This window comes from Haliotis asinina, chromosome 11 (genome assembly GCF_037392515.1).
Source record: "Haliotis asinina isolate JCU_RB_2024 chromosome 11, JCU_Hal_asi_v2, whole genome shotgun sequence".
NCBI lineage: Eukaryota > Metazoa > Mollusca > Gastropoda > Lepetellida > Haliotidae > Haliotis > Haliotis asinina.
This window is the reverse complement of record NC_090290.1, coordinates 31,962,021-32,022,968: the sequence shown is the minus strand read 5'-3', so window position 1 is coordinate 32,022,968 and position 60,948 is coordinate 31,962,021. Positions and strand designations below refer to the sequence as shown.

At 39.9% G+C, this 60,948-nt stretch overlaps 3 protein-coding genes across 3 annotated transcripts in view; 2 read left to right on the top strand and 1 right to left on the bottom strand.

Annotated features, from left to right (window-relative positions):
* The first annotated feature begins 21,827 nt into the window (after positions 1-21,827).
* Positions 21,828-24,988, top strand: LOC137255910 (uncharacterized). Its single transcript, XM_067793499.1, has 3 exons — positions 21,828-22,073; positions 22,386-22,448; positions 23,767-24,988. Exons 1-3 carry the CDS (start codon positions 22,034-22,036, stop codon positions 24,576-24,578), a joined length of 915 nt encoding a protein of 304 aa, XP_067649600.1. The 5' UTR covers positions 21,828-22,033; the 3' UTR covers positions 24,579-24,988.
* An 18,568-nt stretch (positions 24,989-43,556) lies between these two features.
* Positions 43,557-44,366, bottom strand: LOC137256129 (glycine and methionine-rich protein-like). Its single transcript, XM_067793833.1, has one exon. It carries the CDS (start codon positions 44,359-44,361, stop codon positions 43,645-43,647), a length of 717 nt encoding a protein of 238 aa, XP_067649934.1. The 5' UTR covers positions 44,362-44,366; the 3' UTR covers positions 43,557-43,644.
* Positions 44,367-60,329: 15,963 nt separating this feature from the next.
* Positions 60,330-60,948, top strand: part of LOC137255367 (FMRFamide receptor-like) — a 1,101-nt gene continuing 482 nt past the window's right edge. Inside the window, exon 1 of the mRNA XM_067792809.1 lies at positions 60,330-60,948. This exon is cut by the window's right edge and continues 482 nt beyond it. Within this exon, the coding sequence (XP_067648910.1) occupies positions 60,330-60,948 (619 nt within the window).

Genomic DNA, 60,948 nt, shown 5'->3' with positions numbered 1-60,948 from the left:
ATGCTCCAACCATGGTCAAGTGGTGAAGGAATATGATTGGCTGCAGATACCGTTTCCAAACATGCACTTGGTAGTTTACTTGCTCACTATGATATTCTAGACTGTTAGTGGGAGCTTTTCATTTAATGTCTTGTCTCATCTACAGATATTACTGGGTTGTTTGGTACATACATTGAACTAAAAGTCTGTGAGATGTGATCTGGTAATGTTGATAGGCTTTTGTTTTGTTCTGGTGTCTAGATATTATACTACGCCCGTATACTGATGTTGGACTGTTTGTTGATGTGTTTCTGTGTTGGCAGTGTTTAGCAGTGTATGGCAGTGTATGACAGTGCATGGCAAAAGCAAGCACTCCTACACGGCGATTTTCATGGACAAAAACAGTTCTTCTGGAGTTCACAACTTTCAAAAACAAAACAACAAACAAAAATGTACAATTGGACCAGCTGTGCGGATTACGTTTTTTAATGTCATCATTCCCAACATGGAACAGTACCAAATCCTTGAACTAAAATTGTTGCCGTAGAATGTGTGTCTAAATTGACCTTGTTCAAATTTGAGATTTGGACAAGGTCAAAGGTAACTGAAGCCCGACATGTAAAACCAGAGATAAAAAACATTTTTGACAAAACAAATAACACTCTGGAACCGTGTTCCCTCTACGTATGCAACGGTACCTATTCTACTGGAGGGTGTACAGTAGTAGACACGCATAGTACATTGTCACAAAATGTACGAACAGTAAAACATCCACATTCACATCCACATCCTGCTCCAGAAGAATCATTGATCCACTTCTGTCCATGGAATGTCTTCTTGGCAGTCGTCCTACCTCTGGGGGACTTCAGGTCCATTTCCGCCCCTAGGACGATGGTATCCCTGCTCCTAATAGTAAAGTGTATATATTTTACATCATTGGTACTTACTGTGTCTATAAATGAAAGTTATATGTCTACACGACGGGCCTCAGAAGTGTAAGTATTTAAGTGGGGACTCGAACACTAGCACTGAACGTGGCGTGCCAACTCTTGAAAACTAGGCTACACCACCACTCCGTTTACACCAGTATCAACCTTTCCCATTTATACCTAAAAGGCTCTGACTATGCAAGTTGTAAGAGGCGATTAACGGGATCGGGTGGTCAGGCTCGCTGACTTGGTTGACACATGTCGTCGGTTCCGAATTGCAAAGATGCTCATGTTATTGATCTCTGGATTGTCGGGTCCAGACTCGATTATTTACAGACCGTCATCACATAGCTGGAATATTGATGAGTGCGGCATAAAACTAAACTACTCGTGAAAAAATCTCAAACATGAAACTCAAGTTGTAACTTTGCAGTAGACGTCATGGTAAACAAGATTGCACAGCATTTTATGTTTTCTTCAAAAGAGTGTTTGAAAGAAACAGTTGCTTGCGTAAACGACGGTTCTACTAAAATGGGCAAAGAACATTCTACATAATTCGTGCTTTCCACACAGATCATGACTGTTTGAGTGTACCTTTTACACCGCTTTTAGCAGTATACCAGCTATATCACGGTGAGAAACAACAAATATATACTTCACACATTATTCCCATATGGTAAATGGAATTAGGGTTGTTTGGAGCGTCATGAGCGAACGCTTTAACCATTCGGTTATTCGACAATCCCCATAGATTTAATTGCAAAACAAATATGTCGGGGCGTGAGAACAATATTTAATCTAAATATTAAATTGAAATACTTTACCAGCAGGTGGTCGCGCAGTCGGCCAGTACACTGACTCTCAAAGTGACCAGCCGGGACTTGCTTTGTCTCGAACTACCTACTGAAGGATGGTATTGTGGGTTAACACTAAGTTATGCCATCTATAGATAGCATCGAACAGGGCATGCACGAAGGGGGCCCTATCTACACTACCACCTAAATCTACAAGTCAAGGGAAGTCAGCATTGGGCGTACTGGGGATGCTGAAAAGACTGTGGCCACAGAGTGTGCCACCCCTAAACTAGCTGGGTTGCTGTAACAACCATCCTGACTGTACAATCAGGCCCTAACACCGAACCTACTCCATGTACAGTCGGCGAGGGGCTACGTGGAGAGCGGATGTACTGTTGAGCCACCATGAGACAAAAGCTCATCCCATCGGTCCCTCGGAAAGCCAGGGCACTAAAGTCCAGGTGGAAGGGTTTAGAGGGACACAACACCAAATCCAGAATGTGCCAGGGTTCCTGCGGCTGAAAGAAATGAGTTATGAATAAGCATCAGGAATCACATTTCTCGCGTGTGTAGATTGGTTTAACAACAGCGAGTAAGTGTGGTTTTAGACCACTTTGGCAATATTTCAACGACGGGCCTCAGAAGTGTACGTGAGCCATAGTATTTAAGTGGGGACTCGAACACTGGCACTGAATGTGGCTTGCCAATACATGAAAACTAGGCTACACTTCCACTCCGTTTACATGCACACACCAGCATCAACCTTTCCTATCTATACCTAGATGGCTGTATACTATGAGAGAATGAGTGCGCTCTGTATATTAAACAAACATTCATGAAGACGCATATTTTCTTCAAAATATATTTGGAACCACCTGCCTGTCTAGTCCTCTGTCGCCCTTTTGAAGAACACTTGAAGTCGTCCTACCTGTAAGGGATCTCAAAACTGTCTGTCCCCACGACGAATATTTCACATCATTGTGAGTCGGTGCTCAGACTCCAAGCGGGCTTTAGTCGTTCGCTTCGGTCTCTCACTTGAAGTGTGGAGCTGGAAACGACAAAGGGTAAACCAGCCACCTTACGCAACCTAATCCCAGTCGCCGAACCCGAAACAAAGGGTTAAAGCTATTGGAAACACCTCAATCACAAGTGTTTGCACAGAGACATGTTTTCTGTTTTAGCGTGAGCCAAGAAAGACCTGGTGATACTCTTTTTTGAAACAAAACGAAACAAAAACTTCTTTCATTAATTACAGACTTATATATGTAAGACAATATGATTAAAACAGAATCAACGACTAATACAATACAGGTATGACGCAGTGTAAATTTAAAATTAGAAGCTAAACCCAAAGTGACATAGGTGTATGGATCATTCAATACAAATGAATTAAAACAAACTGTCGTCCGTGGGTGGGAATGTTGTAAACTGTTATGTGCTTATCACTGCTCATCGCATTCGTGACTCACTCATGTTACTATGCAGTTACAGTCTGTTTGCCGTGAAAACGTACCGATGAATGTCTCTTTAAGCAAAGAGTAAAGCGAATAAAGTGAAATTGAGATTGCTAATCCTTATAATTTTACCTTGCCAAGTGAACATAAAATTCTCAGAATTTTATTCATCTTAGTATGAAAGTTGTTTAACAAACGATCGTAATTTCAAATCACTCTCTTTGTTTGTATCACAAGGGGGTATGCACATTAAATATAACTCCGAGAAGAAGTTGTGTTGGTCTAAGTTAACGCTCATCACGTACCGCACGTGCACTTGTTTCACTGATCTAACTGTTGCGCTTACCCCCTTGCAATACAAACCAGTAATAGCGATTTGAATCTATGATCGTTTGTTAAATAACTTTTATCCTAACTTGAATAAAATTCTAAGACTTAAAATAAAATTACGTGGATTCGAAATATTAATTTCGTTTACTTTTTGTGTAAAGTGAGAAGTCACCTCTACATGGGACACCACCATACATGTACATGAGACATACATGATTCACCACCATCACATCCACCAATGCATGGCACACCGCCACTGACATACATGAGTACACCACAACATCCACCAATGTATGGGGCACCACCACAGGCATACATAAGCCAGCACCATCCCATTCACCAATACATGGCACACCACCACCGGCATTACATGGTAACACCACAACATCCACCAATGGATGGGCACAACTACATGCACCACTACATATAGACACCACAGCCACCGACACAACATGGGACGCAACACAGCCACCACTAATTACGACACAACTACTTCCACCACTACACCACTGGAACACCCAAACCACATCTATTACTGTATGCATGTCATCATCAAGATATGGTGTTATGGTGGACACTGAATTGATTTAGCCCATCATGTTTCGTGGTGGGTTTATTCATCCTTTCCTTGTGCAAATAGTTCTAAAGATGTGTTGTGAAGCGACATGCACCCCAGAAAGACAAAGTAGGATAATACATTTTGAATGAATTAAATCTCTCGATATGGATGAATTTGACCTTAAAGGAACACGCATTTGAAACAACAATATTGACACCTAGGTGATTTACAAAGTAGATATGATATACTCCCAGGTTTGAGATATTCTAAAAACAACAACAATATAACTTTAAACACACGACACGTTTTATTAATAACAGTATTTCTTTTTTATTCTTCATACTTCGTTTCAGAGCAAATTGTTGCTCTTAGTCAGCTACTTTTTCCAGACGATAAGAATTGTTTAGAATACCTCTTGGCTACATTTTCAGGTACATGTACTTTTGCTGAATCAGCTGTCACGTAGATACAAGTCTTGGTGTGGATGCATCTTCCAGTCATCGTGCACTGTATGTTAAACATTTGTGGATTTAGATCCAGTTTTTCATAATTGTAGATTGTGCGTGTGTTTATTCAGATTTGCATCTAAATGATCGTAGACTGTACATTTATGGATTAAAGCTGGTTTTGAATAATCGTACATTTGGTTATGCGTGTATTAAGATCTGGTTGCAGATCATAGAAGATATAAATTGATAATGTTTTATATAATTGTACCAAATTCCGATATATTCCCTTAAGATTTTCTTAAGATATTCTTGTGAAATTCCGATGTTTTAATGACCTTTCTTGTGTCTTGTTTCGGGGAAGGGCATATTCGGCAGACTGGATCAACTGCACAGAATGAGGACCCGGGTTCGATTCCCCACATGAGTACAATGTGTGAAGCCCATTTTCTGGTGTCCCCCGCCGTGATATTGCTGGAATATTGCTAAAAAGCGGCGTAAAGCTAAACTCACTCTCTCATTCATTAAATAAGATGTCTTTCTTGGTCCACCCTCATGTTTCTGTGAAGGCATGGTGGAGTCGATGTTCCATCTTGAAACTGATAACGGAAATAGAATGGGCTGGTTACTTTCAGAAATCAAACCAGGACATGTTTGCTATTACCACTGCACACACTAGAATCAGAGTGAGAATGTAGTGCGAACGGAAAGAGGTGTCTGAATACGAGCTGGTTGATTTAAGAAAGAGTTAGAGCTGGGTAGTGCATGTTAAGAAAGTGGTAGGTCCAATCCAGAACGGATAGAAACTGACTAAAGACGGATTTGAACTGCTTGAACACGTTGTTCACATGTGGTGAAGGCGCATTTCTTCCCTGTTTATACGTAATACCAGCTGTCTGGGGACTGGGCACAGAAGACGTAGACATACTGATAACTGTTTATGATCAAACGAGCATTTTACTTTATATTATCATTACACGTTCTATCCCGTTCAGTCTCTTTTTACAGTTATTGTTAAGGCAGGTCAGGACGTCCTAAGAACTACAAACGTACCTTGGCGTGCCTCGGGCATAACAACAGGTAGCATGGCCGGACCAACAGGACTGCATCGTTTGTTCGTATGTGCGACAAGACAAGACTTGTTGAGAGGACCGCTGATTTGTCCCAAAGTCTTGATAGTGGTGCGTTTTTACCAACAATCTTGACTTGTTGTGCTGTTGACAATCACCTTTGATTTGCTCCCCTACTTCGACCGACTCTTGCCTGGCATACCTGTCCCAAACAGCATCAGCTAAAATGCAGTCGGTTCTATTCCGAATTGATCTCAATGCATCATCTTAGTCTCCAAATTTTTAAGCAAATCCCTTTCTGCACATTTGCAATTTTGCCATGCCATTGATTATATGAAGAGCCAGCATTCTTTCCTCTGCTAGTAGGCAACGAAGGACCAAATACTCCCGTTTGAAGTTCCTCTTATAAACCGCATTTGATATTTTTTCTTGATGTTCCATCTGAATGAGCCATTGTAAAAGGAACATTAGAAATGTCAATATGCTAATCAGGATTGATGGGAAAATCCATTCAGTCTTCCAAATGAATGGCTTGTCATGTCTGGATCTTTTGAACATTGCAAGTGGAGTTGTTGTCCCAAAGGATATAATTTACAGCTTCGTGCATGTTGAACAGAGCAAAAGGATTAATATCATATGTAGTCAGCTGAACTCTTCCAAGACAAATGTTTGGTCACCTTTACATCGATTGAACCTGAAACTGAAAATCTTCTCTTCTACATTGATTCCCAAAAAGTCTATAAAGCCCAGGGATGAGAAGCTCCACACAACAAATGGGTCACAATGTATATACCAAATACTCTAGTAATGCTTGTAGATGAAGTATTGACAAAAACTCCCACCAACATCCAGCAGTCTAAAACGTCTTATTGAGCGCGTTAACCACAGTGTGCATGTGGGGATACAACCAATCATGAAGATTCCTTCACCAGTTGGCCCTGGTTGGAGCATTTGTGATGGTCAGCTTATCCTTTTTCTGATGTCGAGAGATCCTGCTCCCCGTGAATTGGTTGAACTGACGCCGAGTAGATGCAAAAGGTCAGCATGCCAGCAGAGAGATCTATGTCAATGCAGATGAACTGATTTATTGTGCACAGAGACATGTCCTTTTGTATGGCAGGTGATTGTTGCCCGAACAGCTTTGGCTTGTAGATGACTCCAATTCTGACATGATGTAACATATAATATGAAAGAAAGTGAAGAGAAGAGTTAATTGTAAGCTTCTGAATGTTTCAAAAGTGATTAAGAGTTATCTGACAGACAACTTGGAATAGCTACAAGGCCGAAGATATCATTTCTCAATCAAGGGAGCCCTATCGACATTTAAAGAGTGTTATATCAATACGTTTATGCATAGAAAGTAACCTGTAAAAAAATTATAGGGGAAGCTGTACCCTGCTTCCCCGAACCCTGTACAGCCAGAGCTTAGACGCAGTTATCGGCCTTGAAGCATTGTTTTTTAACACTTTGGATGAGGTTATTTCACCAACTATTTTAGGCAAATGTCCCTTTCATAAACCATACCATTGAAATTTTGTTCTTTTTCGATACAGTATAAAGTATTTGGCATCAAATGACTTGTTTGTTTCACATGTCAGTACAAACTTAGTCAAATGAATTGTTTTTTTTACATATCAGTACAAACCTAGCCCTCTGCTATGCATAAGTAGTAAAACTACAATTTTGAATTCTGGATAATATGAAATAATTCCATATAACGTGTTGTCACTCTAGAAGTAAACAGGAAATAAAAACAACTGATTCTAACTGCAAGAATAATGTAAACTACCACCACACATTTACATGAAAAGTCGGAGAATCGCTAATTATATATATAAACTCCCCTGTCTCAAAGAGTAAGCTGTAAAACATTATATTACCACGACATGACCAACAAAACTACTTGTTTGGTGCCCAAGCCACCACTCTAGAAGAGATAAGAGTGCAAAACGTCAAAAGTATCAACATTGGATGTAAATGGACACATTCGGTGGTAATTTTTATGTAAGTTTAACTGCCGAGAAGGCAACACACGACAATTCGAAATGGCGGGCAAAATGGCGGCCATTTTGATTATTTTTAAAAGCAAAAATATGTAAAACAAATATACATGCTTTACCAATACACAAACGTCAAAATGAAAGTGATCAGATTGATAGTAGTAAAACTATTAATGATTAACTTTGAGATGGTCGGGCAGCAAACCAAATGTCATGAAAATGCTCACAGACCCCCATCACATAAAATTGCCTATGGAAAAAAACTGATACCACAATCTGAGAGTATATTGCAGGCCTTTTCATGAGCCCAAGACATCATACTAACTGAAAATAGTGTCAAACCAAATCAGTACTTGGGAGGCTAGGAAATCCAGGCCCCTTTTGAAATTCTCCTCCTGGACTACAATATGAGTTGTTCACTGGTCACGACACGAGGGGAACATAGGTTGATGTACCCTTGATGTTTATTTATGTTCCTTCAGCCCGCAAAGAGCAGTGAACAACGTATTTATCTTACCGAACACCTCAATGTTAATTTTGGTTTGTTTGAAGCACGGGTACAGAACATTTTGTAGCCATCGCTAGATTTTGCAGACGAAAAGAAAAACAGATTTAGAGGTATTTCCCTTCCATCGATTTGCATTCGCAAACCATCGGTAATTTCCGTGCCCCATACATAATTCAATGCTATTCGTGATAAAGAAGTACCAAATAAATCTTGCAATCCCAGCGTGGAATATAGAAAATGTTTCTTTCATGTAAGCGAGGTACATTGAAAATAGCAGAAGAGCAATCTGAAAACGACATTCATGTGTGAGGAAAGATAATTTGTGCACGTATCATTTATTAGAATTTCCTGACTATGAGTATATGTGTGCATGACAAAATACGTTCGTGGTTTGTGTTGTGTTGCCTGTCTCGGCAATGCTTCAGCTTTAATATTCGAATCTGGACCAGGCAAATCGAAACTGAAACAAAGCCAAGCACCGCGTCACAGAGGCCAACCACGTTCCTTTATAGTTTCTTCTTCTGTCAAATAGTGGCCTCCACTGTTACTTTAAATTCCTACAGGTCTTACAAAATGCTCCAGTATGAGTTTTGAGGCCATAGTGACTCCGACTAAATTTTCACGCTACCCTCTATGACAGTTGTTCAGGAAAAGCTCCGTCCGTGTGTGACTGTGGATATTAGGATGCAGGGTTTTGAATGAGCTACAACCAGGACACACACGGTAGCGTCCAGTACAAGGCAGCCAGTGTGGTCGCTCCTTCGATAGCTGTATTACGTGTCATCCAATAAGAATAGGTTAGGATCAGACTAGAAACTCTGTAGAGGAGACCATGATCACAGACAGTATATATCTCATAGGATATAATAGGCAGCTGTCGCTGCAAGAGAAAACACACAGATAAAGACGCATTCATACAAGTCATCACGGATAAAGTTTAGGTGGGTATCACTGTTATCTTCTTTCAGTGTAAACTTACGTACATGACGTCTCACTAGCCAGTCGAGCAAGTCAGGGCAACTGTATGCATCAGATGAAAGAAGAATGTACCTGGAGAATACAATTGTTACTATAATCTATAATCTCTCTCTCTCTCTTTTTTCTCTCTCTCTCACACACACACATATGTATGTATGTATGTATGTATGTATGTATGTATGTATGTATGTATGTATGTATGTATGTATGTATGTATGTATGTATGTATGTATGTATGTATGTATGTATGTATGTATGTATGTATGTATGTATGTATGTATCGTGTCCGAAAGAAATAGTGTATGCGCTGATTCCGAACTCTTTGAATGATTATGAGAAGATGCTGACCTCATCCGCCACCTTCACTGGCGATCCCGAGGCTTAGAGATGGACAACAACATAGTAGCCTTCTAGCGAGGATGAGTATATGAGACCTGGCTCAGTGTCATTGTAACTCAATAATTTCTTTGCCTGGTCAGTTGCTGTTATCAAAACGGTGGAACATGACTGATGTATCGGCTCCAAATGGACGCAATCGCGTTCTCAATAGTTTTAGAGAGTAATGCTGCTGAAACAATGATGAACGTCCTGGATTTGTTCTTACCATCGATTACAGTAAATCGAAGCGGCTATAAAATGTGACAACTGATTCGCGTAAAATATATCCTTGATGCATGGAATTGCTTCTGTCGTCACGGCCGGATACTGGCATACTGTGTGCTTATGAAGTCATAGTTTCTCACAAAGTAGCTACAAAGAATTAGAACAGCAGTATGGAGACATACAACTGCATTTCTGGCATTTCTAGATAGTAAACGAACTGAGTGTGCAGCTAACAAATAACGTGATACATGCACTGGAATATTTGAAAACGCGGCTGCCTCAAGGCTGAGAAGTCTGCGATATGTATCACTAGCATTCAAGGATATCCTTGAAACAGTTAAGAATCAATATGTCTTGGTGACTTGGCCCATGCCACTATAAACCGGTAGACTGATGCAGGTCAAACGTATTGCCTAAACCAGATTCGGTTATTTAGGGACTGCATTTATGTGGTATATGGCTGATTGAGGCGTTCTGTAAGAAGCCAACAAAGTGAAAGAAATGGTCGCAATGGAATTATGCTTCTGCATATGCACATAGTCTTTATAAACTAGTTTAATGAATGCCTCAGTGGCGTTATTATTAATTTAGATTTTAATGCAGCAAAACTGTGGGGATACTTGACAATCTGGACATGGCTCTTGACGTTTGTTCTGTCCTGTTGGACGATATAGACATTGATGTCAACCAAGCGACGTGCCACATCAAATCGATGTGCACTGAGTTTATATGCCGGGTTACTGACCCATGTAAACAAACTCACAGCATGATGATTACTATGATATAAACATCGAGTCATGCCACTATATCGTTAATGGTACGCTATTCGTGGCAATGAAGGACATCCACTGGTAGGGTATTGGGCAAAGTTTCAGTGGATTCAGTGAATAGTTCACATTTAATGTTAACATTTCCTCTACGACAGCGGAGCACGTACTGAGTGACTTCATATGCATTGTGGTAGCGCCATCGCCATCAACAACATAGAATTCAGTTCATACAATTTGATAGCACGTCCAACAACATTCATCGCGCGTCTTGACATGTATCACAAGAGGATCATCAGATAAATATACATGTGTCATCTTCACGTCAAACAAACCACGGCATTCAGAACTAATTTGTATATAAACGACTGAGGGAGAAAGGAAGGTGGTCAGCTCCGTTATGAGACATGATCCTTGTAGTCACACGGACAAGACTGGATGTCTTGCTTTGTCCAGTAAACTTCGATGGAAGAGGAAAGGACAGAATTTTTAAACCTGTTTACGGCATTCACCTCCCAGCTCCGGATTTAATGTAAGCGAGTTTTATACACGACCTCACGTTCTTGTGTGTGGAAATTCCGGGGTTTGACTCAAACTTGCATTCCAAAATGAATGTAGGCCTGATCTTCCACACTATGATCAATAACTTCATCATGTATTACATTGCTACGATTTGTGTGGAGCTCAAAGGTAATACCTGTGATATATTGCGGCGCTACTAGAAGAATCTGTATTAGTACTCGTAATAGAAGCATGGGTAGTAGTAGTAGTAGTAGTAGTAGTAGTAGTAGCAGTAGTAGTAGTAGTAGTAGTAGTAGTGGTGGTGGTGGTGGATGTAGTAGCATACAAGGATGGTGTTTATGGAACCCCATTTAACCTAAATTGGACGCTGAGTTCACACATAATATTCCTTTCGGCAGAGGAAACCTTAAGCTCTTAAGACCAAATATATAGCCCATCTTGACCTGTTTTCCTGAAACACGGAGTACTTGTCATATCCTGTCAGTTTGATTGTCGTCTACATCTTTACTGGCCACATCCGGAAGGTAATATCACGACATACTTTCCTGCATATGTCAACAGTGTTATGTGTAATGAATAATTGTTTTTGAGATTAACACAACGAAGGGCCGCAAACATAAAAAAACAATGTAAAAAGGTAGGTGTGTTTTGCAACGTTGTAAACGTTATAAATTTGCCGCCAGGTCCCGTAAAGAACAAACGCCGGACAAAGCAAGAGGCAGGATAGTTTGTGCCCTATATGCAAACGATGTTAGAGAAAGCCTAAGGAGATTATAGAAAGCTTGTCACAGTCTGGGCTGATGAGGAATCTGAACAAGTTCAAATTATGCATAAGCCAACACCAGAGTTTAGAAATACAACCACAAACTGAGGAAGTGAAACCAACAGATCACTTACAGAAAATGTCACCTGACAATCCTTCCAAATGATGACATTGTTGAAACAGACGTGGAAGTTTCAAAACGTTTTCAAAAGTGCCAGTAATTGCTTCATTTAACAGGATTCCGTTTATCCAAGAAATATGTCGTGGTTGAGAACATTAACGTTCAAGCAAGTAGCTCCGATAAACAAGAAAACCTAATTATTATACTGATTCGGAGTTTCATAATATAGATAGGATTGTATCTCTACAACATTTCTTTAAGTCCTGTCTTGTTGCCACTATTTTGTTGTTGTTTTTGGATTTTTCATTATTTTCATGAAACCAAAGTCTTACATGATCACGGTCGTTGTGATGACATATAACATATACAAATGCGTGACACAACAGCGATCCAGCATGCCAGGATGTAACATAGTTAGACCCCCGAAATATCAAGGTGTATACAGTGTTGTGTGTAGTGCCTCATCCAACATATCTTGTTTATAGAGCAGAAACATATTGTGTATTGCAGCATACAGTGTGAGATATAGCTTCATATTAGCATATTGTAATCTGACGATCAAAAGAAAGTTGTCAGTAGCTTTGGTGATCTCTAGATTAAAAACAAACACACGCACCATGTTGATGTCGACAACTATGTATATGTCATCAACGTGTAATCACTCTTGCACAATTTGGAGGTGATGCATTTGAAAAATCATTTTTACCGTTACTATTAAACACTGGGAGTACAAAACTGTTGGCAATGTCTGTGACTGGGGCTCGACAGGCGTCATCAGTACCTCGTGTGACCTCCTTTGGCAAGAATGCACTGTTGGCAACCTCTTCGCATAAATGACGTCAAACGTCTGATGACGTTTGCTGCCACGTATCGTATAAGGCATCTCCAGCTCCCGAAGATTGGTTGGCTGGTTGGGACGTCTTCTTAGATCTCTACCAAGATGGTCGAACAGGTGCTCCATGGGAGACAAGACGGGTGAACGTGATGTTATTGCATTTTGGAAGGTTGTTTTTTCAAAGACGAGACATAAATATGTTTGAAACGATTATATGATTAAGTAATGGGTTTTTACTTAGGGAACCAAAGCGCACCAAAACGTTTGTCAAATTTTGCATGGTGTTAAGTGTTAATCCAAGCATCAGGACCATTCCTACACCTTTTACTTTCACAACATTCTCAGTAAACATTTCACAAGTCAACATCCTCATCTTTACAAAAACTGCATGAGGCACTTTGGATATGGTTCATTTTTCTTTCTGTATAGATAGTTCCTTTTTGTATAGATAATACCATATACAAATTTTACACCGGAAATCTAAGAGATTTACATCATTATTGTCTTGTCCGTAAGAGTAATTTGCCAATCAAAATCACTGTCATCAAACACATTCTCCCATTTATGACATGAGGGTTTTATTGTTAAATAACAATATATCATAAAATAATCTTGATCCATGTAATGATTTAATACAATTCTTTTGATAATACTTTAGATTCAATGTTTATAGTTATTGTCACCTGTGATTTGTTATTTTAGTTTCCCATGAGTCGGGTAAAATATTTAGAAGGTATCTACGATCTAATTCTTTCATTTGTATTGAATATTTACTTTTCGAAGATTCGAAAACACGTCAGACCCTCCTCATCACACATGTCTTGGATGGTAAATAGATCTTTATTTTCCCAATGTCTGATATAATGATTTCGGTTTTTAGAAATATGACTAAAACATAATGTCTGTGCTAAAATTTCATCACCGTTATAGTGTAATAGAAATTAGCACCAAATTTCATGATATCATGTTTCTTACATAAAGTCTTAAAGTATACAAATATCTTTTGGTATTCCAAAACATTTTGGGGTGGGTTTGGGAAAGTACTAAAATATGAACTAATTTTGAACCAGCTAGAATCTGGATAACACTGCTTTTTGCCGATTATGGATAAATGTCTTTTTTTCCACACAGCCAATAATCTGTTACTTTCCTATACATCTTTCTTTGTCTTGATGATACATAAATCCTCCAGTTCGGCATTAAATATAATTATGAGAACATCAAATTCATTGTTTTTGCCATTCAATATTCAAATGCTGGCTCAGTTTATCTCCACGAACTGATTTTTATCCAATCCAGATTGCTTTAGTCTTATCAATATTTATTTTAACCCTGACATCTTATAGAAGGTATAACTTTATCAGCAGCACAGTAAAGACATTTTTCTGTACAAACAACTCAGTACCATCTCCATGTTACCCCTCCTGCGAGGTCCCAAAACATTTCCAAGTCACATTTCATCTTCTACCTTTTTAGCTGTAGTATTTTCGTGATTTTAATTTGTGGCTAAACTTGCATACAATTGCTAGCAGCTGAAGGAGGATGCGGCAAATCCAGCTAGGGTCCATGTAGGTAGCAGAGGCACTGTAAGTCCCCATAGGCCCTAGTATGGTGACCTACCTTCAGTTGTTTGTGATCAATACCTTTTTTACATGGTATTGTCTAAAATAGTCTTGTTCTTTTAAAAATACATGCTATCTTGTTTAAACTCTTTTGTGATACTCTACTTATTTTGAACATTCATAAGAAGCTAATAATATGGGAACCAAAACCAAACTTTTTAATGCCAGATTGATAAAATCTTTAGAGACAGTTTCGAATGCCATTCCAAAAATTTCTTTCAAATTCATAAACCTGGGATGTCTACTCTCTTTGTCATATATTCAAATCGTTTTGGAACACCCCAAATCTACATAGTACCTACATGTCTGGAGTCTGTGGCACATGGATCTTTCTTTGCAGCTGTCTCTTTACCCAAACATGTCCTTCGACCCACATACAGAGGATAGAATAAGTGTACCAACAAGGATTTATGTTTACTAGCATACTAGTAATCTATACATTTGCTCTGTAGGTGTTGTTGCGTTAATGCTACTGTCCGTAGAGTCCTGTGTACAGGAACCAGTATGCAAACTGTCGTTTTTCTCCCTATCTGCAGTTAACAAAAACCTGTCATTAAAAGCATCCAACATACCTTTTGCTTATGTATATCCATTAGTCGTATTATATCAGATTTTCAAACCTGTGAATCTAACTTTATATCATAACACGTGTGCTTGTGCAAACTGTTCCTAGTGACTAATGTCATTTATCAAATACTTAGCAAACTTTTTCGTGATCACTCAGGATTTATTAGATGTGCAATGCAAGTTTTGGTTAGATCAATAAAAGTTCAAGTCAGTTTGGAATGTGTAAACTGCCTACTGTACATGTTTTCCGGATTTGCTCGAAAATCAGCGTCACTCAAAACTGAAAACCTGCCCGCGTACAAAAGACAAAAATACGAAACACAAACAAAATAACCCCAATAACCCATAGTGCAAACGGCACAGCACATCCATCGACTCATCTTTTAAAGGCGATTCCTATTGATTCATGACACATAAAGTACACAGTCTAAGTATTTTTTAAATGGTACATCATGTCTTCTTTTCTTGTAGCAAGACATGTGGTACATTTCTCAAACAAACGACCTCTGGATCGTGACTTGCGGCTTACGACGTATTGCGGGCCGCGTGACATCTTAAAGAGTACAATAAACAATGCTTGTTCATGAAAATAATGCTTCATAAGGACTGTCACTACTTCTGTGTTGAGTCTGGATGCGTACACGTCAAAAAAGTTCACACAAGTTTTAAAGTACTTGCAATCCGAATACTATCCTTGCCCCAAGGCTGTACAGAATGCTGAGACCATGTATCAATCCTTCGAAGAGGCAAGTCTAGATAAGCGGACAGTACAGAACCCAGTCTGTTATCTGTTATATTTAGAAATTATCTTTTAAATTATTTATTCTTACATTAGTGGCTTATACCCAAATGGTTTCCTTCCTTGCTACAACTGTCTTCCGAAGCAAAGGAAAGCATTACATGTATTCAAGTACATATCACAAAATTGACTAACCGGTTCATGATGTAATTAAGTCATTTTAAAAAGAAGTATGTTATGAAGGCGCACTGCATGACATACAGTATTAATGCAGATAGTGTACAAAACATACATTCAGAAAATATATTTTTCTTTTTGAAATCCAGATTTGAATTTCACTTTGTATCAGTTTACCGGAGGAGCAAGTCTGCTTGTGGGGTGAAAGTTCCATTCAGGGTTTTGTATTTCAGTCTCTTCGTAGGCAAGCAGAGAAAATAACCCCATTCCTGCTCCCCTGACCCAATGTTTTGCAGAGTTAAAGCAGAGCTTTGGCTCTGCAACATATGTCATATTTAGGATTTCACTTTCTTAGTGATTATTTTGAGGTCATTGTTCACAGTGGTAGACTGTGAGTTACTGTGGTTGGTTTGAGGTCATGGTTTACAGTGGCAGACTGTGTGTAACAGTTACTGTGGTTGGTTTGAAGTCACGGTTTACAGTGGCAAACTGTGTGTTATTGTGGTTGGTTTGAGGTCAATGTTCACAGTGGTAGACTGTATGTAGCTCTGGTTTGCTTGAGGTCAGTGTTCGCAGTGGTAGACTGTGTGCAACAGTGGTTGGCTTAAGGTCAGTGTTTACAGTGGCAGACTATATGTAACTGTGGCTGATTTGAGGTCAGTGTTCACAGTGGCAGACTTAGTGTAGCTGTGGCGGTTTCAGATCAGTATTCACAATGGCAGACTTAGTTTAACTGTGGTTGGTTCCAGGTCAGGGTTCACAATTGAAGGGTGCGTATTGTATATTTGCTGATTTACGGCAATTGTGTTTGTTTTCGGGTGTTTTTTAAGTTTATAAATGTAATATAACTGCGACACTAGCACGAAAAAAAGCAAACGGACTTCTGACCATGCTCGTTGTGTTTCATGACCTGACAGTGTACACATTACTATAGTTTTCCCCCCACTGCCCATCCTTTAGATAATGTGCCACTGTGCTCCCAACATCTGCGCCTATGTTCCACTACAGACACAGTATGTCTTATGCGTGACGTGAGATGTTGTCTCATTGTTCCCAAATATGTCGACTGAGGGGATGATGGATAACGGTCATATACCACGCTGTCAAGGAAACAACAAAATAGGGCCTGAAAATATTGCACTCACACCTTTGTTGTATAAGGATTTGGGGGAAATATGAATATTGTATCGCGTGGTGATAAGGACAGCAACTATCCCACTCACATAAACTGTATTTCAGATAGGGAATATACGTAAACAGTTGCTTTTATGATCCATGTTAATTTTCTTCTATGTTAATTATATTCCTTTCAGATTACGATTCAAAAGAGAAATCAGCTCATATTTATAATATCATATACGTGGGATTGCTCTCTCCTTAATGTGCCGAGTCTAGTATTTTTATCAGGTTAATCGCCAACACACTATGTCAGCACTCACTCAGCCACTGCTTCTTTCGTCTATATAAGAACTATAAATAAGGTCAGAACCTTCAAGAAAGAATGTGCAGTCCGTCACAAACAAGAGAAAACAGCTTTGTTCACTTCATACAAAACTGCAATATTGTCTGTTGAAACCTCGCCTGTCTAGAACACGATGAAAGGCCTGGAAATACTTGGTGTTCGTTAGATGTTTGAACCAGCCAACGATGGGACTGTTGGCCATGATATCATGAGTAGTTCTAAATAGTTTAGTGTTCTATGTAGAGGCAAGTACCAGTTGAAGATATTATGACACTTTTATTATGAAGCATAAGCTGGCAACAAGAAACTTTAAACCAAACATATACTTGAGAGACTCTTTGTACCTGGCTCTCCTTCCTCTTCTCAAAACCTCCATTTCTAACGCACAGCCACTGACCCGATTCACGACATTACTTAAAATCTAATTTTGAAACTAGGACACACGTTTCTAAGGAGTATTAATAGGTGTTTGTTGTCTTCCAGCGGTCTCTCATCTTAGACATAAAACCACCTATAAATCACTGGAGGACCATCCCTTTCACCATCATCTTTCGCTCGCCGTCCACAAGACCCAAGTTATGAGGATCATGATATAAAGTGCATGTTCTTTACCTTGTATTTTAATCATAACTCCAAAACTTCATTACACATATCACATCGTCTAGTTAAATGTAAAGTCATGTCCGAACTTTGCATCGGTAAACCTCATTTCGCTCACATGTAATAAGTAATATTTTATGAATACAACAACACTAACCGAAATGACAAAGCCAATGGTATTTATCATTCGACTAATGGAAAATGGTTACGATGCATTCCACTACATGTGTCCCTAGGTTGGCTTAAAAAAACACCAGCATACATCTGTGGAATGTATGGCGATGTCAGTTCATGTATAGTTACAAGTCACCTACTGAGGATAGTGATGGATTGGGCATGGTCAGTATGTGTGTTTTGGACCATGACACATGACATGAACATGACATGAGCTTGCAGCCTGTAAAATTGACATGACGTGTACTGAGAATCACATGGAATATCTGCAAACTTACATCACAGTTACTTCTGTGGAAAAAACATGCTTTAATCGTTACTGGCATCGTGACATCGCGTTGTCAAGTTATGACCCGAGCTAGATACAGATTAAAAAGGGCCGCGTTCCTCTGTCGCATTAGAAGTATATTATTAATATTATGTACAAATTATATATGTTGGTTGCAAGAATAAACTATATGTGTATACGCATTTATCCACGTTAACAAATTGTATCACGTTCATACGATATTTTTCGGCGTTATTATTTTGCAAAATGTTCCTCATTTTCTGAGTGTTCGTGGTTTATAGCAGTAGAAACACTCATTCTTCTTGTCCGTATTCAGGTATTTACAGTAATTGCTGTTGTGTTTTTGTTTTCTTGGACTCAGGTTGTGGAATTTAGCAGAAAGCGAAATTCATCCCCAATACCATTTGAATTACAGAGAGAGCATAAACTTTCATTCGGGTATGTTTACTCCATCGTACTGGTTTAACTGAAATTTATGAATTTAGGCGGCTAGGAAACTGACTAATGCCCTCAGATTATTATTATTATGTAATAACTATAGAAAGTTTTGTTTCGTATTTCAATTCAGATTGTGTTTAAATATTACAAATAGTCCTCTCCTGAAGAGGAAGTCCGTCATCTTGGAAGTGAATGTTCACATGCCCGTGGAAGAGTGTGCAAGTGTGAAAGGTAAACAGGCGATGAATATAAATTTATGCAGGATAATCGTCAGCTTCCAGTACACCAACAGGTTCATCAGTACTAACTCTTGTACCTAGTAAATGAACATGTATACACATCCTGATCATGCTTTAAGATGGCAGAAATAACAGCAATTGCGTATAAACAATGTATGTTTATCTGTTTTCACATGTAATTGGTAAAACTTTCACGTGTTAATAAGTTTTGAGTTGTGATAACAGAGTTATCATTTATTATCTTACCTCACACACAAGTGTCGTTTTCTGACTAAGCTCTTTTCTGTTATTTTCAATGTACCCCATTTACAAGCGAGGTACATTGGCAACTCAGTTGGTAACAAGACCAGTTATCACCATTTCTGAATCTTTCATGTTATTCACCAAATATGACGTAAATTTGGTAGTAATTTCATTATTGGAATCTATTTTTGAAAAAAGTAATTTAAGTGAACACTCGTTCTCATCGTGAATGCTGACGGATGCTGATATGAATTTGGAGAAACTTAACGGAAATATGGTGATGTCGCCCCACGGTTGAACGTATCAAACTTGACTTTTTGAGTAGTTGCTTGTACTTCTGGTAATGTTTGTTGTCTTTGGGTAAAACGAAAAGGTAAAGGTGAAAACTGAGAGTTACATCTTGTCAGTATTCTGTGTTGGGTATCTGTCGACTGTAGGGTATCTGTCGAGATGGAAGTGTAGGTCAATTCAAAGTCTAGTGATTGCGTGATAGTTTAGACACATTGTACAGACTGAAGTGTAATTTCATAGATTCCCAACATAGCCATGATGATTTTCATTCTATTCTCATCATTTATGAAATTTCATGTGAACACACTAATGTTCACGTTACATTCCCCCGACGTGTTTGGGTCAAGTCTTCCGGAGGATTAAAATTTGTAACGTCTACAAAGTAAAATACTTACAGTGATTTTTAACTCTTGTAGCCTATCGCTTTTGTGACGTGTGAATGTGCGAAATACTACGGGAGTACAAGTCAAGCTGTCTCCGCAAGCGCTACAGCCAGGTGTTGGCGATAACTGGTACGCGGCGACAATAGGTCGCTAGCCAATTCAGTCCCATCCTGCTTACAGTTCATTCTGCCTACAGTCTTATCAAAACAATCTGATGGTTGAGCTTCTGCTTAAACCTGCTTCAAATGTATTCCTTCATCGTAAAACATGAATACTGACGCATCATCACGCATCACGGTTTTACAGACTAGTTATTATAGATGTAAAACGGAAACGTCTCCTTGTTCCTAAGTCATGAGAGGCAGGTAATACAGCACAACTGCCATTGCCATGTACATCAAGTTTACGGTGAGGACATTAAAACATTAATGTCCACGTCAACTTGCCGTCATGGTAAAATTATACATGCATACTTCAGACATGCATAGTGAGCTATGAATCAAACGTGACTGGTGACATGTTATTTAATAAACACGAGGATAATGTAGTAATATTTGTCAAATGTACTGTACAAAGTACTCTATAGTATGGACTACTGTAAAGACATTCGAAATTGTCTTTGTCTATTTCCCCTGTAATACGTTGCTGTTGAAAGTCTTCCTGGTTTGTGACCATCCTACTTGTTGACCCCCCTGTCACATGTGGTAAACATAGGGGGGAAGTTCATCCTTTTCAGCTGAGAATACCATGACCATAATTGTACACTTCCATGTGCATATAAAACGATTGATAAAAAAATAATATGACTTGGAGAGTGAGCACATGGGTGGGTGAGTAGTTTTACCCTGTTGTTAGCAATATTCGGTATGGCTGGGTCAGATTGTTTAATTTTTTACATTTCTAATGTCTCAGCTTTCAAAGGCTAGTTGGCCACCATGTTCACTGCTGACGTCACACTAGCTACATCGATGACACAAACTTTGGTCTCTTCCACTACATCCTTCACATTTACAACATTGTTTTTTCTTCACTTGACACAGCCGTTAAGTCTTCATTTCACAAGCGTTTCGTCACTCTGTTCTTTTCACTATCTCTGCAAATGAAATAGGAGAGATTCAGTAATATTTCATGCAGGCCTGTTTTAACAATCTATGTAAAATGTTCTGAAAACAGAATATATGGCATTGCTCCGAGGCTGCTATGGTATCTGTGATGCCTTGTTTTGAATCAGTACTAGTCACAGAGCAAATAACTATCAGCACTTACACGCAACTTACACGGCGGTTATGTATGTTGATGGTTGATGGGTTCATGTGTAAAGTGGGGATTATGTAGAATGACTGTCATGTCAGGATACTGGGAAAATAATGTTGAGACATTACAAGAGATAATGTGTTATATGTCCTGTAGTCAGGCAAATAATGTGTCGATTAACCTTACAAACTACATAGCAAAGAACATGACTCCTTAGGTCAAATATGTACGGATATTAAAATGTTAAATAGCATTCATAGTTCAAATCTACCATACGATATGTTTTCTTTTTTTTTAACATAACAGTAACAAAGTACAACAATTATGGCATACCTAATGTATGGAAGGGTAACAGAGATGTGACAGACAGAAATAATGGCAGTTTTTGAAATGGTCTTGACAGTAAACCTGAACACAAAGTGTTACATAATGTAAACTGTACACGTAACAAGCATCAAAGTTAAAAACATCTATACACGTATCTACACATTGACTAATACTTCTTTCAGATACGACCATACAGAAAGCATTCTATTATGACTTCAGTTAACAATTTAAAATACACATTCTGTAATATGCACAGAAAGCGCCACACTGCAGCTGAATAGTATGCATCATGTCAACGTATAACTAAATATGTACAAAAAACAAGAGTCTAACTCAAAGAGGTTGATTTAGAAAACAATTTGTGTCACATGTCGGCCGTATGATGTCGAGAAATCGGGCAGCATAAGGACACCTTCTACGTATAACTGACGTTGTCCGTGGAATTAACGACGTCGTCCGAGACAACACGTGCCTGTCAAAAGCAATAGATAGTAGCAGAGGCAGTGAACGACCTGTCCCCTCAGCCTATAAAACAAGAGGACACCACTTCCCCCTCACAAGCCAATTTGGATGCTCCAGTACACAATCCGTTGGCCCAAGTGCGTCAAAGGTAGGCATGCTGTAGGCACTTTGTGTCCATATACCTGAAAATGTATCTTTGCATCCCTAAAGATGCGGTACATGTATGTTTTTATTTATTTCCATTTATTTTCATGTGGGTGTTTCAGACTTTTGATATCCTTTGATTTTAAATCAACCGGCACGTGAAAAAACACAATTACACCATGACTCAGACAAGTAAATACTTGGAATTATCTCACTATTTACATAAATCAACTGCAAAGTAATGTTAGATATACGACGTTGTACGACGTTCATAGATAATACTGAGGCATACACTTCTTTTTTCTCTTTTGTGCAGTTACAAACGAGATGGCAGCATTCAGATGTGCTACTTTGGCTTTGGTTTTCGTCTCGATATACGGTAAGTGTCGAAATGCCATCGAAATACTGAATACCTTTTGAAATGTACTTGTAGGCTATTTCTTCATAAACTGAATGTACATTGTATCTCGTTGAAGGCGCTTTGTATGCATTGTGTGAAAGATCCGTGGAAATATTACACGATAAAAACACCTCAATTTGTCTAAACCATTCTTGATTGAGATTCTTGATTTAGAATCGAAATGTGACATTTCAACGTTAGAAGGTACTAAATGATCTCGGGTGATGTTTTCTTTTGGACGCCTTTACTTACCAGCAACTTATGGAAATAACGTAACCACAACGAGTACGTCGTTTAAGATTCGTAACGTAAAAGGGATCCCACTTATTCACGGTTTGCTTGTTGCAAGAGGTCAGCGTATGGGAACGAGTGTGTGTGGGTGTATGGAATGGGTGATTCAGGACACAAACCTACTGGTTTTTGGTTTGTTTGTTTTTTGGGTTTTTTTCGTTTTTTTTTATTATCCCACACTGTGGACACCTTTTGTGTAGCGCTAGGACAAAATTCTGAATCTATTTCGTCGTTTCATAGCAAGAATATTGCTGAGTACGGTGTAAATCCAGGGCATGACTGAGTGAGTTAATGTTTAATTTAATAGTTACCTGTTTTTGTTTACCATGTGTGCTCCGCGCGTTTTAGAAAATTCAGTGCTATGATAGAAACCTAAAACATTTCAGTTAATAATCTGACCGAACATGCTTTTAGATTACAACTTATTTCCCCTAAACTGCAGTTATTTATAATGTATGATATGCCAAACAGAGGCGTACATCTACAGAAAAGGAAGCATCATCAGTTACACTGATTGTTATGGATTAAGTCTATGTTGTTATCATGCCCTCCTTTGTCATTGCATCAGGCTGGTAATGAACAAAGTTACACATCGTTTATATATTAGAATGCCAGTATTGGCTAAGACATCCATTTTGGATATGAGGGGCACTGGTAATGATAGGAAGGACAGTCATGTATGTATATTGCTCGTTCCGCATTACACGTGCCAGTGGAGCATCACGTGCTGACCTTTACGAGAACATTGGTTCATTCACTATTTTAACTTTTCACTTACTCACTCCAGAAAAGTTCGATTTTTAAAAATGTCTAGAGATATGAGGAATCGATTAGCATTTGAATTATGCTAATTTCTCTTGTGACGAATCCAGTTGTCTGACCACATAATTGACCCTAATTCTTACGACATTTTCACAACGCTGATGTCATGTCATGGGGTTACAGTTATAGTAACGTTTGGTGATTCTCCGCCAACAAGACATAATGCGTCTCCACTCTGTTGCAGCACAAGGTCCGACAGGCCCGACAGCTGCTCCAACCAGTGGGCCGCCTACTGGAGCTATTGGAGGATCCATGGGGGCCCCAACAGGTTCACCGACAGGTCCAGTGGGAGGTCCTATGAACGGTCCAGTGGGTGGTCCTGTGGGCGGCCCCATGAGTGGTCCAGTGGGTATGGGCGGTCCCATGAGTGGTCCAATGGGTGGTCCTATGGGTGGTCCCATGAGTGGTCCAATGGGTGGTTCTATGGGTGGACCCATGAGTGGTCCAATGGGTATGGGTGGGCCGATGAGCGGCATGGTTCCTCCATACGGAGCAATGGGCGGCAGTTACGGAAACATGAATCCTTACGGAGGATATGGTGGTCCAAGAGGAGGCTTTGGCATGGGCCAATATGGCAAGAGAAGAAACCAGCGCCAGCAGCAAGGATTTGGAAACCCAATGTCATTCATTCCATTCATGGGCAGTGACGCGGGAAGAAACATGTATTTCTTGTCTCAAATGATGGGAAGACAAGGCGGCAACGGCATCCTTCCATACCTCTTTTTGAACGGTGGACTAGGAGACAACATGATGAACATGCTTCTTTTCAGTGGCATGGGTGGAATGGGAGGCGGCCGAGGTGGTCAAGGAATGATGAGTGGTATGAATCCACTCATGGCACTAGCTCTTGGCGGCGGTGAGATCAACAATGCGCTTCCCTATTTCTTCATGAATCAGGGACAAGGAAGCCAAGGAAGGGGTGTGCAGGGCGGTCAGCGACAACAGGGAGGAGTCAACAGTGCTCTGCCTTTCTGGCTGCTTGGTGGAAACCTCTAAGTCGTTCACAGCTTTGTTCCTGGGAGTTCAAATCAGTTGTGGCAGAGACCAGACTTTGACTATCTGTTAACCTGAGACGTGATCATGAACCTGGTCACATATTGACTCATAGCTCAGGTTTTGGTAAGAACGTATGATCTACACTTGAAAGCCTTCTGAAGTAATAAGACATATCTTGAAGGTTCGATAACTTCAACTTCAACTGTGAAGATCCAGAAGAAGCATGTTACTGCTGCGAATGTAATCAAAACATTTTGCACTCAAGTGTTTTGCTCTGTGCATAATCAACTTTAGTATTTCTGCAGTGACGGTGGGCCCTAGAAACTTAGAAACAAATGTACAGGTTCTCTGGCTTAAACCGCTGTTGTGTACCGCATGTTGTCTTGTAATAAACAACTCGAATGTGTTACATACAATTGTCTTATTGTTGGGCTTATTTCTCCTCACAGGGGTATCTAAAAACACTGAAGATTGCTTGCTGACAGTGAAATGTGATTCGTGTCTGTTGTAGAACTGATTCCAGTAACTCTTCCGAGTTACTTCTCACGTAAAGATCTCTTAGTTTAGTCGCACGTGTGGCAAGCCAATAACCAGGAAGGCACTTCATACCAGAACATAAGCAAAAATGTTATTTATATGAGTTTTAACTGTCGCAACGATCAAACGTCACATATTTTGAGTTGTTGAGCATACTTTAAGTCAGCAAATGTACTCAGCATTTATACAAATGTTAGGTGATGTCCAACACAGAAAACATGAACAGGAGAGACTACTAATTGCAGCAGCATTACTCCTGAAGAGTTGTGTGATATTCCCATTCATGAAAGCCTCTCTAAGTGTAAGGTGTGATTTTGTAGACATTAATTTACTAATTTAATTGGAATTCTAAATTAAAATGACACAGGTTCCCAATTCCGTTGGGAAATACCAGTCCATACACTCGCGAAATAATAAGTTGTCATCCATAACGTTTGTACATATTGTATTTCTAATATGCTACTCAAAGAAATCAAGGTCGGGTCAGGGTCTTCTATATTCTACCACGGGCTCTATCAATTCAGTCAATTCATCCCACGTCTGTCTCAGATCAAACCCACCTCACAATACAAGAATTCCCTAATATCACCGCACACACCTACATTTCCGGCAAAGTCATATAGCATTCTCACCGGCAGCTTGCAGCAGCTGGAGCTCCATTAACGGGAAAGTCTGTTCACGCAGGCCTCAGGGCTGACTTAAGTTGGATGTGCAGCAAAACAAAGGTAAAACCAATCACGATTATTTCATTGACTTATATGAAAGCTCATTTGTGTTGTACTTTGTTCGGGATCAGACAGCTACGAGTTTCATGTTGATGGCACAATGGAGATTAACACAAATATCCCACTGGAACACTATACTCGGAACAGGCGTGTCCTTTGATACATTCCCCCTTAGTAACGTCATCTCATGTATTTTGGTGCCACCATCTCCTACTCTCCGCTGCCTGTGACAGGTGCCGTTCTGGTATCAACCCCGACGTCAGTGGTGTCAAGTCAGGCACTGTTTGTTTCAGCAATGTTTAGGGCAACCTATAGATATATTTTCCTTTGCGGGTATATATAGCCCCAGGAGCAAAAGGCACGTTTTGGTAGCGCTTACATGCACCCACTAATTTGGGACAGATTAAGACGATGTCGCGAGAGAGCTAAGTTCATCCAGGCCATTGTCCTTGCTGTTGGATCGTAATTTGCAAGAGAACAACCCATCTCTAAGCAGATGATGGTGGCAAGAGGTTCAAGAAATCTAAGATGATCAGCAATAGCTTCCAAACTTCAGGATGACCTAGGATGTGTTTGAGACTATTTGCCAACTCCTTCACCTTTGATCAATAGAGACCACTACATACCATAGGCCTATGAAGAAATAATCAAACCAGTGACTATCTAAGCATTGCGTCTGTTTCTTGTCACTACTTAATCCCACTCGTCATTGGCTTCATCACTCGTTTGACCTGAATATGTATTACCCGTATGATAATGATCAGTTTCAAAGTGTTTTGTTAATTATATGTGAACATATGACAACTTCTGATGCCCGCCGTTGGAATATTGCTAATAGCGACATAAAACCACAATTACTCGATGTTATCAAACCAATCAACATACGCGAGAAATGTGATTCCTGATGCTTATGCATAAATCTTTTTCTTTCAGACGCTGGAACCCTTGCACATTCTGGATTTGGTGTTGTGTCCCTCAAAACTCTTCCACACAGGCCTCAGTACACTGGCTTTCCGAGGGACCGATGGGATGAGCTTTTGTCTCATGGTGGCTCCATAGTACGCCCGCTCCCCACGCCGACTACACATGGAGTAGTGTCGATGCTAGGGCCTGATTGTACAGTCAGGATGGTTGTTACAGCAACCCAGCTAGTTTAGGTTGGCACGCTTTCTCAGCATCCCCAGTAGGCCCAATGCTGACTGCACTTGACTGGTAGATTTAGGTGGTAGTGTAGATAGGGCCCCCTTCGTGCATGCCCTGCACGATGCAATCTATAGATGGCATAACTTAGTGTTAACCCACCATTCCGTCCTTCAGTAGGTAGTTTCCAGACAAAGCAAGTCCCGGCTGGTCAAACAACAACGTTCCAAACAACCCTAATTCGATTTCCCATATGGGTATGATGCGTGACGCCTAGATATAGCTGTGTAGAATTACACTCACGCAGTCATAATCGGTGTGGGAAGTACAAATTATGTAAAATATTATTTACCTTTATTAGTAGAACCGTTGCCCACGCAAGTGTCTGTTTTTGTTTTTATCAAACAATCTTTTCAATAAAACATAAAATGCAATGCATGCTTGTTTACCATGACGTCTACTGCTAAGTCTCTTGAGTTTCATGTTTTAGCTTTTTTCACGTGTAATGTATTGCATTAATACACAGTGTAAGTGCCAGTGATGTAAATATATATTTACCTTTACTATTAGGAGTATGGATGCCATCGTCCATTATCTATGTAGTAAATATCAATGATGTGAAACACGGAGACTCGCCTATCGACCATTTTGAACATGTGCTTGACACATATAACATTAAATCATGTAATCGCTCAGTGAGATTAATATCTTGTGTAAGGTTGATGAAAACTTCAAGAACCTTACCACCTTAGATGCAATTTGCTGTATCTACATTTACGTTGTATGTTTTGAATCGCTGCATAGATCCGTAAATGGAATTCTCTATTTTGTTGCGAGAGCAAGCGTCACTGAAGTGAACGAAGGCTGCAGCTGAAGAGCCAAACAATCGGGTTAAACGACACCTGGACTGTTGGACTGCTTGACATGTGAAAGGGAGAGTGAGCTGTGTACATATCTAACACAGTGTATATATTGGTCTAGTTTCATTAATACTCTCCATAATGGCTGCGATCAATAACACAGACAACAAGAAACACGTTTCAGTGAGCTAATCTTCAACGATTGTTTTGATTGATTTACATAAATCATTTGGTTTCTGTTGAGATCTTTTTCCTGTATTATTAGTCAACAAGTGCATTCGTCCTGCAATAGTAATCCGTCCGTGACCTCAACAGCATCCCATCCGTTCGTGACCTCCACACCATTATTGTCATGTAGTCCAGCACGTAATATACGACTGCAGAAGACGCTACACGCAATCCTTGTGATCTTCTCTTATCCTCGAATTTATATCCACGCATGTCGGCGAACTACGACGGCAAACACCGTCTGTTTAAGTTGGGCACGACTGCTGCAGTCCATAAATTTCATTCAACTCATTCAAAACCATCTTTTGTCAAAGACACACACATAAACAAACACACACACACACACACATACACACTCACACACACACACATACATACATACATACATACATACATACATACATACATACATACATACATACATACATACATACATACATACATACATACATACATACATACATACATACATACATACATACATACATACATACATACATACATACATCGCCCAATGATGTAATTCTGACAAGTAACACATGCGTGTGTTTCACCTGCATGACCTCGGGTCAGATTTACTAGAGATGTCGAGTCGTTTGTACAGCTTGAGGGAACAACTCAAAACTAAAATCAACACTCGGTCATCTTCAGAGAGTCCTGCCACGAAATCCGACAGGTCAGTCCGTACCTGTATAACTTGAGACGGACCCCGGCTTTTCGGATCCAGTAGAGATCAGGGGAGATCATCCTTCAACGCACTGTTTGTAAATTGTAATTTTGATAACATGGGGACACTACTTCTAGTTCATTCTTGTTAAACTCATAGATGATTTTATTCTTGGTGTTTGCATTGTGGGACAACACAGTTCACGTGTACGCTCTGGATCAGTGTTTCATATAGCACACAAGACACAAGAGAAATTTGACCTGAGGTCAAGCACGCGAAACACGTGCTTACGTTACCTGTCAGACATTACATCAATTAAGACCACGCCCGGAATTCGTTGATCGAAACAATCACGAGAAAATAATGATAGCCATAAAGGTATCCGTTTTTATTGACATTATATGTAGATTCCTGTTAAACGATAAGGACACCTGAAGGTACATATAAAGACGTTTAAATTTACACTAAATATCAATAACAAAAATAATATTGGCACGAAATGTCGTACCTAAAGTTAGGTTGAAAAATTATAGTTTGAAGTGACTTAGTTTTCGAATAACACATATCAACCTATGCTGGAAACAATACATGGATCTGTGGATAAATTCTCCGACACGGCACCGTCAACAATCTGACCACGAGAAATCAGGATGCTCTGCCTGTAAGCCTATACATTTCAAAGGTGCCTTATTTAAAGTTTAAGATGACGTCAATTCGTTCGTCTATAATAGTAATGCACTGTAATAATGACTGAAGTATTACAGGCTTAAAGCTAACTAAAGCCAGCAAATATGACAAAAGCCTAATTGGAAAATGTATGTATAGTGAACATGCAATGGATTAACATGTCATAAACTGGTCTTTATAACGATCAAAATTGCATATGAAATGCAACAGTGTAATGGACTAAATGCATTTTAGTCCATGGGTAATTAGCATTTGCAGGGCTCTTCAAGATGTTGAAGTAGAGATAATATTTCACATCGAATGCTGATGAAATCGATGCCAGATAACAACCCGAGATAGATATATGAATGTTTACACCCACAGAAAAACCCCATCGTATAAGTTGGGGCATGACTCTAGATTTACTTCCATGACTTACTTCTCCGTAAGTAAGACAATGAATCAATGTCAGTGAACAATCATAAATCAGCAGTAGCATAGTAAGAATAGCAGGACTGTATGTTATCTTCCCCCCGTTCAGAATGATTTGATTATTGTCATCATGCTCCCATCCCCAGCACATGTAATAACTGCTTGTATCTCTTAAAATGATAAGTAGCTGCACACATTGTGTGTTCCTATGACATCTGTTGCTTTCGTTTAGATTTATATCCAGTACAAAATAGGTGATTGTAAAGTTTATGTATGTCTTACTCCTATGATGTGTGGCGACAGAGCGAATGGCAATATGTTTATAACATTAAACACGAACGACAAAGCCCATACATTGTGGTATAACATCGCATATCTGCGCCATTCATTTTTCAACTTTTATTCGACATACAACAGCCCACAGATCTAGATGTATTAAATATGTCTAGGTGTCGTATTTACAGGGACTGAAAATACAAACCACACGGAAGAAAGAAGACAACCAAAAAACATGAAAAAACAAATTCGTATAAACAATATATATTGTAACGAACATACATTAAGCAACGTCGTCCCGATAACCGACAGCTTCCCTATAAGCCAATAATTTATGTTTACGTGAACTCTTTATTGTTATATTAGATCGTAACATGTGTTTGAGAAATATTTACTGTGCCGGGAATGTGCAATGTGTAAAATACAATACGCTTAGAAGTAGGCGTGGATTTATTCCGATGAAATATGTAACTCAACAGATCAGCACTACTGTACACATAGCGATATACTTTATGTAGGATACACAGACAGCAGGAAAACAACGTTCATAGTGTCGACCTCTGTCTCACCCCTGTGGCACATGATGCTGTAACTAAATTACGTAATGATTTCTCACCAGCACATTCACTTGACAGATGTATCTTGTTCAAAGTCTTGTCTACTGTCGCTCATGCTAGATTTGAATGTGATGGACGGTGGCCAGATAATTAATGAATCCCTCTGTCACTGACAATGGATTATATTGAGACCACTTACATCCGACTTTGCTATATAAACCGCACATACACCTCTCTTCCATACACTGACCACTTGTCCACCATTGCCACATTGTCAGCCCAACAACAGGTGAGTTCGCTTCTACTGTATGATCAAGTAGTATCAACCATACATTCAGTATTTCCATCTTGCACCTTTCCTCTGGTGAACCTTTTCTCGCACCGTATAAATCCTTTATTTTATAAAAATTATGATGACTGTCATATACCGAGTAAGCGTTCTGTCACTGAAACTCCAAGGTATCTCATATCTTGCTTCAGACTGAACATTTGTCTTTATCCATTCAAATGACTGAACAGACATTTCACGATCGGGATATCCATGATAAGACGTTTCTTACTACATTTACAGCATTGCAATACCGTATGGCATCTGTTTCAGAAGACAACAAAATGACAGCATTTAAGTTTGCTGTATTCGCTGTGGTTTGCGTCGCAACCTATGGTAAGACATTTTATATTATTATTGACCTTTTCTTGATCCATCTCTTGTCTGTTCAATACAGTATCAAATTTAAATGAAGGAATTCGTCTCACTTATTTTACTAATTCTAATAACTCATCACATTGTAGCAGGAAAAGTTTATTTCAAATTGCCTTTAATTGCTACCTACTGAAGGGATGGTGTAAATCCAGCTTGGATCTGTGCAGGAAGCAAGAGCACTGTGCTGTACTAGGTGTTATATAGCCTGCTTTTATATTGTATAGTCATCAGTTAAAGTATATTGATGTTAATAATAGTTTTGATTTCAATTCTGTGATTTACTGTTTGTTTTACTGTCCTTTCCTGACAGGTTTTTATAATTTACCTTTATTTATTGCAAACTTATGACTTGTTTGTAAACATGATATGGTGGAAACATTGCCGATGTGACTTTAAATCTTAACTCACTCACCTTATTACCAATGATCGCGTTGGCATAAACGTAGCTTACCCTTATGATAACATACGGAATGCATTGTTTAGTTACCTTGAATGAACCTAGGCTTCAGTTTTAAAGCATGATTTAATGATTTATGACTTCAACAACCGCTCAAGAATATTTTAAACATTCCTAGGTCTTATGTTATTCTTTCCTTCCAGCACAAACTCCAGACATGGGTACAGGAATGACAAATCCCATAGGCAACACAGGCAGCATGTCACAACCTGCAGGTGGTGCTGCAAACACAGTTGGAACGGGCGGAATGACAAATCAGATGGGCGGAATGACAAATCCAATGGGCGCAATGAATAATCCAATGGGCGGAATGAATAATCCAATGGGCGGAATGACAAATTCAATGGGCGGAATGACAAATCAAATGGGTGGCATGAATACTCAGATGGGTGGCATGAGTAATCCAATGGGTGGCATGAGTAATCAGATGAGTGGAATGAATTACCCGATGTCTGGTCCCTTCGGTGGTCAGTATGGCGGTATGGGAAATCAGTTCGGGAACATGGGTATGGGACCAATGGGATCAGCATTTGGGAACATGGGTGGAATGATGGGGGACATGAGTGGTCAGGGGTCTGGACAGTCTCAACACTCTGCTAGTAGCTCTATGATGCTCCCTCTGATGATGGGAGGTGACAAGGGAAGAAACATGTTTTTGATGTCTCAGTTGATGGGAAGACAGGGCGGCAACAGCATGCTTCCTTACTTCGCTCTTAATGGTGGACTAGGAGACAACATGATGAACATGCTTCTCTTCAGCGGTATGGGTGGAATGGGAGGCGGCCGAGGATTTAACCCGATGATGGCCATGGCTCTGAGCGGTGGTGAGATGAACAACATGCTCCCGTGGATGTTCCTTAATCAAGGAAGAAACCAGGGACAACAAGGCGGTATGCAAGGTGGAATGCAGGGCGGTATGCAAGGTGGCATGCAAGGCGGTCAGTCATCAGGAATGGGTAGTGCTCTGCCTTTCTGGCTCCTTGGAGGACAATTCTAAATCAGACCGCTTCTGCCTTTACTGAACGCTTGTGAGCCATGCAACGATATTTGTATATTTGTATGAAGCAATCCCAGGTACAACACTTCAAAATGCAGAGCGTCTTTTGATGCTTCAACCCTTATCAGTGATTATGTAAATAGTTTTTGTACACTTCTAGTGCATGAAGCAAATTCATAAATGTCAAAATATGTTTCCTATCTTCTCTTGGAGACAGGGCAGTACATAAATCGCATCTATGTTCAGCAATAAACCTACTTTTAAACTACATTCAAGGTTTGATTTTTTCTTTGAAAAATGCACACCACAAAGGTTTTAAGCTGTTTCCATGCTTTGCATCTTCAGAAGGCAGTGGTGCGAATATAACGCAGTGTTATGAACCTGCATCTGATCTCACCATATGTCTATTTGTATGATAGACACTTTGTTAACAGGCATTGACACCTTAATATGTCTTCTATCTGACTTTCTTGGAGGACAATTCTAAATTACGCTTATCAAGTGGACCTTGCCCGGCTCATCCGAGATTCATCTGCCCAACACTACAAACCGTATCTGATACGGCATTGACACCTTAATATGTCTTCTATCTGACTTTCTTGGAGGACAATTCTAAATTACGCTTATCAAGTGGACCTTGCTCGGCTCATCCGAGATTCATCTGCCCAACACTACAAACCGTATCTGATACGGCATTGACACCTTAATATGTCTTCTATCTGACTTTCTTGGAGGACAATTCTAAATTACGCTTATCAAGTGGACCTTGCCCGGCTCATCCGAGATTCATCTGCCCAACACTACAAACCGTATCTGATGCACTTACTGGTAAATACCTAGACTACTTGAGCATGAAGCGAGTGCGTACATGTTCTGTTCATGTGCGTCTGGTACCTACAGTACCTTCCTAACAGTTTGCATCATGTATGTACTGCAGTAAAATCTATATCACTACGTTCAAGTATTTGTTTTCTTCGATTTGATTGATGTGTCTTTAGGGCTGTTCTTAAATAAACACGTGAAATGTCTGAAATAAGCCGGGTCTGTATAATGACTGAATACCTGCACTAACTACATATAAACCGTATCATTGACTGATTGAATGTGTCCACACGGAGTTTGTCCATTTGTTCATTGTTCAAATCATGTTCAGTCATGAACGTACCTTCATGAATCTATTCTTCAGGAATAGCTCTGATGTTCTGGTCACAATCACATGAACCGATGTTATATTTCACCTGTGAATGACACCAAAAGACGTGGTAACCGTAAGTGTCACTAATGCCTAACCTACGGATGTCTTGAAGTCATGTGGGCTTTTTGAACTTTTCATAGAAATATCATACTCGGGAAGACCACAAACGTTGAGAAGTATGCATACCAAATGAGATGAAAGGGACAAATGGCCACATGAAAGATGAAGCCAGCAATCTTGACCAGCGATCTCATGGAAGATGACGTCATCGATTTCTTTAATGTCTAGTTCAGGTAGGTAAATCATTACACAGGAATTCGTTATAGGGCCAGTCTTGAATGGTATCATTCTTGGCTGAAGCTTAAGTTCAACTTCAATACCTACTTATGGGAATGTCTAAACGTCACTGCCTTCAGTTTCACATTGATAGTGTCTTTGAGGAAATACAACATCCGATATATTCAACAAATATTTCTATGGTAACCGCAATTAAGGACATTACTCAAGGAGTGGCATTTTGATAACAAAATACTCGAGTATTTATCACAAAACATTGAAAACGTTCAGATTCATATCTTTAATCCATAACATAACAAAAATAGTTGATATTACGACAAATAGTAAAACGAATTATATGTGGTAGAAAGTATTTAAATATGCACTTTGGCAACTGTATCCATACAGTAGTAACAAAACGATGCATACTGGAACAAGTTACCCATTGAGGTGGAAACTACTACTGCGACAGAGATAGTCTATTGCAACATGCAGTTGCGATAACGATAGTCTACTATTGCAATAGTTTCTTCTCTTTGCCCTATTTCAAGTCATTCCCAAAACCAATGTATAATTTATATGAAATATGAAGAATTTTCAGTCTCATTTCATGACTGACAAGGAACTTATAGCCCACAGTAAGCAATTAAAACTTAAACTCAATCACGCTGCAAGTCTGCATCCAAACTCTTCAATTAATACAAAACAACATAAACATTCAATAAAGATTTAGCTCTGCGTATTTGTCAGAGGAAGTTATTTCTAAACAATCTATACTTACATATGCTATCGATCCATCGATATTTTTCTTCTTTTCTGCAATCGATTAATTGCTATTGGAGACTCAACAATTGCGATCCATGGATAGTTCTATACATCGTTACATCCCAACTCGCATACAAACAACAAAATAAGTAAACCCTGCCAAATGTCGGGGTTAACCACGTATGTCAAACAGTCTGTGCTGAGGTATTATCAGCATTAACATGTTTTTCTATAAAGATTGGGCATTTGGCGATCAGGTGATGACAGTATTGCCATAGGTGTGTGATCTGACGGAGTATGACCTAAACACGGGTCATATTAGCTCTTCTGAAGTGACCCGTGAAGGTCCGGGGTAGAATAGACATCCAGCAACCCATGCTTGCCACAAAAGGCGACTATGCTTGTCGTAAGAGGCGACTAACGGGATCGGGTGGTCAGACTCGCTGGGGATTATGGGGACGTACGGTCACCAGTTGCTGACAAATACAAAAATCCTTTCAGGAATAACCTTAGCCACCTGATTTCTTGATAAACATTGATCGATACACAATGTAGAAACGTTGAAAGGAAGTACAAACTTTAAATAAGACCACACCGAGTCTGCTTAATGAAATATGGTCAGTTAAGCCAGGTAACGGTTAGCGTGTTAAAAAAAACAAAACATATTTTATTCCACTTACATATAAGGGAGCGCTTTCTTGTTGCAAAATTTCAATCGGCATGTCTGTGTGCAGGCAAACTGTAGCGCAAATGGGTTGCGCAGCATAGAGAAAATGACCAGTCTTCTTACATGCGCGCGAAGAGAGCAAAGGTTGGCAGCGTACTTTCCTCGCTTTGGTTTCGAAAAATACATTTTGTGTCAAAATAAAATATCACCAGCACCACTGGGTTGTGTTGTCACATGTCCAGTCCTATGTTGAATAATTACTCACGTGAAATATTTTTTATTCGACATGTGAGGCGCAACTCGTGGTATATCTAGTCCAGCATATAACTAGACGACTTGGCACTATACCAAGGTGTGCTCGGTGTAGGCCTTGGCTGGAATAAGAGTTTATTCATATGAACTAGGTATATCAGACCGTTGTTAGCCCCCATTCCCCTTCCAGCTTCCGGTCCAACAGAGTGAAGCTACAAGAGGGTATTATTACACATGGAATACTAACACTTACCTCTCCTGCTTCATTCGCCCATTACATCAGGTGTAGAACAAATGTTACGAAAATTCTAACAATAGCGACGCCAGATACGACAAATAAACTCCAACGGGTTCATGATAAAATTAGGCAATATGGTACTAGTATTTCTTTTTAATTTCTGCTTATTCTTCTTCCGTCACTCAGTTCAACAGGAAGTTGACAGGGGTAATGGAGACGAAGAACGATCCGAATACCACGCACGGCGCTTACAGTGTTGAATAAAACATATTTCACGTGAGTACTTACTAAATATGAGGATGGAAATCTGAGAGCACAACCAAGTGAGGAAATGGGAGTGTGAACCTTTGATGGTGGCGGCACCCGTGGCGAGCCACCTCCTCCTGGTGGGTGCTGGGTAACGCTAAGTGCTCGCCAACCCCCAGTGTGTGGACCCGGGGTCATATTTGGTCCACCAACCCGTTTGCCGTTGGTTGCGGCCCTGTGTCGGTGGAGGACGGGAGTCTAGGGGTTGAGGACATCGGGGACCTCCAACCGTGTTCCTTTTGCTCAACACATCCCTTTGACCCTTATTTCACCTAGATGGGTGGTAGAACTGGCCCGGTTCTATCAATCAGCTGGTTACGCCAAGCCCTGCGCATGGTGATTATGTTTGCACAATACGTTATCATTGGTCATGGTTATTTTGATCTACACTGTACAACATTTGATTACGATAACTTGCCTTAAGTCCTATGCCAGAGGGCGGTGGCTCATGGGCCAATCTAGTGATGTTGACCTCTAAATGATGTATGTCTCCAATTTCTTGTCACGGGCAGAACCAGCTATTCATGTCATATTCTCTGATGTATAACATACCTGTATCTCTGGGGCACCCGTGGCGAGCCACCTCCTCGTGGTGGGTGCTGGGTAACGCCAAGAGCTCGCCGACACCCCCGTAATGGACCCGGGGGATATTTGGTCCACCAACCCGTTTGCCGTGGGTTGCGGCCCTGTGTCGGCGGAGAAAGGGATTCTGGTGGTTGAGAGCAATAGGGGCCTGTAACATTGTTCCTGCTGCTCAATACACCACGTTGGCCCTGACTTCGCCTAGACGGGTGGTTAAATGGGCCCGGTTCAACCAATCGGCTGGTCATGCCAAGCCCTGAGTATGTATATTCTGCTGCAAAAATTTCCGAAACTTTTTAAAGTTTTATCAGATGTCTTGGCTAAATCATTATATATTTGAATTTCAAATGAGACACTTCAATTTTGTAATGCCCAGAAGGCGGTGGCTCATGGACCAGTCTGGTAGAGTAATTACTTTGTGATTATTCTACTTGAGTATTTCATCCGAGTATCCTTGGTGTTGCAAGCTGGAGATCCGCTTGCTTCAGCATTGTCCTTGTGATACTCCATGGCGGGTGGGGAGCTCGGATGATGAAACTATACAGCACAACATGGACCTTGAAACCCCTTTAAAAAGAAACGTCAACTCGATAAAGTACAACTGAAAGTTGCAGGACATCCAAACAAATAGACTACTGGCCACGATTGCTGGTTATGGAATCTCCGGACAAACAACGAATCAAAATGAACCTGTGTTTATTGTTTCTAAAGCAGTTTATGGTATAGCTGGTGATGTCAAAAATATCAAAAGACTGAGATCTGGATCGTTGCTCATAGAATGCAGCAAACGACAAGAAATTTAGCAGATAGTTTAGCTGGATCTCCTGTCTATCCACCGGACCCTCAATTCAAGTAAAGGTATTGTTAGGGATAGGGATCATCTTTTGGAGGACATGACAGACCTTGACATCGTGTGCGAACTTAAAGATCAAGGTGTCACATACGTGAAACGATTTACTCGACGTCAGAACTCAATTCCAACGCATACGTACCTGTTCTCATTTGTATCTCCAACTGCACCAAAATTTATCAAAGCAGGGTACTGTAATCTGCAAGTTGAACAGTACATCCCAAATCCACTTAAATGCTTTAAATGTCAAAAAATTGGTCACGGGGTAACTTCTTGCTTAAATCCTATAACTTGCGGTCATTGCGGAGGGCAATCCCACGTGACAGAAGATTGTGAAAGCAACTATAAAAAATGCGTCAACTGTTCTGGGAAACATTCATCATCATCAAAAGAGTGCCCAGTGTGGAAGAGGGAAATGGAGGTGATTAAATTAAAGCACACTCAAAACATTAGCTATGCTGAAGCGAAGGAACTCTTTCCATCTTTTGATCAAAGTGCGTCTTATGCTTCAGTTACCAAACGACCATCTCCAACTACAGCCTCAGTTGAATGTCAGGCAGAACTGACATGGATAAAATCAACCTCACCTGAAGATCTTTTAGAACGAGGAGGATTTGCTACACAGACTGATGGCATCTCAATCTCGGTCTGTGTCTTCTTCACCAAACGGTTCTACATGCCCTATGACACAATCGGATAAAACAAACACTAACAATGAAAATGCTTCTTTAAAACACAAAACAGGTTCGTGTTCGTCCAAAAAGGTAAATGAAGCTCTGGCTAAACAAACTGTCAAAGGAAATCAAAAGTTAAACAAAATCAACCAAAGTGATAGGACACATAGCTTGTCATCGTCAAGGAAGGCGCTGGGCAGATCTCCTGTACATCCTCCTCGGAAGAAATAATGTCTATAATTCAGTGGAATTGTAGAGGACTCAGAACTAATTTTAATGACTTACAACGGTTAGTCCAAGATCTTAATCTGTCAATATTCTGCATTCATGAAACCTATCTAAAGCAGACGAATAATTTTGATCTGATCTACGTCATTTTAATGCATACCATTATTTTTCTCCCCCAGGCGGCAGGGCTGCTGGTGGATCATCTATCCTGGTGAGGAATAATGTTATTCATAGTCAAGGCACGCTCAAAACAAGTCTCCAAGCCGTGGCAGTGCGACTTACATTACATGTTGCATTTACCCTTTGTTCATTGTATCTTCCACCATCTTCTGCTGTTCAGTTAAGTGATTTGCAAGCTCTTTATGATCAACTGCCTAAACCCTGTTTGATCATGGGTGATTTATATGGCCACAACCCACTCTGGGGTGGTACTAACACAAATACCAAACGTAAATTACTGGAGGATTTGATCTCAAATAATGATCTATGCATTTATAATGATGGTTCAAAGACATATTTACATCCTGGCACGGGAACATATTCAGCTCTCGATTTATCAATTACTGATTCCACCCTATTTAGTGAATTTGAGTGGTCAGTCCATGATGACCTATGTGGAAGTGACCACTTCCCAACAATATTAAAACCTGTCAACCCATCTGATGTTCCGCCATCATTGCAATGGAATTTTAGAAAGGCCAACTGGACTTTATATGAAACCCTGTGTGCTGACAAACTTAGACCTAACTGTTCCAGATGCTCTAAAAGATTTCTCTGACATACTAAACACCATTGCTGATGAGTGTATCCCAAAGTCCTCTACAATTTCACAGATAAGGAAACTATGGTTTAACTCTGATTGCAAACAAGCTAGGAAGGCACGGGAAAAGGCCGATCATTATTTCCGTCATCACCCTTTGGTTCATTTGAACAAATCTAAAATCCAAAATGCTAAAAAATGCTCGGCGTACTTTCAAGCAAAGTAAACGTAAATCTTGGCAAAACTATGTATCTGATATCAATTCGCGAACACCTATATCTGAGGTATGGAATATGATCCAGAAAATCAAAGGTAATCGCTCTAGATCTAGTGTTCACCATCTCAAAGACGGAAACCAGTTATTAACTAATAAGGCAGATATAGCCAATAATTTGGCGAAACACTGGCACAGCATTCTTCTTCCTCGAATTATGTACCTCAATTCCAAAAGTATCAAAAACAGCAAGAAAAGAAAGCTATTAATTTTACTTCAGATAACGGAGAAGATTACAACGAGGTATTTTTGATTCATGAGCTCCATACAGCTCTTGACCAGGCCAATGATACTGCTACAGGAGCTGATAACATCCATTATCAACTTCTGAAACATTTACCGCAATCATGTTTAGAGACCCTTTAACATATATTTGATGATATCTGGACATCTGGACATCTGGACAAGTTTCCTTCTTCATGGCATGATGCTATAGTTATCCCTATCCCTAAACCTGGACGTGATCATACCGATTCTTCGCACTATCGGTCTATATCGCTAACGAGATGTGTTTGCAAAACCATGGAGTGCATGATAAATAATCGACTTGTTTGGTACTTGGAAACCAATGATCTAATTACAGATATTCAGTGTGGTTTCCGTAAAAACAGAAGTACCGTTGATCACTTAGTGCGTTTGGAATCATTTGTTAAAAACGCACTAATTAATAAATATACGCGCTGTGTCTGTCTTTTTTTATCTAGAAAAAGCATATGACACAACCTGGAAATACGGCATTTTAAGAGATTTACATGACTTCGGCTTGCAAGGTCGTTTGTCTGAATTTATATCCAACTTTTTAAATAACAGGCAATTCCAGGTCCGCGTGGGTTCTACCCAGTATGATCATTACAATCAGGATTAGGGTGTTCCACAAGGAAGTATTTTGTCTGTCACTCTTTTTAGCATCAAGATCAACAGTTCATCTAAAGTTTTAAACGATTTAATTGATGGATCGTTATTTGTGGATGATTATAATATTTCCTGTCGTGGTAAAAATATGCATACTATTGAACGGCAACTGCAGCTGTGTTTAAACAAAATAAATAAATGGTATCTTGAAAACGGCTTTAAATTTTCTAAATCTAAAACAAATTGTATACATTTTCGTAGAAAATATATGCCGCGTAAAGACCCTGAAGTAACTTTAAATGGCATTCCCATCAAAGTGGTCAAGGAGGCCAAGTTCTTGGGTTTAATTTTCTATTCTCATTTAACCTTCTTATCCCATATTAAATCCCTTAAAGCTAAGTGCCCAAAGGCACTAGATTTGTTGAAGGTTGTTTCCAACTCAAAGTGGGGAGGGGATCAAACTACCCTCTTACACCTATACCGATCACTGGTCCGTTCAAAACTCGATTATGGCTCCATCGTATATGGTGGAGCCTGTAAAAGTAACCTTAAACCTCTTGATTCTGTCCACCACAATCTTTATGTCGAAGCTGATGAGCCTTCTTCCAACCAGCGTCGTATTAAACTATCTTTACAATACATTACAAAATTACCTCCTAATGAGTCTAATCCTGCATCTAATTGTATCTTTAATTCTTTTTATGAGGATTTGTCACAAAAAGTCTTCTCTTGTTCCGCCTCTTGGGCTCAGAATTCTTCTGCCGCTTCTGGCATTGAGCTGGAAAACATAGCTCCTTCCCGACTTCTTTCTTCTCCTCCTTGGAAATTGGTTAGGCCACAAGTTGACCTAAAATTAAGTACATTTCAAAAATCAGAAACTAATGAATTACAATATGAAGAAGAATACAATCAATTAAAACATAAATATGGCAATTATAAATCGTTATTTACAGATGGGGCAAGGACGATGGCGCAGTGACTTGTGCCACTGTCATTGATCCAGAACATTTTCTCAATCTTGCTACTGGTCAATGCGACATCGTCTTCTGTTGGTTACCCGGCCACGTAGGCATTTCTGGTAACACATTGGCCGATCTTGCTCCCAAAGCAGCTATCAACAAACTTCTTATTCCATACACTAATTATAAAGTACCATTAGATCTTATATCCGTGATCTGATGTAGAAGAAGTGGGACACCCAAGTAGGTATCAATAAACTACATGAAATAAAACCCTACATTGGTTGTACCCACTTGGGTTGTCAGTCCAGATTTGAAGAGGTGATCATGCGACGATGTCGTATTGGCCATACAAGACATACCCATAACTACCTGTTAAAAGGTAAGGATCCTCCGTTTTGTATCCCTTGTGATGAGAGTGTCACGGTCAAACATATCCTGCTTGACTGTGTTGAATTCTCCATCACAAGGGATAAATCTTTCAATGTCAAAACTATCAAGGATCTTTTTACCACTGTTAGTTCTCATTTAGTTGTTGGTTTTTTAAAAGAAATTGATTTTTTGGTTGAATTTTGAGTAATATGTTCTGTAAATAGATGTTTTTTAATGATTGGTAGTTTAGATTAGTAACTTGAATTGTTAGTGGCTATACCCTCAAAAGGGGTTGAAGTATTGTAAAATTATTGTCCTCCTGAGAGGGTACGTAAGTCCCAAAACGTTCAAAGTCAATATAAACTTACCAGAATTTTTAAGCGTAGTATATTTGTTGTTTTAATTTTAGCTAAAATTTCCCACAAACGCCAGCGGCTGAGGGGATGGTGTAAATCCAATTAGAGTCCATGCAGGTAGCGAAGGTACTGTAAGTCCCCATGGCCCATAGTGTGGTGATCTATCTTCAGTTGCTGGCGATCAATAGCCTGTTTTTATATTGTATTGTCCACATAGTTATAATAGTTTTATCTTTCCTCGCTAGTATTAATGATAATTGTGATGTTCTAGTTGTTTTATTGTCCTTCGTCAAAAGGTTTTTATAGTAGACATATATTTCATTTCAGTATTACATGTTCTCGTACACGATATGGCTGAAATATTGCCGATATGACTATAAATCTTAACTCACTCACTCACTTTGATGGTGGCAATATTTTATTTTGACATGAACTGAAGGGAGGAAAGTACGTTGCCAACCTTTGCTCGCTTCGCTCTCATGTAAGATTTGTCATATTCTCTATGCTGCACACCCCCATTTGCGCTATAGTTTGCCTGTGGTTTGTATTTTCGAGTCAGTGCATTACATCATTACTACATTAAATCAATATGTTGTTTGTGAGTTTTGGAGAGCAAGAAAGTCAGATAGAAGACATATTAAGGTGTCAATGCCGTATCAGATACGGTTTGTAGTGTTGGGCAGATGAATCTCGGATGAGCCGGGCAAGGTCCACTTGATAAGCGTAATTTAGAATTGTCCTCCAAGAAAGTCAGATAGAAGACATATTAAGGTGTCAATGCCTGTTAACAAAGTGTCTATCATACAAATAGACATATGGTGAGATCAGATGCAGGTTCATAACACTGCGTTATATTCGCACCACTGCCTTCTGAAGATGCAAAGTATGGAAACAGCTTAAAACCTTTGTGGTGTGCATTTTTCAAAGAAAAAATCAAACCTTGAATGTAGTTTAAAAGTAGGTTTATTGCTGAACATAGATGCGATTTATGTACTGCCCTGTCTCCAAGAGAAGATAGGAAACATATTTTGACATTTATGAATTTGCTTCATGCACTAGAAGTGTACAAAAACTATTTACATAATCACTGATAAGGGTTGAAGCATCAAAAGACGCTCTGCATTTTGAAGTGTTGTACCTGGGATTGCTTCATACAAATATACAAATATCGTTGCATGGCTCACAAGCGTTCAGTAAAGGCAGAAGCGGTCTGATTTAGAATTGTCCTCCAAGGAGCCAGAAAGGCAGAGCACTACCCATTCCTGATGACTGACCGCCTTGCATGCCACCTTGCATACCGCCCTGCATTCCACCTTGCATACCGCCTTGTTGTCCCTGGTTTCTTCCTTGATTAAGGAACATCCACGGGAGCATGTTGTTCATCTCACCACCGCTCAGAGCCATGGCCATCATCGGGTTAAATCCTCGGCCGCCTCCCATTCCACCCATACCGCTGAAGAGAAGCATGTTCATCATGTTGTCTCCTAGTCCACCATTAAGAGCGAAGTAAGGAAGCATGCTGTTGCCGCCCTGTCTTCCCATCAACTGAGACATCAAAAACATGTTTCTTCCCTTGTCACCTCCCATCATCAGAGGGAGCATCATAGAGCTACTAGCAGAGTGTTGAGACTGTCCAGACCCCTGACCACTCATGTCCCCCATCATTCCACCCATGTTCCCAAATGCTGATCCCATTGGTCCCATACCCATGTTCCCGAACTGATTTCCCATACCGCCATACTGACCACCGAAGGGACCAGACATCGGGTAATTCATTCCACTCATCTGATTACTCATGCCACCCATTGGATTACTCATGCCACCCATCTGAGTATTCATGCCACCCATTGGATTATTCATTCCGCCCATTGGATTATTCATTCCGCCCATTGGATTATTCATTGCGCCCATTGGATTTGTCATTCCGCCCATCTGATTTGTCATTCCGCCCGTTCCAACTGTATTTGCAGCACCACCTGCAGGTTGTGACATGCTGCCTGTGTTGCCTGTGGGATTTGTCACTCCTGTACCCATGTCTGGAGTTTGTGCTGGAAGGAAAGAATAACATAAGACCTAGGAATGTTTAAAATATTCTTGAGCGGTTGTTGAAGTCATAAATAATTAAATCATGCTTTAAAGCCGAAACCTAGGTTCATTCAAGGTAACTAAACAATGTATTCCGTCTGTAATCATAAGGGTAAGCTACGTTTATGCCAACGCGATTATTGGTAATAAATGTAAAGTCAATTGTTTTGAGTGAGTCACATCGGCAATGTTTCCGCCATATCGTGTTTACAAACAAGTTATAATTTTACAATAAAGTAAGGTAAATTATAAAAGAAAATATCCACAGGACAGTAAAACGACTAGTAAGTCACAGCATTCAAAAACTATTATTAACGTCAATATACTTTAACTTATGAACATACAATATAAAAGCAGGCTATGTATTGCCAACACCTAGCACAGCACAGTACTCTTGCTTCCTGCACAGACCCAAGCTGGATTTACACCATCCCTTCAGTAGGTAGCAATTAAAGGCAATTTGAAATAGACTTTTCCTGCTACTATGAGTTATTAGAATTAGAATTATTATTTAGTGAAATAAGTGAGACGCGTTCCTCCATTTAAATTTGATACTGTATTGAACAGACAAGAGATGAATCAAGAAAAGGTCAATAATAATATAAAATGTCTTACCATAGGTTGCGACGCAAACCACAGCGAATACAGCAAACTTAAATGCTGTCATTTTGTTGCCTTCTGAAACAGATGTCATACGGTATTGCAATGCTGTAAATGTAGTAAGAAACGTCTTATAATGGATATCCCGATCGTGAAATGTCTGTTCAGTCATTTGAATGGATAAAGACAAATGTTCAGTCTGAAGCAAGATATGAGATACCTTGGAGTTTCAGTGACAGAACGCTTACTCGGTATATGACAGTCATCATAATTTTTATAAAATAAAGGATTTATACGGTGCGAGAAAAGGTTCACCAGAGGAAAGGTGCAAGATGGAAATACTGAATGTATGGTTGATACTACTTGATCATACAGTAGAAGCGAACTCACCTGTTGTTGGGCTGACAATGTGGCAATGGTGGACAAGTGGTCAGTGTATGGAAGAGAGGTGTATGTGCGGTTTATATAGCAAAGTCGGATGTAAGTGGTCTCAATACAATCCATTGTCAGTGACAGAGGGATTCATTAATTATCTGGCCACCGTCCATCACATTCAAATCTGCCATGAGGGACAGTGGACAAGACTTTGAACAAGATACATGTGTCAAGTGAATGTGCTGGTAAGAAATCATTACGTAATTTAGTTACAGCATCATATGCCATGGGGGTGAGACAGAGGTCGACACTATGACCGTTGTTTTCCTGCTGTCTGTGTATCCTACATAATGTATACTGCTATGTATACAGTAGTGCCGATCTGTTGAGTTAAATATCTCATGTGACGCCACAGAAGTGCTGTTGTTATTCGAAGTAATTGCAGTTGCTATATTTTCTTTATAAATAGATAGATAGGTAGATAGATAACGTAATAGATAGACCGTTTTGATCACGCATTTAATCAATGTAGATTTAATTAAATGTTGAAGGGGGGGGGGGGGGGGGCTAGGGTTTGGTTTCTTTACAACGATATTGTTCAGTCATTGTTGTCTATGTTTTAGATTGTGAAGAAAACGTGCACTGAAAGGTCACAAGATATCTACTGTTGACAAGCATGCCATGTGTAGCATGTGTTACTAAGTAGTTAACTGTTTCCAGGTAACTGATACCCGCCAAGTAGAGTCCGAACAGAAGAACCACCCGTTGGGTCACATATATTTTTTTCAATATTATCCAGTTATAAGGTTCAATAGAATTGTTCAGTAAACGTACCTGGATTGAAAACGAAACCATGTTGCATGCTTCAAATATAACTTGATTGTTTCTGGTTGCTGCTGTAATGGGTTTAGGGAAATAATTTTACAAATGACCTGATGTCTTTTGATGTGTTATTTGATGTGATTGGTTAACGGGAAAATGTGCATACTTGACTGTCATAACATCCAATCACCGTTGCTTACATGGTACGTTGAATGTCATGAAATGAATATGAAGACTCCAACGAGAAAGACTATGTCAAATAAAATACTGTTCTTCACGCTGATCTAATAAAACCATTCATGCGTAAACTATTCATGTGGTAGCCTGCCTATGTTAACTACCCATATGCAACGACAGACTGCACGTGTGCTTCCATATTTACATGTACATCACTAGTGTTGATACTGGGAATAGAGTGCTACTATTGGTTTGTGCCTTTAGGTTCATGAATACCCTTAAGGAGGGCATTGGAAGGTATAAATGTTCCTCTTCAGAAAGGAATACTGCCACCAAGTTCCGTCAAAATAAAACGTGTTGCCATGGAAATACAAAAAAGAGTATTTTGTTCGAAATCAAAAACTACCAAAAAGCACCAGTTCATCACCAGACCTATCCAATTAATACTCCCCGCAATAACGGTTATTGTGTTAGAAAGTGTTTTTCATTGAATTTATTTTATTAATGTTGACGATAGCGATGTCAGCATCAGTTCCTGACAATGTGTGTGTCTACACATACAGAAGGAATCTGAACATAAAGAAAAAGATAAAATTATCCGATGTAAATCTGATGTCAACATTGTTTTCTGCGTTTAAACCAGTACACTTTCCAAAGAATAAGATATGACATGGTATCTTTATTACGATGGTGTTTCCATTACTTTGTTACTTGTAATGTCAATGGTATACACAATTTTATCTATTCGACCAGTTTTATTTTAGGTTGTTGGAACGGTAGATGTTTGTAGCTCGTTGTTTCTTACGGAGGGATGTTTGTTGTTCAGATATTTCCACATCGATGACGTGCCCCCTCCTTTGTGACAAGGCTGCTTTGAGCACAAAATGCATTTTGGCGTTGTGCCTGATTCAAAATACAATGTATATCCAGACGGCGCCTTTAATCTCAGCTGTGACTGGTTTATTGAAAGTTAATAACACGCAGTTAGTGTTATAGTAGGGGTAATAAAATCGGGTAATAGGGGGTCGGGTACCCGGGTAAAAAAATATGGACACGTCCCAGCCCTACTACAATCTCTAGAAGTGGTCTGTAACAAACACAGACATTATTTCTCTTGAATGTTCTCTTCAACTCAACATTCATCTCACACAACTTTAGAATGTATACTGAGTCAAAAAAGAAACTTCAAAATGTAAGACTAATGAATAATATTTCTGTGATGATACATCTATGTATCCGAAATGGAATCCCTATCTTTCGATTCTAGAAAAACAAAACCCACTCAAACCCATCCATTCATTGTGCAAATGACGTTAGTGCCAAATCAGGTTTTGCACGTGTAGTCGATCACGTGATCTTCGCATCGAAGTTTTCTTCATTTGCACGAGTTTGCCTCAAGAATTGAAAAAAACCCACACTTATAAACCTCAATTTTAACGGTACTTTAAATGTCAAATGTGCAACGTGAACGTGCCGTTGGCATGTTGCAAGCGGGAAGTTACTGACGTCGCAAGAGCAATGGGATGCAGCCGTCGGACTATGTATGACTTGCGAGGTCGTCTTCAACAAACTGGCACCACTTCTGATTGCCCAAGGTCGGGTCGTCCACGTCCAGATGACCGTCAAATCGTCCTACGTCACAGACTTCTGCCGGCTACATAAACCAGGGCTGAGATGTTTAGAGGTCGACTGTCCTCACAGACCATTCGAAATCGGTTGCGAGCGGAGAGTCTCCATTCTCGACGTCCATATTGTAACATTCTGTATACCCATGTTTTGGAACGGTGGTGTAAAGTACCATGTAGTCAGCCTTTTAAGGACAATTAGGTTGTGTATAAGCAACAGCAATATGGAAGATGGAAGTGATTTGCCGATGAATGTTGCAGTAGCATTGCAATAGTTGCTCGCATTAGACTATCGCTATCGTAATGGTATACTGTAATAGACTATCGTTATCGTAATGGTATACTGCAATAGACAATGACAATGACAATACTTTATTACCCCGAGGGGAATTCTTTTTACATTTGAAAGTGAACACATATGAGATTGTTAAAACATAAATAACTCCATACAGATTAAGATACGTAAAACGACAACAAAGACTGACAGTCAACAGTCCTTTAAAAGGCGGATGCTTGATGGAATAAAAGAATTTTGAACTCTTTTAGTTTTAAAACGGGGCATTTGGTAACCGCGGCCTGAAGGTAAAAGATTGTATTCTTGGAATAACATGTGACTTGAATCTGATAAAATTCTCTCAGCGAGATTAACAGCACGATCATTAAAGAGGGATTGTAAAGATGAAAAAGACATTCCAGAAATCTTGGTTGCCATAAGAGCAATTTTGTTAAGATGAGATTTGCTTTTGAGATTAAGAGAACCGCACCAACACTGAATTGAAAAGGTTAAACCACTCTCAACAAAACAACGATAAAACAACAACATTACTTTTTGGCTAACATTGAAAGATCTCAATTTACGCAAAAAATGTAATCTTTGTTGGCACGTCTTGAAAATGAAATCAGTATTTGGGCCCCGCTGTAGTTTGTCGTCAATAATAGTACCAAGGTATTTGTACTCTGTAACAATTTCAACGTTTCATTTTTAATTTCAACAGGAATAATGTCAGTTTTCTTGCTTCAATAATCAATGATGAGTTCTTTTGTTTTCGAAACAATTAACTGAAGGTAATTATCGTCACACCACTGAACACAGTTACCAACGTCTTTTCTGTAGTGGGCTTCTGTCTCTGTAATCAGGCCAACCAAAGCCGCGTCTTCAGCTAATTTGACAGTCAGACAATCAGGGTTGCGGCTTACACAGTCATTAGTACAGAGAATGAAAAGCACGGGTGAGATGACACAGCCCTGGGGTGCCCCAGTGTTAGTGTGCTCAACTGACGAATCTGCTTGGTTCACGTGCACAAATTGCGGTCGGTCGATCAGAAACTGTTCAATCCAGAGAAGATTCTTGTTCACTTTCATAGATAAATTTTTTGCAATAAAGTGTGAGGTTGAATTGTGTTAAAGGCTGATGAAAAATCGATAAAAAGTAGTCTAACATAAGATTTTGGAATTTCTAAATGTTTGTAGATACTGTTTAAAATAACAAGTTTGGCATCTTCGACACCCCGCTGTACTCTGTATGCAAACTGAAGAGGGTCAAGAAGGTGTCCAACATTACACATCAGAATATTTAGCACGATCCTCTCCAGGCACTTCATAGCTATCGCTATCGTAACGATATATTGCCACAGACTATAACTATCGTAATGGTACACTGCAATAGACTATCGTTATCGTAATGGTATACTGTGTTACACTATCGTTATCGTAATGCTATGTTGCAATAGCATGAGTGAGTGAGTTTAGCTTACGCTGCTTTTAGTTTCATCTTTGACAATCGCCTGTAGCGCATTTCACATAGCGCATGATCATAAGATACCTCATGAAATTCTCATGAAATCAGGACACAGAATGCTGCTTTGAAAATGGGCGAAAGGTATCCAGGCATGACATATTATGGCCATATACCACCACCCCTTCCTCCCCACCCTCCCTCCCCGCCACACACACACACACCCTACTGTTTGCCACTACCTCCACTGAGGAGGGATGTTGCACATGCTGCATAATACACAGTGCACATGAACTGCCAAGAATCACACATGGGTAGAAACCATTGCCGAAACACATTTCTCAACACTCGCTGCTACCCATTACAAAGCATTATGGCGGCAAAGACTGACTGTCTGCAGCGTGAACATGAAGGACCATTGGGGTGACAAATGCAACAATGCCGAGCGTCTACATGGATGTCACCGCACTTCAGGACAGGCTACGCCCAGTCAAGCCTTGTTTAACATCCACAAGGATGCAGGATTCACAAGGGTCGCTGGACGGCGAACATTTGACGTTTGATAATTATCTGAAAACACCGGCAAACAAGAATATATGCGTGAGAATGTCATCGAAATAGTTTGTTGGCCTGCACATTCGTAACTGAATACTACCGTTGAGACCTATATGCTGTCACCTTCGATAGACTTTCGTTTATGATAGTAGTGTACAAATGAGAACTGGCATCAAGCTCCAACGTCGATATATCGAGATTAATATTCATATGAATGTATACGAAGTGAATTGTCAATCTTCCAAATACAAGCAGTTCCTGCTAAATGTATCAACTCAATTCCCATTTGTGTCCTTCACATTTCAGTCTCAAACGCATTTTGTTGTATTTGTTATATACTTCAAATAGCAATTTTACATGTTTGGGGGTAAAATCTCATTTCTATTTTCCAGTCACCAGACGGTCAAATTAATCACAATAAACGTCGGTGTATCCTCGCTGACGAAACAGTTACAGTATGTGGCAATTCACGCTAGCGCATGGCAGGTGAAACGACGTTTTGATCTACATGTTGTTAAATCATACATATGAGCAAAGCCTCGGCCATAAACCGCAGTGGTCACCAGTGTACTGACAACAAACTGTTGGTAGTGACTTGATTACATATACGCTGACCGGTACAACCAGTTAGCCGGTAACACCCACAAGCCAAGCCCGGGGTCATGTCAAATGTGCAGAGAAGATGAACATGTGTACTATTATTTGTATTTCCCTGTACAATACTTGACGGACACACTGACTAATATAATGTGACAGATGCAACGTGATCCAAATCTACTGTATATTCAGTTCATGATTTGTAGGGTCTCTAATACATTCCCTTGGGGATTTAAAGAAAGTCAGTAGTTTTAGTCTTTAATTTACTTTCAAAGTATGCCTTCTAATTTTGATGCTTTGATAACAGTGGCAGCAAAAACTTCACTTGGTGTCTTTTTCCTTCTGCATCGCAGTATCTTAATAGAACAACAAGCATGAAGAAAGATTCATTTGTGTTAGTTTGTATGCATGTGATTGTGTGTAAGCACGTAGTATCAAGTCGGTAAAAATAACAGAACAGGGATCGTCATCAACAATGGATCATTCGTCATAAATATTAGAGGAAGTACTGATCTCAATGCAAAAGAATCGTTGATTAACAATTCAGATTAAGAGTTCTGATAATTACCAAGCCCCATTATATCCTTAAACATAATGGATTAATCATCTGGCAACAATGGCCCAAAATGACGACTTAGATTCGTGCTGTGTATTAATGTACGTTAGGCATTATCCTTCCTTTACTGAGACCCTTGAGATACACATCTGCTATTATCTGTCGGAAAATCAAAGTCGAAGATCATTTGTACTCGTATTTCATCACTTGGGACATTTATAACGTCATGTGCACCGTGCTATGTTTTGCATGTTGTTCCCCATTCTACGCGTTAGGACTTTGGCAAGTGTTTCATTTCCTGTGTCGGTGGATGAGAAGACGTAGAAGCCAGATTTACAGGTGAGAATTTATATTATATCCAATACAGATTTGCATATTGGTGGGTTATTCTTAAGTGACTTATATTTTTCCAAATTAAAATAAGCGCAAATATGTGTAGACACATACGTTGTAGCCTGTCACCAGTGTGGGCGTGGGGCGACAGCATCACGAAATAGTAATTTACAATTGACAGTAGAAAAATAAATCGCAGTTACATTTCTTTAGATATGATTAGCTCAGTGCGCCCATTGAAAAGTCGAATAATTACAAGCAATAATGCTCACAACAGTGGTAAATGACACTCAATTTCAGAATTCATACTGACACACACACATACATACACACTCTTACATACATACATACATACATACATACATACATACATACATACATACATACATACATACATACATACATACATACATACATACATACATACATACATACATACATACATACATACATACATACATACATACATACTGAAAAAGAACAAATACACTGTTTCGATACATAAACGCAGGAGCTGTATATACCGTCACATTTGTGTCACTCTGTGTGCTCTATGTTTGAACAAGGGATACAGTTTTGTTATCTTTGATATGCCTTCTACTAAAAGCTTCTCAAGAGCCCGGCTCAAGAGCCACTTGTGGGTCACTTAAAATGCATGCTTTGGTATAAACCAGGGTGTGGTTGGTTCTCATCAAGTCGATGAGTGTAGTTTCGGTCGTGCTTATTCATTTGAGTGACAACCTCTCTTCTCAGACTGACAACTTAACATCTTTGCTGTCATCGCACTGTACTTATAACAGGGGTATGTCCGTGTGTTTGGTGAGCTTTCAGTCGAGGCTTTATCAGTTCCTGTACGGCGTGTGAAATATATACGAAAAATATACACATGTTTAGTCATCCAGTTACCAGTTATCAAACATCAGTTATTATTATCATTCGGTTGTTGCTGCTGCTGTTTATGTTGTTCAGTGATTTTCAAAATAAATATTTTTTTCAAGCGTTATAATGTGTGTCCATCTGTGAGTGCAGCATCTTGACTGTACATATCCCACGTGCAGGGTCTAACGTGCTGGTGTGTATCAGGGGCTGGGTGTTGGGTACGCAGTCTTTGCGCCTTGATAACCATTGCAGTCGATTGAATTCGACAACCGCATGCTAACAGTGCAGATTCATGCACAGGCCATATCGCAGGGAATGACATCGTCCACTCTCGACGCCCACTGACGGAAAAGCAAAGGGGATCAGTATGCTGTCTCTGTCTCAGCTAACACACACGGTTTTTGCAATGTTGCTGGTTTAAGATTGTCACCAAGTTAGGATAACGTCATTTTATAACATTATGTCAAAACGTAATAACGTTTCTTATAACTTGTCACGATAGAGTTTTCTGTAAAACGTTCTTCACTTTTAGATCCTTTCTTCGCGATTCAGGTATAGCTCAGAAACCACACAATCGAAACAACACAAAATCGACGGATAATCATTAAAGTAAATTTCTAGTTTGTGTATTATGAACTGCTCACAGCTGTGAAAACTATTCAACTATTAGATAAAACGTTATGGCAACGCAAGTACGTCTTTACGTCCACAGACTACCTTGTAACAAAGTAAAATAGCTGGGATAATACTTCAGCTTCCCGATCTTTGTACAGTATGGAGCGGGGTTCTGTCATCCATGTTAATACTGCTACACCTCCAAGTCTGTACAGGAAGGATGTTAACTTCTACTTACACAAACACGACTACGCCCATCTGCTAAAAATCAAAAGTCTTCTGACATGTTTACCAACGTGAAATATACATCCACAACGTTCATTTAACACTGGGCGTTATTGTAGTACTTGGTATCGGCATTCATAGTTTATGGGGGCGGCAGAGTAGCCTAGAGGTTAAAGCTTTCGTTCGACACGCCTAAGAGCCGGATTCAATTCACCACATGGGTACAATATGTGAGGCCCATTGCTAATATTATTGCTGGAATATTGCTAACAAGCGGCGTAAAACCATACTTACTTGCTCATATTTCATGATACCCTATTTTTAAGACTGTAAATGTACAGCGTGTTCTTGCTTGTAGAATTCTGGGAACTGCCCGTGTACAGACACTTGGATTCTGGCTGCACCAGGGAATACATGAACAAGCAATTATTTTATGGGAACGACCAATCAAATAGCCCAGTGAATCCCTGACAAACTAAGGAATGAAACCACTGTCTCCCCAAAGGTTGTATGCATGCATATCTAACAGGGTGGACAAACTGACTTTGGAATAGTATTTCGGGCAGACTTCATCACCGCCCGACTCACACACGAACGGAATTATTATCTGCATGTACTTCTCATGTTTCCACAGTACAAGTCACTTATTGTACACATTTTAAAACTTAGTCTGCTAGCGTATGTTTATCAACATGACCAGTTTATTGGCGTATTAGGATGGGTCTTTGCTGCGTGACTTCAGACAACAAACATTTCCTAGATATTTCACTGAGTGGCGGGAAGTACCAGCTCTTCATTGAGGTGTACATTTTTTAATCTTGTTTAATACAAATAACTATTCATAAAACTCTACGGGCAAAAGCACGTTAACAAAAACAAAGAAGTGGTGGTACAGGTTTGAAGCCAAGCAGAAAACATTAGCCAAAACGCAACATAGTCCCGTCAACAACACAGCTGAAACCTCCGTACAAATCGTGCTTGTTTGAAGATGAGAAGAAACGCAATTGTGGGTCATACGCGTGCATGACTGAGGCATAAACAGCGTTGTTGGACAGTGCATATGGCAAAGCGTACGCACGACATTCACCGTGCATATGGCAAAGCGTACGCACGACATTCACCGTGCATATGGCAAAGCGTACGCACGACATTCACCGTGCATATGGCAAAGCGTACGCACGACATTCACCGTGCATATGGCAAAGCGTACGCACGCGCAACAAGACAGGGCTCTCGGTATGGCCAGTATGAGGGCTTCACAACAACAGCTGACAGGAACCTACAGCTACAGCCCGGCCACCACCAGCAGACTGATAAACCACTACCAAAAAAACACTGGACCCAAGGTCGGGAAAACCAAGAGGCAACACGCCGTCCGGCAGATCCACCTCCCAAATAGATTCGTGACGGCGACGACCACGACAGCACTAGGAAACGCCATCAGCAGACGAACTGTCCTTCAACGACATGGTATATGCTAGCCTACCGCCCCTTCCGTGGAATGCACCAGATCCTTCAACACAGGCAACGCAAACTGCAATGGTTACGAACGGAACATCGGTGGCAGCGACGTGATTGGGAGACAGTACTCTCTACAGATGAAAGTCGATAAAGGAACGATGTCACTTAGTACAGCAAAACGACACTTGTCAAACTTCGTCCGAGAAGTTCATCCGTACTATGGAAGAAGCGCCCTGGATTGTGGCGGCACTTGTGGCCAGAGAAGAACAAAGTTATAATCTGACGAAATCTGAATTCCCAGCCTAGTGTTCAGGCCCGTAGAAGTGCGGCATCTCTCTCTCTCTCTCTCTCTCTCTCTCTCTCTCTCTCTCTCTCTCTATCTATCTATCTATCTCTCTCCCCCCCTCTCTCTCTCTCTCTCTCTCTCTCCAATAATCGGCGATAATTGCATCTCCTTGAATAATTCACAATACCATTAATGCCACAAATGAGATACAATGAAAGCCATTTTGTCATCTGTATCAAAGACGATACGACCGGGGCCAGAGAGTGAGGTTGCTCTGTTTAACAAGGTTTAACAAGTTATACACAGAAACAAAAATCAGTGTGAATATTTTTATCATACAATTAATTCTGAAATTAAACAGAATTTGTCCAATGCAGTTGTGCAAATAATCATCAGCTGGATGGGAATAGTGAACTTTATTGTTGTGGATTATATGATCTCAGGAGGTAGGAATTTTCTGCAGGTGTTTGATTTACACACTGTGATAACACCAGCTATATTCTGATTCAGGTGTTCTTATCTCCTGCTAAATTACAACAATGTCTTGTAAATATGCATGAGGCGGCTATTCAAATAAACATATATGGTTCCAGGTGAATGAAAACAAAGAGGTTGATTCTTGAAACATGTATTAGCGCAAGACATAGACGTAATAATGTTAATACCGTTTGTGTCTACTAGTATTTCAGGTACGGTGAACATGAAGGCTGTGTGCTGTCTCCTCCTGGTACTTATCTCCGTCGTTAAGGTGAGCAAACGTACAGCCCAGGAACAAATTATAACACGAATGTGCAGGTAGGCCACAAAGCTATTCCTCTGTTGCAATTCTTCTGGGTATATGGTTTTTCTGTCGACGGATGACATATTTCATTATCTAAACGAAGTATACTTCGTTTAGATAATGAAATATTTTAATATTATAATAGATAATGTAATAACATATAATACCACAGAGTGGCATTGTTTTATGCAAGTTGTGTTTACAGGAGCTTCATGTTTATCGTGTCCTATGGGTGACTGGAAGTTCCTGACACATCAATGCAGTGTATTCCTGCTGTACATGCCTGTCATTCCTGTCTTCCAATGGAAAGACTGTGGAGTCTCCGGCGCACGTGTGTGTAAATAACGATCACCACACATGTTCTCCTATACCCAACCGTTACGCAACATAACAACACATTTGACAGTGGGACACGCTGTGCGTTGCGCGGCTGATATTTATTCACACTACTGCATCATATATTCGTTACATACGTCTGATCAAAATATCTTGCTGCTGCCCGCAACGTAAAACCAGAGGAAAACATCTCTCTTAGACAAAATACTCTGGAACCGTGTTGCAAACAGCAACTACCTGAGGGTTTACAGTATACATGTGATCTAATAAACACATTCTACACATTAATGTCTTATGCACAGTACACAAATAACTAACATAATGTACTAAACAAGTATATTTAAGAAGCTGCATCACTTAATCACATCACTAATAACCCACAGCAAGTGTTTGTACTGACAACAACATGCGTGGATATGCAATATAAATACACAACGTCCCTATTTAACAGCTTCCAGTCTAAACACTATATACCAACTGCACACACAGCAGTTTACATTTATTTAGTATTATAACGGCTCTTCAGCCCAGACGATATACATCATCGAATGACTGCACACACAGCAGTTTTGCGTTTAATAACTGCTCTTCACCCCAAAGCAAGATACACCGTATGTCTGCAAATACTGCAGCTTACATTACTATCTCACTGGCTCTGTAACCTAGCAACTGCAACACGTCAGTGATTGCAACAGCTCTTAGTCCCACTCTCACAAATCTCAAACATACAAAACAATGTTAAATACTGAAAACTACACAGTTTACATAAGAATATGACGTGTTGGCCGTGCTTGCACTAGAGCGAGAATGAACAATTCAAATCTTAATCCCCTTAAATACCCCTGTCTAGCGCCACCTACTGGCACAGACAACTCTATTTACAAAGCCCCACACCACTAGGAGAAATTAATTTCTTTCTCATTCATCCTTCAAACGAAAGAAATTACATTTCTCCTGTACCCAACCGTTACGCAATATAACAACACATTTGACAGTGGGACACAATGTGCGTTGCACGGCCGAGAACTACAAAGAAAGTCAAAATCCAAGAGAAAGAGAAACTTTCATTCTGTTATCAATACTATCTTTAATATAACCGTCCTTAGCATTCTCACTTTTCCATCTTCCGTGTCTCTTAAACATACGGTCTGTTATCCCATTGTTTGCTGCAGCTGTATCACCACCACTACGTAGACTATGCAGACCATAACTGTTTATATTTTCTACGAATGGAGACAATGCATCCAAGAACGGTTCCCTTAACCTTGTGTAAGATAGATGATTGTTGCTTTTCTTAACACATCTCCAGATGCACATTTGCTGAGACTTCTGAAAACATACTGATCAGAATCTGATGGAATGCATGCAAGTTCTAGGTATTTTTCCAAGCAATCCACCGGACACAGTTTTAATTGAGTTCTGATTATAGTAAGCCAAGCTGCGTCTCTGTATACATCTGTTTTAGACTTTTCAATGAAAACAGCCATATGAGTTTTATAAAAAATTAAATCAGAACAAGAAATGTTAATCAACTCAGATGATCTTAAAAATCCGGCATAAGCCAACAAACACATAGCTAGTATTCTCAAATCAGACAAGGATGCATTTACAATTCTTGAATCATACAACTTCTCAAGAACAGCAACAGTAACTGGCTCCTTCTTAATTACTGTCTTTGCTAATTTCCGTTTAGCTGCTTCCAACACATTTTGTACAAGACTATTTTCAGTCGGACTCTCAGCTCCTACACTGCAATGTGCATGCCTAATACTATAAAAGGCTGAAAGGACAGGCGACACTGAATCACTCTGCTGGACAACAGATAAAAGATAAATGGCACAATGTAGGGGCGAAATAGGTAACGCATATTATTCAGTTTTGCCCACCTCTGCCAAGTAGCAAAACCGTACATATACTTCCTCACAGTGGGATCGGCTCTCGACCCCGGCAGAGTGCTAGCCAACTGGCATACGGAAACAGGAAGTTGATCATGTTCCTTCTTATATGTACACAGGAACACGTCTGTAACAATGAAAAACCTCAATCAACGAAAATCAACAAGAAGAGCAAGCATTTCAAAGTGCAGATCAGTTTTTGCAAACATTCCCCTGGAATCCTACTTGCCGTATACAAATGTATACAACCTTTAACTTGTGGGATAAACATTGAATTTGAACTTAACAAAGGCCAGAAGCAAGCAGAAAGCCAATCAGGGACAAGCTTTCCAATCGCACCACACTGTGCCAAATGCTTGATCGTCTGTGAAATCAGACATACAGGGGGTCACAATCCAGTTCATTGTTCCTTTCCACTTCACAGTGAAGCAGTCAACAGCTACACAACCGGGATTGCAATAACGAGAGTTAAATAGCTCTGGTTTGATATTGTAATACGTTGCAAACCTATCAACTTCACGAGGACCCCACTTGGCGTTTACATTGTCAAACATGTTGTTGGCAATGCCCCAGTCGTCATAATCAACCATCCGACTAGAGTAATCTGTTTTCTGGTTCTCGTAACGAGGGATCCACTGTAATTGTAGGTCAATCCTATTCTTCACACATAAGTCAAATATTTCCAAAGGTAGGGACTGTAAGTGAACCTTCATGCTACCTTTCTCAACAATCGTAGCAACAATTTTGTTGTCTGTAAACCACTTAATGCTTTGGTGTGACAGACTAGTCACAAAACTTTGCAAAACCATAAGCACTCCTTTCAGCTCCCGCCACGTCGAGCTACACAATGCCTCATCCCCTGACCACTGTCCATGTGAAGGGACATTATCCAGGTCCACGCAGTAGCCACCGAATCCAGTATCACTGGCATCTGAATATATAAGTCTCTTCGCTACTGTTCTCTGCACTAGATATCTGGAACAATGCTTATTTATGCAGACTGACCAAAACTTCAAGTGTTTGATGTTCGAATCTGACAACTCAATAGCGCTCTGCCATGACGGGGCTGCAACCACGTCTATACTCACAGAACTTGTCATCGGATGAGAAATTGGACCCATCACAAGTTTCATAGATATATTCTGACCACCAACAGAAGCTATGTATTTCAACGGGAAACGCATATGCTTAGACTGCAATAACACTGTACTGTCCTTCAAAACCTTATCCCTTTTTTCTGTCTGGAACACTCATGGTCATGGATACTGTATCAATCCTAAAGCCTAACCACTCAGAAGCACCTGACATTTGAGCTTCGTCCTGAGTAGAACCTGAAAGAATACCATCATCTAAGAAAGTTACTATTCTGTACCCCTCATACCTCCATTTCTTAAAGCATCTACTTGTAACCTCTGATAGAAGTTCTCAGCTCGGAGTACATTTGTTCCACATGTACTCGGAGTAATCGAATACTGGTAAAGCAATATTAACGTGACGTTTAGGACAATCAGTAAAAGTGTTTATACATAACCTGATTATATTTATTGTACAAAGTGTGGTAGATGTTTACACAATGCAGAATTAACAAGACATGTGTAAACCAGGAATCTAATGATGTGGAAATAACGTGATTGAGATTACGTTATATAAACAATATAAACAGATCTTTCTCACTTCTTCATCACACCAATTCCAAATACCACCCCAAGTAGTGAGGTAAATTTTCATTGTAGATAATCTGATTTAAGCATTCTGTACTATCCTGTTAGAATTGTGTTTATGCCCGACATGGCAGCATGTTTGAGGATGTATTGGTAGTAAGAGAGAACACAACGTTCAACATTACACAAAGTCAGGTCTAAGAATTATATCTGACGGGAAAATGTGTTCTCCTCTACCATATAATTAAGATACGCCTAAAATAGATTTGTTTGCGTTTTCCAGACTCAAGAGGGTGACGTGATGTCGCACAATTCAAGCAGTATCGCCTGTGGGAACGATTCAGCGCCTGAACTGATGAACACTGCAGGATCTCATCATGTCCAATCCAAGGGAAATAACTCCAACGAAGCGCCTCTCCCTTTCGCAGCTGGTATCGCAAATGATTACATGGCTCGCGTATACATCTACTGGCATTACCTAGGAGGGGTAGTCTGCAACATTTTTTCTTTTGTCGGAATTGGGGGAAATACCATAACAATGATGGTTCTGTCAAGTCCTGAGATGAAAAGCTCCACAAGTATCTTTCTGATAGTTCTGGCAATGTTTGACAGTTGTGTGCTAATCAATATGCTTATTGCTAACACAAGGTGGCTGTTGTTTTATTCACCATACAGTTCTGTATATTTCCATTACTTCATGCAGCCTGCACTCCCTATAATGTACGGCGTAACAAACATCTCCCACACAGGGTCCACGTATACCGTTGTTGCCGTCACCGTGGAACGTTACATAGCCGTGTGCCACCCTCTCAAAGCAGCATCATTTTGCACCATCTCCAGAGCTATAAAGACGTGCGTTGCCATCTTCATTGTCTGTCTCATATACAGTTTTCCACGCTATTTTGAAATGTACCTCAAAT

Bases quoted from the DNA above. Each gene is read 5' to 3' on its own strand.
- LOC137255910 (XM_067793499.1), top strand. From the start codon at position 22,034: ATGCTCCAGTACACAATCCGTTGGCCCAAGTGCGTCAAAG. The intron at 22,074-22,385 runs GTAGGCATGCTG...TCTTTTGTGCAG, and splicing joins TTGGCCCAAGTGCGTCAAAG to TTACAAACGAGATGGCAGCA. The intron at 22,449-23,766 runs GTAAGTGTCGAA...ACTCTGTTGCAG, and splicing joins GGTTTTCGTCTCGATATACG to CACAAGGTCCGACAGGCCCG.
- LOC137256129 (XM_067793833.1), bottom strand. From the start codon at position 44,361: ATGGGCGGAATGACAAATCCAATGGGCGCAATGAATAATCCAATGGGC.